The sequence below is a fragment of the Stenella coeruleoalba genome (genome assembly GCF_951394435.1).
Source record: "Stenella coeruleoalba genome assembly, chromosome: 16".
Classification (NCBI taxonomy): domain Eukaryota; kingdom Metazoa; phylum Chordata; class Mammalia; order Artiodactyla; family Delphinidae; genus Stenella; species Stenella coeruleoalba.
In genome coordinates, this window is record NC_137162.1 from 12,073,035 (window position 1) to 12,143,998 (window position 70,964).

At 43.2% G+C, this 70,964-nt stretch overlaps 2 protein-coding genes, 1 long non-coding RNA gene and 1 pseudogene across 5 annotated transcripts; 3 read left to right on the forward strand and 1 right to left on the reverse strand.

Annotated features, from left to right (window-relative positions):
• Positions 1-8,426: 8,426 nt before the first annotated feature.
• On the forward strand, positions 8,427-42,249 carry EIF3A (eukaryotic translation initiation factor 3 subunit A). The gene is made up of 22 exons (XM_079900867.1): positions 8,427-8,860; positions 15,551-15,741; positions 15,896-16,032; positions 16,430-16,593; positions 18,126-18,325; positions 19,524-19,732; positions 21,231-21,402; positions 24,989-25,093; positions 25,470-25,568; positions 27,069-27,185; positions 27,430-27,615; positions 28,235-28,582; positions 29,229-29,333; positions 29,421-29,534; positions 31,050-31,172; positions 31,714-31,867; positions 32,670-32,854; positions 35,257-35,345; positions 35,947-36,662; positions 39,041-39,242; positions 39,958-40,139; positions 41,017-42,249. The coding sequence occupies exons 1-22, from the start codon at positions 8,812-8,814 to the stop codon at positions 41,244-41,246; spliced, it is 4,077 nt and encodes a 1,358-aa protein (XP_079756993.1). The 5' UTR covers positions 8,427-8,811; the 3' UTR covers positions 41,247-42,249.
• Positions 42,250-42,813: 564 nt separating this feature from the next.
• Positions 42,814-44,011, forward strand: LOC307175608 (non-selective voltage-gated ion channel VDAC2-like; annotated as a pseudogene). Its single transcript has one exon. The product of its transcript is annotated as a non-selective voltage-gated ion channel VDAC2-like (transcript).
• A 1,656-nt stretch (positions 44,012-45,667) lies between these two features.
• NANOS1 (nanos C2HC-type zinc finger 1) lies at positions 45,668-48,525 on the reverse strand. The gene has a single exon (XM_079900878.1). The coding sequence runs from the start codon at positions 48,289-48,291 to the stop codon at positions 47,416-47,418; it is 876 nt and encodes a 291-aa protein (XP_079757004.1). The 5' UTR covers positions 48,292-48,525; the 3' UTR covers positions 45,668-47,415.
• Positions 48,526-48,841: 316 nt separating this feature from the next.
• LOC307175610 lies at positions 48,842-51,394 on the forward strand. Of its 2 annotated transcripts, XR_013824382.1 has the most exons (4): positions 48,844-48,892; positions 48,980-49,158; positions 49,914-50,047; positions 51,244-51,394. It is a non-coding gene; the product is annotated as an uncharacterized lncRNA (long non-coding RNA). The 2 variants fall into 2 exon arrangements; XR_013824381.1 differs by having other exon boundaries at positions 48,842-49,158.
• Positions 51,395-70,964: the final 19,570 nt, after the last annotated feature.

Genomic DNA, 70,964 nt, shown 5'->3' on the forward strand with positions numbered 1-70,964 from the left:
GGTCAGGGAACTAGATCCTACATGCTGCAACTAAAAAGATCCCACATGCCGCAACTAAGACCCGGTGCAAGCCAAATGAATAAATAAATAGTAAAAAAAAAAGGTAGAGTACATTTGTCACAACTATGGAGCCAATGTTGATACATTAGTAACTGAAGTTTATATATTATCCAGATTTCCTTAATTTTTACCTAATGAGTTTTTCTGTTTCAGGTTTCTATTTAGGATGTTTCCTTAGGATCCTCTTGGCTGTGACAGTTTCTCAGACTTTCCTTGTTTTTGATCACCTTGACAGTTTTGAGGAGTAGTGGCCAGGTTATTTTATAAACTGTCTTTCAGTTAGGAGTTGTCTGATGTTTTTCTCACGGTAAGACTGCGTTTTGGGCTTCTCTGGTGGCGCAGTGGTTGAGAGTCCACCTGCCGATGCAGGGGACATGGGTTCGTGCCCCGGTCCGGGAAGATCCCACGTGCCGCGGAGCAGCTGGGCCCGTGAGCCATGGCTGCTGAGCCTGCGCGTCCGGAGCCTGTGCTCCACAACGGGAGAGGCTACAACAGTGGGAGGCCCGTGTACCGCAAAAAAAGAAAAAAAGACTGGGTTTTGCATTTAGCAGGAGGAAGACCAGAGTGGTCAAGTGCAGTTCTCATCTCATCGTATGACACCTTGATCACCTGGCTGAGGTTGTGTTTGTTGGGTTTCTCTCCTGTAAAGTCACTCCCTCTCTCCTTTTTCTATACTGTTCTTCTTGGATAGAAGTCACTATGCACAGCTGACACTTAAGGAGTGGAGGCTTATGTGCTCCACTCTCTTGAGGGCAAAGTATCTATATAAATTATGTGGAATTCTTCTCCACAGGAAATTTCTCTATTTGCTCAATTTATTTATTCAATCATGTATTTATGTCGGCACAGACTCCCTTGTATTTTTGTAAACTCTCTCTCTCATTCATCTGGCACAGGTTCTCATATCTCTCTCCATTCTCCTTAGAAATAACTCTTTCTGTTATCTTCATCTTCTCTCCTCTTTCCTTTTTTCCCCCATTAGCCTTTTTTCCCACCCCTCTATTTATCCCTCTGTCTCTCATCTAAGCCCCTTCCTACTTGAATATCCTACCCAACTTCTCCAGCTATCCTCCTGACTGATTACTTCCTGTCCCGAATACAGGATGTGGAAAACAGGGGGAAGGAAACGGGGAAACGCTCATTAGTCATCATCAGAATAGTTTAGCAGTTGAGGGGGCAGAAAGAGGCTGTGAATATTTCAAGCATTGATTATTTTATCCGTCTTGCATATACGTGGAAATGATTTCTAGAGAGCTTGTGTCAGGGATGGTGCTAAGAACGATACACATAGTATCTCACTCAACCTCACAACAACCTCATCGTGCTTATTCCACAGTTGATAAAACTGAGGCTCAGAGAGATTACTTGCCGAATGTCAAGTAAAATGGCAAAGCTGTGGTTTGAAGCCACAACTAACTCCAAAACTGGCGTGCTCATAGCAATAACTGAGATGTATTCATAATCCTAGCTCCTTAGGAAATGTAACATGCCCCTAGTTCTAAAAACACCAATGTGGAGTATGGTAACTTGTTCATAGTCTCAGAGAGTCTCAAAGCTCTCATGAGGCTTTCGCTAGACCTGTCTGAATTTTTATAGTTACACCTTACACAGTCTTGCCCTTTTCCTCCATTGAGTTGTACCTTGGTTTTCACTTCCTGCAAAGCGAAGACTCCATAGTGTTTCATTCTTTTTTCTCTGTGAGTTAATATGGAGAACACTGTTAAGTTCTCTGTATTAGTTTTCTCTTGCTATGTAACAGGTTACCACCAGCAGTGGCTTAAAACAACACCCATTTATTAGCTCCCAGTTCTGTAGATTTGTGTGGCTGGGTCTGTGTTCAGGGTCTTTCCAGGCTGCATTCCTTTCTGGAGGCTCTGGGGAAGAATCTGTTTCCAAGCTCATCCAAGTTGTTGATAGAATTCAGTTCCTTGCAGTTATAGGACTGAGGCCTCCATTCACTGGTTGGCTTTTGGCTGGGGGACTGCTCTCAGCTCCTAGAGGCTGCCCGCAGTTTTTCGCTCTGTGGCTCCCTCCATATACTTTCTCATGCTTTGAATCTCTTACTTCCTCTGCCTCTGACCTCTACACCCAGATTTAAAGGGCTCATGTGATTGGTTAGGCCCACCCAGATGATGTCCCCCTCCCTTTTTTGGGGGGGATGTGGGATCTTAGTTCCTCAACCAGGTGGAGTCTTAACCACTGGACCACCAGGGAAGCCCCAATCTCCCCTTCTTAAAGTCAACTGTGACGTATAACGAACCTACTCACAGAAGTAATACACCATCACATTTACAGTCCCAGACATTAAACAGGATGTGTACACCACTGAGAAGGAGTCTTGGAAGTCTGTCTACCACAGTCTCCATTCCTTCATTTATCCACACATCTCATACTTATGGAATGCCTGCCCTGTGCTGGGCATAGTTCCAGGAGTTGGAGATACAGCAGTGAACAAGATGAACTTGGCCTCTTAAAGCTTACCATCTAGTATGTTAAGACAGACAGTAACCAAGGAAACAAAGAAAACTCCCAGTTAGTGCTGACTGCTCCTCTGAGAATTAAAACAGGCTGGTCTTTAGATTAGATTGGGTGGTCAGGAAAGGGTTCTCTGAGGAGGGACTATTTTAGCTGCTCCCTGAGAAGAGAGCACAATGAAAAGGTCCATGTGAAGATAGTCTAACATCCACAAACCCAGGATGAAAGCCCACACGTTCTAGGGTTCCTTCTAATCATGTTTAACACATTTCACAGAGAAGCCCCGTTTCAAACCACATCCAAGCCCACTATGCACAGTAACTTACTCATTCTGCTTCCTTGGCTATAGTTGGTTTGTGTAGCTTTGGGCATAATCTCCTCAATCCCCAAGCAGGAGCTGGGCTTCATGGCATGCCAACAATGGCACGTGTGAGCACGTGTGCCAATTCCCACAAACAAGCCCCTCTTTCTTCTTCCCTCAGCCTTCTTCTAGAGGCAAGCAGAATATTAATTGAAGGCTCCTGAGTGTAAGATGCCTTTTACCCAATAAATAACAGTATATTGCCAGGACATGTTTCTGCTAAAAAAGTATACTCAACTGAATTTGCATTCCAAGTTCCTGCTTTAAATGTGCAGAACCCAATGGCTCAGTGAGAACTGTCTGGCACAAGCACAGTGTACCCCACGTTTGCCTTTGGTACCCTACTGCCTAAAAGCTTTCCAACCCCGGTTAGACACTTTCATGGTTAGGAATTCAAGGCTGTGAGGTTTTGGACCTAGTCTGTTACGGTGCAGCTGGAACCACCAAGGTGCTTGGGTGTGACCATGAGCCAGGCACTGTCCAGACACAAAGATTAATGGTCCCAATCATTACCTTCAAAGGACTTCCAGGGTCATAGAGGAGACCAACATGCAGACGGGCAATTATAATATAGAAGGCTTGCTTTAACCAATTGTCATTTCTTCGACGAAGATTTATCGAGTGCTTACTCTGTGCAGGGCACTCTTACTGGTGCTGCAGATACAGCATTCGAACAAAACAGACAAATTCCTGCCCTCATCAAGCTTATATTCTAGAGGAGTAGACAATAAAGAAAGAAACTCATAAAATATATCAGGGATCAAATGATGATAAAGAAATAAATGCTATGGAGGAAAATAAAGAAGAGAAGCGTGCTAGGAAGTACTGTATGGGAAGAAGGGAGGTTATTATTACTTTAAAGAGGTGAGGGAAGACAGCACTGAAAAGGTGACACTGGCGTCACAAGGGAAAGGAAGGGATTGTGTAGGGCCTTGTAGGCCATTATAAGGACTGACTTTCACAGGGTGATCTGGGGGCCACAAGAGGGTCTTCATTAGGAGACTGACATGATCACTTCACTTTTGTGTTAAAAGGATCCCCTTCCTTGCTAAGTGGAGAAAAAAGAGAAGGGAGCCAGGTGAAAAGAGAAAGACAAGCTAGCAGGTTCTTATACACTCCAGATGAGAAATGATGGCGACTTGGATCAGCGTGATAGCTGTGGAGGTAGCACATGCGGGATTTGTTGATGGGTTGACTGGACGTGGGGATATGACAGAAAAAGTGGAGTCGAGGATGTCTCCAACACTTTTGTGGCTTAAGCAACCAGAAGAAAGGGGTTGTAATGGTTCACTGGGGGACGATGGCAGGAGGCACAGGTTGGAGCCAGAAGAGACCCAGAGTCTGGTTTGGGACAGGCTGGGTGTACGTTGGGTGTCTAACATTTGATGGATGTGAGACGGGCTTTCAGGGGAGAGATCAAGTGCTGATGATACAATTTTGTAACTTATAATCACAGATGTGATTTCTAAAGCTATGAGCTAGCGTGTTGGGTACCTTTGCCATAAACAAGCATTTCCACTGCATAACTAATTGGCCGTAAGACAATTTTGTTATGAAGGATATAATAACTGGTTGACAATTTGGTTTCAACTGGTTGAAATGTATTAGCATTTCTTCTGGTTAGTGATATTATGGATGTCTTTATCGAGCTGACAGATGAGGTCCCTCTTTTACTTTTCGTTATTTTATCTTTTAGGGCAAAATTGCCTAAGGCCAATTAGTTATGCGGCAAAAAACATTTGGAGCCAAAACGCTTGTGGCAAAGATGCCTATGGCAAAGATGCATACTGCGAACGTACCTAGAAGCACGAGCTAGAACCAAGAGATGAAGGTAGTTAGAGGAGGGAAGAGGTCCAGCAGCTGAGCCCTGGAACTTTTCAACCTTAGAGGTCAGAGAGATAAGGAGCAGACAGAGAGGTAGGAAGAAAATCAGGAAAGGGTGATCCTGGAAGCCAAATGAAGACAGTGTCTCAAGGAGGATGCAGTGATCATCTGTGTGTGTGAGAGGAGATGGAATCCAACGTATTGGTAGGTAGGGGCTGGCTCTAGATAGGATAGTGGATGGAGAGTAACAGGAGGGAAGGCAGAGGGTCGGAGCACAGATGAAGATGGGTGGTAGATGGCGGAGTGCCAAAGTTCTCTAATTTTTCCACTGTTTTGGTCATCGGCTGAGAGTAGAGAAAGGACGTACTGGAGAATTAGAGAGGGGAAAAAGTATGAACTAGTCATCTGGGAGAGTGGGAGTGTGGCCCAGAGAAGTGGAGTAGGGTGGCTGAACAGCAACACAGTGCTTGTTGAGGCTGGTGGTCGTGAACTTAAAGTGAGACTTGTCGACATGGCTGTGCATTCTTCTCCAGTCACATTAGGCTCGAGGCAAGGAGTGGGTGGAGGGTTGGGTTGGCCAGGGTTTGGGGTAGAATAAAGGGAGAACTGAGCAAGAAAATAACTAAATGATGGAGTCTAAGTTGCGTCTGTAGGAAACAGAGAACAAGAGGGATGAGAGCAGCGAAAAGGAAGTACGGTTGATGAATGGATTGCAGGTCCCAGTCAGGCAGTAGGGTTGTTCAAGTTGGGATCTGATAGAATTAACCATAGGTGGTGGTGGCCAGAAAATAAGATGTTTGAAAACAAGATTTGGGAACTGAGACAGTTAGTGTGACAAGGTCTGGGTTAGGGGTCAGCAAACTATGGCCTGTGGGTTAAATTTGGCCTGCTGCCTGTTTTTATACAGCCTTGAGCTAAGAATGCTTTCTCACATTTTAAAATATATTTTAAAAAAAAGACTATTATCCTTTTAGTAAGAACAGTTCCTCCAATAATTGAAGACATTGCTTCCTGGCCTGCAAAGCCTAAAATAATTACTACCTGGCCCTTTATAGAAAAAGTGTGCTGACTCTTGGTCTAGACTCTAGACCATGTGTGAGTGGCTGAGCTCAGGTAGAGGACACATAGTGAAGGCCAGGTGGCCAGGATCATTTACTGATACAAGGGTATAGAGCCCACGAATCATTACGATGGTGGTGTTGGAGAGAGTGACAGGGAGCCAGAACTAAGTGGCAAGGAATGAGGGAATGTGACCTGGGTTCTGAAGATGCCTGTAGAGGACTGCAGTGTGGAGGAATCACATGTGGCCTAGACTGATGGCATGAATGTCAAAACTCAGAATTTAAGGGAGGAGAGAGAAAGAGAGAGAGCACGCTCTGGAAGTAGCTAGTGGGAAGAGCTAGTCGGTCACTGGTTACCTCCAGGCACCAGTGGTTTGATGGAGGAACACAGCCACCCCTTGACAAGGTGGCAGGGGCAGCAGAGTGCTCAGGGCTGGCCCCAGTGATGGAGTTAACGGTGGCCTGAACAAAGAGCACAGGCAAAGGGGAAGTTGGGTAGGGCTCCCGCTGGCAGAAAAGGCTTTGCAGAGGAAGCCTTTGGGCTGAAGCTTGGAGTACTAGCAGGAGTTAGTCAGGTAACAGTGGGGGAGGGGTTGGGGAGGGGCGGTATATATATGTGCAGGAAAGCATGGTATCTTTGAGCACTGACCTCAGAAAATCATGAGTGAACTTTGGCACAACTGGAGGTTCAGAATCAGTGCCATTAGGAGCTTTGGGTGAAGAACATTCTTGTTTCTTCTTTACTATTTGCATGCTGAGGCTTAGGGATATCGAGCACTCCGTGTAGATGGGGAGATGCTCTATGAATGAAGCGTGACACACATTGGCCTTTAAACTTGTTACCTCCCCATGTGTAAGGTAGGAAAATGTATTAGATACATATTTATGTAAGGATTTATTCATTTCTCTCTCCATTATTTTTTGAGAGTATCTTGTCTACCTGATGCCTTGCCAGGCATTGGGGATACAGTGGTGAACAACAAAATATGGTCCTTCCCCTCTCTGAACTTACAGTCTGCAAGTAATTACACTGAAGTATGGTCAGTGTTAAGAGAGGATGTTACTGGCGCTCAATGCCTTGGCACCTAAACTTATCTGGGGGCCAGGGAAGAATCCTGGCAGAAGTGACATGTATAGGTGATTGTTGCCAGAGTAAGGAATGGGCAGTGGTGAATTTCCAAGTGAAGTGATGGCATGCGCTGGGTTGGAGGTAGGAGAGGGCTGTTTCGGGCACTGAAAAGACACTGAGTGTGCTGAGAGATGGGCCTAGAGAAACGATGGGGGCCTGGACTGGAGTGGTGTCTCCGTTTCCACGTGGCTTCTTTTTTTTTTTTCAGCCTTGTGGGATCTTAGTTCCCTGACCGGGGACTGAACCCAGGCCCTGGGTGGTGAAAGCACGGAGTCCTAACCACTGTACTGCCAAGGAATTCCCTCCACGGAGCTTCCGGTGAGTGTTCAAATCTTCCTCTCTCTAGACTGCAAAATCTGAGAAGGCAGGAACCAAATCTGTCCTGTTCAACTGCTGTGTACCTACCTATCGGGTATTTACCTCCTCAGCCTGGCACATAGTAATGGTTTGTTGATGACATAGTTTGTTGAACGAATATATAAATGTGAACCTTGGTTTACTCCTGAAATTTATTGTTCGTCATTATAAATACCTTCATTACAGCATTCTTGTAAACAAAACAATGAATGTGAAAGCATTTCAGTAAACTGTAAAACGTCATATTTGTTTTAAAACTGTAAGACATTATGTTGCAAATATGTATAATGTAGTACTTCAGTTGTGCCCTTAACAACTGTTTTTTTTTTTTTGCGGTACGCGGCCCTCTCACTGTTGTGGCCTCTCCCGTTGCGGAGCACAGGTTCCGGACGCGCAGCTCAGCGGCCATGGCTCACGGGGCCCAGCCGCTCCGCGGCACGTGGGATCTTCCCAGACCAGGGCACGAACTCGTGTCCCCTGCATCGGCAGGCGGACTCTCAACCACTGCGCCACCAGGGAAGCCCAACAACTGTTTTTTTGAGAATCATATTTATTCCACTCAAGTCAGAAAAGCCCTCCAAAACACTGTATTAGAGAAATTATCCAGTCATATATAGTACAAAAGTAGCTTGATTAGAGAAAAAACCTTTATCACCCTGATTACTTCCGTTTGCCACTTCCTGAGTGACTTTTAGTATACTTAGGTTGCTTGTTTTCTACTATGCATTAATCAACAGCAAGTATTTATGCTTTTCTCCAGGCCCAGAAAAGATCCTATCTTGACCCTCATTACCCTCATTGTGTACTCATCTATCTCTGAGGGCCCAGGCGATCTCTGTGTCCCCAATTTTAAAATTTTACCTAGATATGAAATAAGCTTGCTTATTTGTTTAAGTTACTTATTACAACCCTCCTCCCCATACTAGTCCGGGCGGTGACAGGTCACCACTATCTCCAGTGATGAGCATCGCTGGCCCTAATGATACCTGCTCAAAGCATCTGTGTTAAATGAATAAATTCGGCATTTTAACTCAGTCAAGCCAGGACATTCTCTAGGCGGATGGGACCTGAGAGTTAACTTTGTATGACTCCGCACAAGTCATGTTAAAAGAAGAATCTGTGCCTTCCCGCCAGACAGAAGCTCTGACCCAAATCTCACCTTTCCCACCCAGATTGTCGCTCGAAGAGTGAGGTGGCGGAGAACCGGCTCTCTAACATTTCTCCGCGGAGTCCCCAGGTGCAGCCAGAGAGCTAGGAAGACTTCGGCTGGCGCCACGTCAGCCGGCAGGCGTGCGGCCAACGCGCCTGCGCGCGAGGAGGGGCGGTGCGCAGGCGAAGGCCCGCCCCTACATCCGGGGCCTAGGCGGCGGCGGTGCCGCCGCGCGGGGGTCACGTGTCTCTTTCCTTTCCGTCTCTGGCCGGCTGGGCGCGGGCTACTGCTAGCGAGGCGCGTGGAGCCTTGCGCTGCTACCCCTTCGTCTCCTCTCCTAGCCCGGGCCCCTAAGGAGTTCGCTGACGCCGGGTGAGCTGAGCCTGCCGCCAAGATGCCGGCCTATTTCCAGAGGCCGGAAAATGCCCTCAAACGCGCCAACGGTGAGTAGGGGATCAGGGCGCGCCGGACTGGGGCGGCCCGAGGCCTCGGAAGTCGAGGCGCCCGGGCCAGCTTCTCGCTGCTTCGCCGCTCAGCTGCGGCTGCACAGGAGGCCGATGCGGCCTGCCCGCCGCCGACTCAGGCCGTGGTTGGGCATGGTGTCCCTTCTCACTCCAACCGACGGGGGGGGTGGGAGGCGCGGAGCAGGGAACCGTCGCTCGAGGGCTCGTCCCTCCCGCCGCCTCCGCCGCCGGGTGAGTCTCGGGGCCGCGGCTCCCGAGACAGCCGTACCCGGGCCTGAGCTTCTTACTCCCGCCCGCCTCCGCTTGGTCCTCCAGACCACGGGGCTTTCAGCTTCGGCCCCGCGCCCCCGGCCGCCATCTGGGAGTGCCGGGGAGGAGGAAACATGGCTCCCTCCCGGGGACAATGCACGCCAGAACCTCGGCTCCACCTCCCGCCGGGCCCGGAGCCGGGCAGTCCCACCTCCTGCCCTCCCGCAGACAGCTCGGCACCCCCCGAATCCAGCCCCGCGCTTTGCGGGGTCAGGGTCCACTTACCCTCTCCTCTGACCACTATCTCCGCTTCGGGGACTCTGACCCATTTAACCCGTTTCCTATTTTTTCTGGCATTGATTATTGGCAGCTCAGAAGCCAACTCCGAATCACAGGAAGTTGGAACAGAGTTAATACTGTAAGAGGGACTTCAAGTTCTCTCTCAAAGATAACGAAAGTGAGGCCTAGGGAGTCTGGTTTGCCCAAGGTCACTCTGGGAGTTAGTTGTTGAGCTAGGAGCCTAAAACCAAGGTCTCTTCCAGATCAGTCGATTTTTTCACTACGGCGCTGCTACTTGCGATTTTTATTTACATATGTGTACTTATGGGAAAACTTATGGCGCTTCTGGGAAACCTTGTGCTTGTCCCGGTCTATTCAAGAGGCATTTATTACGTTGGCATTATGGGGGTGCAAATGTATTACACGTGCCTCTGGTCTTTAAACACTTTTTTATTTAGGGTTTGTAAGTGTTAAGGGCGTTCATTGCTCTTAGTTTCACCCTTCTTCCATCCAAACAAGTTTTGGATCTTATCCATGTTGTTGGTGGATATGCCGTGTCTGTTAAGCTTTTATGCTTGTGAAGCTTATTTTGTTAGTTTGTTTGAAAATCCTCTTAGGAAAAGGTCAATTTCAGTCAGTACATACAATTGATACTACTGATAATCTGTCAGGACCAGAGGTCTGTCACATGCTTGTTATTTTAACTAGAAGTAAGAATTTCGGGGAGAAGTAACAGTCTGTGAAATAGGATAGTGCCATATTCTGTGGAATAGAGTAATTGTTTTAAAAACAATTGAAACTACAACTTTGACCTGATCACCCATTTTAATTCTCCATCTAATAGTCAGAACAGGCAAGAAGTTTACAGATGTTGATTAATTTATAAGAAAGAAAATAGATTGAGATGGAAATTTAACCCTACAAAATGAGCTAGCAAAGTTAGGGAAAAAATTTTTTTTTGATGTTTTGAAACTTAGAGAATTATATTGTGGCATACCAAATGACTTGGGTGAAATTACTGCTGTAATTGCTTCTGCAGATCTGTTTTACAGTCCTTTGAATGCTTGACCAACAGACATTTTTCCCCCATGTTAATTGGCTAAAGCACTGTAATCTCAATGGCCTAAATATTACACATTTGATGTGTTCAGGCCTTGTTTCCTTTGCTCCTCCCTTCTGAATCTTTTTATGAACTTAATATGTCAGTAATTTTTTTAAATTAGAAGGGATATATGATATGTAACAAATCTTAAATCTTTTCTCACAATTTCTAAGTTGAAATAGATTTGATTCATGGAGGGCAATATGGGGAAAATGTCAGAAATTAAAGTAGGCAAGATGAGAAAGGGACACTGAGATGGAGGTGGAAACTTGAATTTTGTTAATGTAGTTTTTCAAAAAGGCCCCTTTAAACTGTAGGATGAGCGTAGGATGGTAGAGATGCCTTATCTCTCAAGTAGTAATTTCTGTACCTTTCATCTTGTGAACAGAGAGATCCTGTCTTAGTGTCAAAGAGCAGAATGTGGATGGCAAATGACACTGCTTACAAAACTTTAAATAGGATGATCAAAGCACATTTTATTTTAATGGAAATAATCTCATTTATCTATAACATTGGTAATCTCAATCACATCTGGACCTCATCCATTATGTTATCCTAATAAAACATGAATAAATTTAAGTGTAGAATAGTTTATCAGAGCAATATTTTTGGAAACAATTGGAAAACAATCATCCAGGAAAATGAGAACTTGGCCCAGCAGTTACAGGCAAGAAATTCATTCCCCAGAATCATTTGGAAAAAGCCCTTTTCTGGTTTATATTGTTAAGTAGTGCCAAATCAGTTGCTTCTGACCCTGTAACAGCTTTTTAACTTACACTCTACAACCAATGACTTAAAAATGAAGTTGTTAATAAACCTACAAATTGTGTAACATTATATCTTATCTACTTGGTCCGGTGCACAAATAAACTAGTAAAATTGAAGGGTTGACCTAAAGTTTTTCTTTATAGGTAGACACATAGTTTCAGTCATGGTGTCTTAAAGGTAAATTCAGAATGCCCACCCTCCTAGTAATAGTTGGTAATTCCAGATTTTAATTTTTATTTCAAAAATATCAGTCTGGAAATGAACATTTCTGTAAATTTTGCAGTAGAGGTTTTAGTGTGTGATAGTTTTTTCCAGCCTCAAAAACTTTTTTTCCCCTTAATTAGATGATTCAGAGGATCATCTAAACTATATCCTCATATCAGTTGGGATAAAGACAGGAACTCACCATCATGGATTATCATGAGAAACTTCTTTCCATTTCAGTGTTTTCTTTTAAAAACATCCTTGCCTGGTATCCATGTTTTCCTTTTTTTCTTGGTGGTGGTGATGGTCCTATGAAAAATTATTTTTTAATGCATTTGCTTTGGCTTTTATGAAACTATTGTTTCAGAGTTTGAAAGTATTGAATTTGGAATCCTAAATTTTGATTGGCTGTTGAGGAAATGAAAAGTACTTTTAGTTGTATCACTGAACAAGACTTTGTTTTTTTTAAATGACATTAAGATACCACACGAATTTAAAAATAAGATATTGGGAAAGTGAATTATTTTTTGACAGTTTAATATTTTGTCACCACATCATGCTGGTGACTCTTTGTGCCTATTCTGTATTGCGTTGACGGTGTTTATATATGGTAGTATGGGATTTAAATCCTCAGCATAAGTTTGGGAATTGGATATAATAGGTTATAATAGGTCATTTTGGTGTGCTGCTGTGATATTCTTAATGTAAAGGATAAATTTAAAAACATTTACTCCCCAATTTTTGGCTGATAGAAACTGTGTATGTCAGTTTTGAAAAGCATTTAAAGTACTGTTGGATTTTAAAATAATCTGTGCATGCTCCAGGAAGAAGATGGGTAGGTTCTCCCCTTAAAATAGAAAAGGCTTATTTCAACAAAGTATCTAGTTGTATTACATCTTTGTTTAATTTTGTAGGATTTATTTGGGGGGAGGTAATAAAATTGACTCAACTGAAAATGGCCTTTCTGTCATATTGGCCGGTTTGATATTGAGACTGTTGAAGTATTGAAGAGGGGTTTATATTCATTTGCCTGTAAGGAATATGATTTGATATAATATGGGATGATGTAGGATATTGTGTTAAAGATACTAAGTTCAGTATGTTTTGTGATTTATCCTGTGCAAGCTTTTTAATATACTAGAGTTGGAATATTGTTTGTAGTTTTCCGGGAGGAAGGAATGTTTAGAAACAGCATTCCTGAAAGATGTGATAATTGGAAGAAGAAATAACAGAGTTACTCACTAAATCTGTAGATCTAGTAAATCCTCCAAATAAGAGACATTTTTACCTATGTTTGCCTAGCACAGTTACCGTTAGATAATGTTATACATTGTTAGGTTAACACTTAAAAGAATTTCTTGTCAAGGATTTTTTTTTTTCCTTAGGAGGAAAGTAAACAATGATTTTTAAAAACAGATGTTTTAAGTTTTTTATAGTGTAAACTAGTGTTTAGTTCTGCCAAATTATTTTTCAGATGTTCAGTGGAGAGATTTTTCTGTGTGTGAAATTTGCCAGTTACTGAGTTTTAAGTTGAACATAACCAGAAAAATACCACCCCCTAGTCTATTAAGTGTACAAAAGAAAATAAGATGAGAAAAAATATAAATTTTAACCTTGGTCAGAAATAATGTGTTAGAGGAGACTTTGCTTTTGATTGAGTTTCAAAACGAGCAACATACCTAAGATTGGAACTGATTTTGAAATATTGCCATGTACATGCCTTCACGTTTAGGTGGTGAATTTTAAAAGAGTATACATTTCTTTGCTCTACGTTCTATTTTTTTTCCCAATTAAAAAATAAACTTAATTTTAGAAATTTGAGATTTACAGAATTATCATATAGTACAGAGGGATCCCATATACACCACACACAGATTCTCCTATTAATGAATATCTTACATCTGTGTGGTATATTTTTCACAATTAATGAATCAATGCTGTTACATTGTTATTAAGGAAAGTCCATACTTTGTTCATATTTCCTCAGCTTTTCCTAATGTCCCTTTTGTATTCCAGGATCCCATCTAGGATACCACATTACATTTAGTTGTCTCCTTAGGCTCCTCTTGGTTGTGACAGTTTCTTAGGTTTGTTGATGGCCTTGACGGTTTTGAGCAGTATTGGTCAGGTATTTGCTCTCTCAGCTGGGATTTGTCTCAATATGTTTCTCATGTTTAGACTGGGATAAATAAGTGGAGTGATATTCTGTGCTCATGAATTGGAAGAGTAAATACTGTTGTCAGTTTTTCCAAACTTGTTATATAGATTCATTGAGATCCCAGTGAGCTTTCTATTTTTTTTTAAACTTATTTATTTTATTTATTTGGCTGGGTCTTAGTTGCGGCATGTGGGATCTTTCCTTGCAGCATGTGGACTTCTCTCTCATTGTGGTGCGTGGGCTCCAGAGCGTGCAGCCTCAGTAGTTGCAGCGCTTGGGTTTAGTTGCCCTGTGGCGTGTGGGATCTTAGTTCCTGAACCAGGGATCAAACCCACGTCTCCTGCATTGGAAGGCAGATTCTTAGCCACGGGGCCACGAGGGAAGTCCCCATGAGCTGTTCTGTAGGTATCTACAAGCTAATTCTGAAGTTTATGTGGAAAGGCAAAAGGTGTTGGATAGCCAACACAATACTGAAGAACAAAGTTGGAGTACCCACCCTACTTGATTTGAAGACTTTTCTATATGGCTACAGTAATCAAGACAGTGAGGTATTGGCAAAAGACTAGACAGATCAATAGAGAATGATAACTATAGAGCCCAGAAATAGACCCACACAGTCAATAGATTGTAAAGGAAAAAAGTCAATCTAATTTGTTTTTTCTGCCTCAAGTCTTAACATAAACTAACAAAAATTTTATCAGCCAGATCACTGTGACCGAAGTTATGCTTGATTTTTCTGCATGTACAAGGGGGAGATTGTTTTCCCTCATGACTTGAATTTCTGGAACTTTAAAATAACTTAGAAAGATATAATTGGTACAGAGGAATTGAGTGAAATCTAGTTTTACCTGTAGGTCATATTTGAGATAGTATTAAATTTTCATTGTTTTACCTTGGATAATTTTGGCATAGCTTTAGAAGTCAAAAATAAATTTGAGCCATCATCAAAAAATCTAGAAACAATAAATGCTGGAGAGGGTGTGGAGTAAAGGGAACCCTCTGTACTGCTGGTGGGAATGTGAATTGGTTCAGCCACTATGGAGAACAGTATGGAGGTTCCTTAAAAAACTACAAATAGAACTACCATATGACCCAGCAATCCCACTACTGGACATATACCCTGAGAAAAGCATAATTCAAAAAGAGTCATGTACCAAAATGTTCATTGCAGCTCTATTTACAATAGCCCGGAGATGGAAACAACCTAAGTGTCCATCATCGGCTGAATGGATAAAGAAGATGTGGCACATATATACAATGGAATATTACTCAGCCATAAAAAGAAACAAAATTGAGCTATTTGTAATGAGATGGATGGACCTAGAGTCTGTCATACAGAGTGAAGTAAGTCAGAAAGAGAAAGACAAATACCGTATGCTAACACATATATATGGAATTTAAGAAGGAAAAAAAATGTCATGAAGAACCTAGGGGTAAGACAGGAATAAAGACACAGACCTACTAGAGAATGGACTTGAGGATATGGGGAGGGGGAAGGGTAAGCTGTGACAAAGCGGGAGAGAGGCATGGACATATATACACTACCAAACGTAAAATAGATAGCTAGTGGGAAGCAGCTGCGTAGCACAGGGAGATCAACTCGGTGCTTTGTGACCACCTAGAGGGGTGGGATAGGGAGGGTGGGAGGGAGGGAGACGCAAGAGGGAAGAGATATGGGAACATATGTGTATGTATAACTGATTCACTTTGTTATAAAGCAGAAACTAACACACCATTATAAAGCAATTATACTCCAATAAAGATGTAAAAAATAAATAAATAAAATAAATTTGACCTCAGAAGAGATGGTAATAGGTTCAGAAATTAAAACAGCCAAATTAAAAAGCAAGATTTAGGCATTTATATAGTATACATAACTGATTTTAATTCTCCTGAATTACTTTTCCAGAATTTCTTGAAGTTGGCAAAAAGCAGCCTGCTTTGGACGTTCTTTACGATGTTATGAAAAGTAAGAAACATAGAACATGGCAAAAGATACACGAGCCAATTATGTTGAAATACTTGGAACTTTGTGTGGATCTTCGCAAGAGCCACTTGGCTAAAGAAGGCTTATATCAGTATAAGAACATTTGTCAACAGGTATGAACAGCTGGGTTTTTATGTTTTACTAAGTGCTTTTAGTAATTTTCAGAGGAGTTTGCCTCTGAAAGTTATTATGTTTTATATCATAAAGTTTGCTTTTAAAATATTTTATGGTTTGTTGGGGAAAGTTTTATTTATTTATTTTGTCTAGGTGAACATCAAATCTCTGGAGGATGTTGTTAGGGCATACTTGAAATTGGCAGAGGAGAAAACTGAAGCTGCTAAAGAAGAATCCCAGCAGATGGTCTTAGACATAGAAGATCTGGATAATATTCAGACTCCTGAGAGGTGTGTGGGTTAAATTGCTAAGTAAATTTTTCTCACTGTTTTTCTTTACATGTGTCTCCATCATACCCATTTGAAGTAGGTGTTTGCTAGAAAGAATGCTTATCTTTGAAGTTCTAAATGTGTGGTAACCTTAAGAAGTCATGTACTATTCAAAGTTCATAAAGGTGGAAAATTACAACCATCAGATGGGAGGGTGTATACTAATTTAAATGGCTGTAATACAGGTTGGGAATCCAAATACTTTGACACTAAGTGATAGCTTTACAGTGTGTCCAGAGTTGTAGTAAAAATATAAACTATTTTATAATGATCAATTTTGGTTTTGGTTTTATAATCATATGGCAAAGTAGGAAACCATGTCTAAAATTGTTTTCAATGTTTTTAAATATTTTTGTAGTGTTCTCCTAAGTGCTGTAAGTGGTGAAGACACTCAGGATCGTACTGACAGATTACTTTTAACTCCATGGGTTAAATTCCTGTGGGAATCATACAGACAGTGTTTGGACCTTCTTCGAAACAATTCTAGAGTAGAGCGTCTCTACCATGATATTGCCCAACAAGGTAAAACAAGAACTGATTTGAAAGTTGACTTAAGGATAGGTTTTGCAAAAGATTAACTGTTAAAGTTAACCTCCTTTTCTCTGTAGTACTTATTTTACATAGTTTTTATTGTTGTAGATGATTAGCATTCATTTGAATATTATATAAATGATTATAAGAAATTTGTTTCATTAATCAAGGTATTTCTCTATATTCCACTGATGTCTGAAACACCTTTTAAAGTCATTTTGGAATTTTCCAAGTGACTGAAAAGATAAACTTAACTTTTTTGATTGCTTTCTGGCAAACTTGAGTTCTACTTTTGACTCTACAACATATTCTTTGGCAAGCTACTTAACCATGTACTGGGTTTCTGGAGTCTTTTTAAGGTCCAGAAGACTTACATGATTCTATGAAAAACTATATATTTTTCCTTTCTTAAACAGTGTTAATATAGAACTAAACCTTGATGACTCAGGATCATCATAAAAAGTATCTAGTAGTTAATACTGCATGCACTTTTAATCTGAAGAACTGTGTTAAGTCTGTTTTCCTAATCTTGTCTTTTTGCCTTACTGTCAATGCAGCCTTTTAACTGTAAGTGACTTGAGAGTGGCTCTTGGCTTTTTCTTACTTTGGCCTTAGGCACAGGCAGGTGTTGCCATTCTTTTTAATATGGGGCTGATTGGCTGATCTGTTTTGTTATGGCTAGCATGTGAATTTTCATTTAACACAAGCTAGGGCTTTTTGATAACAGTTGAGATAAATATTAACTTGTAGTTAAACTGCATCCTTTGAAATAGAAATACTCTTTTTTAGGGGAAGGACAAAAGTTATTTTAGTATAGCTTTTTTTTTTTTTTTTTTTTGGCGGTATGCGGGCCTCTCACTGTTGTGGCCTCTCCCATTGCGGGGCTCCAGACGCACAGCCTCAGCGGCCATGGCTCACGGACCCAGCCGCTCCATGGCATGTGGGATCTTCCCGGACCGGGGCACGAACCCGTGTCCCCTGCATCGGCAGGCAGACTCTCAACCACTGCGCCACCAGGGAAGCCCAGTATTGCATTTTTGACAGTAGAAAATGACTATGTATTTTAATGGTGGAGCAAGTACTTCATTTGCACATCTGTGTACACAGTAGAAATTAGGTTACCACACACCCCCAATTTGTATTATTTAGTTTTAATTAGTGCAAAAGCTTGTTTTCTAGTAACTTAGATAGGAAAGTTCATTGTATTTCAGACCAGAATTTTTTTGCTCTTTTAGGGTTTGAAGTGTTTGAAAGGTGAGTCCCTCCTAGACCTAAATTTGAATCGCTTCCTTTTGTAAACTCTCCCAGAACCGTATTTTAGTCCTAGACCAGGACTGATGACTATGTCCAAAAGGTGGTCAGGGCACATGAAGTGAGTTATGACTCTGATCACTTCTAAAGACTGATGGTGAGTTTGGTAAATCTTGATAAAATAACTGACCTTAGCATATGAAATAAAACCTATTCAAATACTTAAGTTGATGGTGGAAAGTACCTAATATATTTTACACTTATGCTTATAGCTTTCAAATTCTGCCTCCAATATACCCGTAAGGCTGAATTCCGTAAGCTGTGTGACAATTTGAGAATGCACTTGTCTCAGATTCAACGCCACCATAACCAAAGTACAGCAATCAATCTTAATAATCCAGAGAGCCAGTCCATGCATTTGGAAACCAGGCTCGTTCAGTTGGACAGTGCTATCAGCATGGAATTGTGGCAGGTATGTTGTGAACTGTTAGCTTTTCTTTGTAGTAATAACAGCCCATATTACCTTTTTTTTCTTAATGAGTATCTGCATCTTGATAATCTGTTGGTTAATTTCAATAGATAGGTGACAAATTTAAGGTTGTCTAATGGAGTAGGAAGAGTTCTGGACAGGAAGTCTCAGATATTTTGGTTCTTGATGCCTGCTGTCAGTTCTGAGCCAAATCATGTAATCTTTTTCAGACCTCAGTGCTCAAAGTGTGGCTTAATGCTTGGAGGATATGCATTACAAAATTTTTTAAAGAAGTTTCATGGTAGTTTTGTGTCTGTTTACTCTGATTAAAAAAAAGTCTAAGTTCATCTTTCCGTCTTATTTTTGTAGTAATTTTATTGTATTTTATAAAAGTATTGGTGGCAACAGGTTAGAAATGACAAAGATGAACTTGTCCTTTACCGCAGAGAGCTACAGAAGCACTGCACTAGATTATCTCCTAGATGTTTCAGTGCTGCCCTGACTTAGTAAGCAATGCACAGTGAATATCATACATTGGAGATCCCAGTGGTGTTGGGAATCTTGTCCTCAGCATGGCCTTTTTACTCTAAGGATTCTGCAACGACATTTTCACATGAATTGTTTTTATATATTTGATTCCCCCACCAAATCTAATTGAAATTGCAGAGGAAGAAACTAAAAATCGGTAGTTTTTCAGCCAAGTGGAAATGTGATTTCCCGCTCTCTCCCCATATTTTCCTTTTCTGTAGGGTATACCCTTGGAATACTGTCTGATGAACTAAAGAGGAAAAAAAGTTCAATAGAAGACAAGTAAACACGCTTAGTATAGGAAAAATAGATAAGTAAAAGGGAGAAAATATCCATTATCTTTATCACTCAAATAACCTCTATATTGTGTTTTATATCCTTTGAGATTAAAATATATATTCCCTCAAGTGGTATGATAATATGCATATTTTTTTAAAAAGTTTGGGTAATCTACTTTAAGCAGTTTAAGGATTTAGTGTTTTTGTAATTGTGATGTTTTTCTGAAACATATTAGATATTGAATTATAGACGAATAAAGAGAACCACACATGAAGGCATTTTATTGGCCATTTTTATTCTTGTGTTCTGTATTTTAAGTTTCATAAAGAGATTTGAGTTAGATTTGTTTGTTTGTTTAGAATGCAATGACTGTAATTTGTACCACTAATTTTAGGAAGCATTCAAAGCTGTGGAAGATATTCATGGGCTATTCTCCTTGTCTAAAAAACCGCCCAAACCTCAGTTGATGGCAAATTATTATAACAAAGTGTCAACTGTGTTTTGGAAATCTGGAAATGCTCTTTTTCATGCATCTACACTCCATCGTCTTTATCATTTATCTAGAGAAATGAGAAAGAATCTTACACAAGAAGAGATGCAAAGGTAAGAGTCTTATTATCAGATAGTATTGAAATTATGAAAGAAATAACTTCTAAATGGCATCATAGTGTTTGATGAGGGTTTCTCAGCTTCTGCACTGTTGACATTTGGGACTGGTTCATTCTTTGTTGTGGAGGGGACTGCATTCAGGATCTTCAGCAGCATCCCTGGTTTACCCACTGGGTGCCGGTAGCAGTCCTTCCAGTTGTAGCTACCAAAAATATCTTGACGTGGTTCTTCTTGGGCAGTATTCTTGGTCTTCAGTAGCTATCTTTTATCTGATAACTCTCCAACTGAGAAAATGGAATATTAGAAAAGTCAGTGTTAAGGTATGAGCTTTCTATCCGCGTATGGGTATTTAGAATCTAGGAACTAATTAGACAAAAGAAATGAGTACTTCTATCAAGTAACTTTTTCCCAACTATAAAACATTAACTGTATAGAATATTTGGTGTGTGTATTTTTATGTAGATAGATAGTCTATAACCTAACAATCTAAAGACCATTTTATTTTTTTAACATTACATATATACTTTTCTTTCAGTCATGTTTGGTTTTTATTGTACATTTCAGTTGGGCTTAGGCAACTCACATACCGTATCTTATTGGTAGACCATGTTATTTTGGCCTCTAGTAGAAATATATACACCAGATTGTTTTTCTTTTAGCTTTTAAAGAAATACATGGAACCAAATAAATGAATTTTTCTAGTATGTATTTTTAAAAAATAACTCTTGAGGATAGTGTTCATTATGTCATTCACTGTCCTGTACGTAATCCATGTCTGTTTGGGATAAGAAAAAACCTGATTTTCCTTTGTTGTTTCTATACTCTCCCATTAGAAAATACTGTAAGAGTACTGTCATAATCATTAAGCTGTCTTGCTCTATGTACGTTATTTTCCTTAATCCTCACAACAGCCTTGTGACTCAGAAAATGAAGTATTTTGCCTAAGGTTCCAGTCTTGGGAATCGTGAAGCTGAGATTCCAACTCTAGACTCTTGTGCTCCAGAGCACACAATCCTTAGTGTCCTACGGTGCTCTGAATTCAACCCGACTTTCCTTTTGTGTTTTAAGGAAGCTTTAGCTTTTGACCCCCACCTTCCATAATTATGTTCACTTATGGTCCTTGTAATTTTTTCCTCTTTCTTATTGTCATTTTTCCCTTCGTTTTAAAAGCTGCCTTAAATGTTTTTATAAGGAAGTATGGGGTACACGCAAATGTGTCTGTTCTGCCGTTTTACCCACAGTCTTTATAGCTAGAAGACATTGACGGTAGTAAGCGGGTGAATGAAGTTCTGCTTCTCCAAGTGTTCATTTTAGCATAGTCCATTTCTCTTTTAATTAATCCCATGCTTTGACGAATACTTATGAGTACAGTTTACCATGGTGGTGTACATATTCTATCAGTGGCATATTTTACTAGAGGATTAAAGAGAAGTGTCTTTCTGCTTATCAAGTAACATTTACATATTTAACAGATTGTAACTTTGTTCTCCAGAATGTCTACTAGAGTCCTTTTGGCCACTCTTTCCATCCCCATTACCCCTGAGCGTACTGATATTGCTCGACTTCTGGATATGGACGGCATTATAGTTGAAAAACAGCGTCGCCTTGCAACACTGCTAGGCCTGCAAGCCCCACCAACGCGAATTGGCCTTATTAACGATATGGTTGGTATAAGTTTTAGCATTCTTATGGCTTTGAACAGAAAGCTATATGGTCAGGTTTTATAATTTATGATTATTAAACGCTGGGAATTCTGATGCATGGACAAGTTTGAGAACCACTGGTGTAAGTCAACACTGTGTTCATTTGAGGTGTTTTGTCTTGAGTGAGCTGGGGTTAAATTTGATGTAGCAGACAAGACTTGGACTAGCTTTAAGGAATAATATGGGCCACTTGGTAAGAGAAGTGATGATGGGCAAGAATGTTCAGGGGCAAGAGAAAAAAATCAAGCTGATAGGTGTTAGAAATACGATAATGAGGCTAGGAAAGAATGTGAGTTAGATTAGGCCCAATTCTGGACAATTAAAATGTTTCCAACTTTTTTCTTTTAAACTTTCATTGTACGTTACTAAGGCAGTGATTCTTAATCAGGGCTATGCACTGAAATTTTGTGAAGTACTTTTTAAAATGCAGATTTCTAGGTTTCACCCACTGCATTCACTAAATCAGTTTCGGAATATGGAGCCTAAGATTTTGTATCTTCACAATGTTTTACATTGGAATCTTTAATTCAGTGGAAACTTATCACGTGAGTGTCTGTTACATGCCAGGCAAGTGATGCTTAAATGGAATTTGCACTCTTAGAGGAGTTTAGATTTTAGAGATTCTGATTAACAGTAATAGTCTGACTTTGTGGTTATTGTGGTACACCTCCAGCAAATTACTTTGGAACAAGAGAAAAAGGAGGGACAGGTATTAGAGAATAGGCCTTACTTTATTGGCAGTCAATTAATTTAGATAAAAATTAACACAATTTTTATATGGCAACAGTTTTCTCTTGTAACATACTTCTCTGTATAGTGGCAAGGCAAATTCCCTTGGTGATCAACTTTTATAAAAAAACTTAATATCTACAACAGTATTTCTGTGTCTTCGTATGCCGCCATGTTTTATTCTGCTTCCACTTGCAAAAATCAGCTTTGTGTTTTGGAAAGTTTCTATGGGACTGAATTAAGTTATAAAACAACAGCATTGTGTTTAGGAAGAGGTCTTCCTAGCAAAAAATTTTTTAAATACTGAAAAATGTGCCAAACTGGAAGTATAATCCGTATCTCTTGAGCCCATGTCTGTACATAGCACACCTTGATGTTAAAGATACTTATTCAGGGGTGAGTATTGGTGGGATCAGGGTCAGTAGCCAGGACATCCAGATCTGGGTCCTCATTGTACCCATAGATAAATGTTTAAGTTTATAAGAAAGGTACTGGTTGGTTCCAGATGAATAGAATAGCTAACTGTCAAGAGGCATTTTACAAAACTTGAGTTCACCATATGTACAAGGTCGAGACCTGAGTTTTGGGCTCATATAACTAAATTCATAATCACCAAGAGAATGATTCTAATATCTCAGGAACAGACTCAAATTAATCAAGTTCATAAGGTATTGTTAGGTCAGAAAGCCAATTATTAATTTTGGAGAGAAATGTACTTTAATAGATTATGGTAGCCTGTCTAGCACATTCCCTATTTGGAGGGGGTGCTAAATGGAAAATCTAGAAGAATAATTTATTTATTTATTTTAAATCGAATTGTAGTTGGTTTACAGTGTTGTGTTAATTTTTGCTGTACAGCAAAGTGATTCAGTTATACATATATGTACATTTTTTAAATATTCTTTTCCATTATGGCCTATCTCAGGATACTGAATATAGTTCCCTGTGCTGTATAGTAGGACCTTGTTGTTTATTCTGTATGGAAGAGTTTGCATCTGCTAACCCCAAACTCCCAGTCCGTCTCTACCCCGCACCCCCAGCAGCCGCCAGTCTGTGCTTTATGGGTCTGTTTCTGTTTCATAGATAGGTTCATTCGTGTCATATTTTAGATTCCACATATAAGTGATATCATATGGTATTTGTCTTTCTCTTTTTGACTTCACTTAGTATGATAATCTGGTTGCATCCATGTTGCTGCAAATGGCATTATGTTTTTTGTATGGCTGAGTAGTATTCCAGTGTGTGTGTGTGTGTGTGTGTGTGTGTGTGTGTGTGTGTGTGTGTGTGTATTTATATTACGTCATCTTTATCCATTCATCTGTTGATGGAAATTTAGGTTGTTTCCGTGTCCTGGCTATTGTGGATAGTGCAGCTGTGAACATAGGGGTGATGTATCGTTTTTAATTATAGTTTTACCCAGATATATGCCCAGGAGTGGGATTGCTGGGTCATATGGTAATTCTAATTTCAGTTTTCTGAGGAACCTCCATACTGTTCTCCATAGTGGCTGCCCCAATTTACATTCCCACCAGCAGTGTAGGAGGGTTCCTTTTTCTCCACACCTTCTCCAGGGTTTATTTGTAGACTTTTTGATGATGGCTATAGAATAATTTCTTGATAGGAATGAAATCAGGACTGGGGGAATTTTATTTGAATGCTTGTATCACATCTTATTCCTATAAACATACAAGGGCATTTACAAGGGAAGTATTCAAATGCTGTGGGACATCAGTCATGCACGCATTTTGCACTGGAGATAAACCTAGAGTGCTCGAGAGTGTGGACATCCTCCTGTCTTGGAGATGGGATCTGCCAACAGTTGCCTCAGTTTGGAACCTAGTCTGTAGGGGTACGTGCTCCTGTGCTTTGGGGGTCTTGGTTTGTTGGCTGCAGTTGTTCTTTCTTTGGGTTAGCAGTTTCCAACAAGTAAAGGATAAAGGTCACATGCACTGCATGTAGTTAGAGCACAGGTAAGATAGGATTTGGTAATGGGCAGTTTTGGAGTTTATAAAATTATACCACTTTTTTGTCTCCTTTGTGAGGGCGGTTTATGCAAGCAGCATCTTTATTGTGAAAGGAAGTTGAGTTCTATTCAAATATAAACTTAAAATGTATTAAACTGTAACTTTTTTTAAAGTACAAATCATAAATGTAATTGCATAAATTCTCAAAAGATTTTTCCAGTCAACACTCTCCCATTTCCCCCAAGAAGAACCACTGTCCTGATATATAACACCACAGATTAATTTTGCCTGTTTGTATATTTTATATGAAATTTAAATTTCACATAAATGGAATAATATGTGAAATTCTTTTCCTCACCATCTGGGAGATTTATTCATGTATTGAATGTAGCTGTGCTTTCTTTGACCGTTTCTGTATATAATGTGAACCTATCCCTTTTTGTCCTGAGTTTGTTTTGAGTTTGTGGCTATCAGGAGTGACGCTGCTGTAATAACTTCTGTGTGATAAAGTTGTTTGTAAACTGGTATTTTACTTGTTACTGATAATAAATTAGTCGATGTTGGCCACACAAATTGTCTTCGTAAATATTTTGATTGTGTTGATGAGTTTTTATTTCCCTTGTAAATTCTTTTGGGGTTTCACTGTAGAGAGCTGCATAATTTGGGGCAGGAGACTCAGAGTAGTGGTCCTGGATTTCTTTTTCATAAATTTCAAGGAGGTGAGGTTGAGGCTAGATAATCTTAGAGTCATATCCCAGATTTCCAATCTTATATTTTTCTTTAATTTATAATCATTTCAGAATCCCAGTTGAAAACACCTTCAGCATTTAAACCTTTTGTTTTGCTTACTGTAGGTCAGATTCAATGTGCTACAGTATGTTGTCCCAGAAGTAAAAGACCTTTACAATTGGCTAGAAGTCGAATTTAACCCACTAAAACTCTGTGACAGAGTCACAAAGGTAAGCTTTGGTTACATTACCACGTAGCCAGCCCTGTTGCAGTTTTAGGTTGTATTTTTATTTGTTAAGAGAGAAGTGTTGTCCTGTGTGTTTGAATTTGGTGCACATTTCATTGTCTTTTTTTTTTTTATGTCAAGAGAAAAGATATTTCTGATGTGCTAAATAAACCTTTGGAGGTAAATTAGCAGCATGACTAATTTAGCCATTGCTGTCAGTCACCTTCAGACAACAGTCAATAGCTGCATATTACCTTTTGTATTTCTTTGCATTGTGTGGTGGTTTTGTATGTTAAGAAAATTGAAAAAAAAAATCTCAGGTGTTTTAGTATTTGTCGTGTAGAAAATATAACTCTTTTTCAATTTAATGGATTTTATAGGTTTTAAATTGGGTTAGGGAGCAACCTGAAAAGGAGCCAGAGTTACAACAGTATGTCCCACAGCTGCAAAACAACACCATACTCCGGCTTCTCCAGCAGGTAAAGATGAAAAAAATGAATGTTTTATGGACGAACTGTAATTTCTCTCTTGATTGTTTTGATCACAAAACTAAAAATGTAGGAATAGCCTAGAAAATGAAAGCCTCCCCAAATTCTACCCTCCACCAAAATTAGTTTTATTATTTATCTGTTTGATTTGAAAAAACAATTATGTGATTCATAACTGCTTTTGTCTCTTTTTTGTTGACCACTGTCTTCGTACATTTTTCCTTGTTAGCCGTTTATGTCTTATTCCTTTTAATACCTACGTAGTTTTTCATTGGCTAAAGGTACCATGATTTATTTATACAGTCTATTGATGGAATTTTTTTTTTTTCTTTTTTTTTGCGGTACGCGGGCCTCTCACTGTTGTGGCCTCTCCTGTTGCGGAGCACAGGCTCCGGACGCACAGGCTCAGCGGCCATGGCTCATGGGCCCAGCCGCTCCGCGGCACGTGGGATCCTCCCGGACCGGGGCACGAACCCGCGTCCCCTGCATCGGCAGGCGGACTCTCAACCACTGCGCCACCAGGGAAGCCCTGATGGAAATTTTTTAGTTTTTTTGCTGTCATAAAATGTTGCAGTAGTGAGCATCTTCTGTACTTGTATCTTTGCATTCTTCTGTGGTTTCCTGTAGCTAAGAAGTGGAATTAGTCATGGTCTACACATTTAAAGCTAATAGATCCTCAAAGATCGGATTCATGGGCCCTCCCACCAGTAGTGAACAAGAAATAGAAAGCCTTTTTTCCTGCTAACACTAAGTATTATCAGTATTTTTTTTTTTTTTGGCTGCACTGCGCGGCCTATGGGATCTTAGTTCCCTAACCAGGGATAGAACCCGTGCTCCTTGTGTTGGAAGCACAGAGTCTAAACCACTGGACCGCCAGGGAAGTCCCAGTATTGTCAGTCTTTTAACGTATTTTAGCCCACCTTTGTACTTAAGTTTGAATATTATGGTTTCTAATATGGCTTTAATGATCCTGTTTTGTCTTCCATTTGTTTCATTGCGGGGGGGCTTTTACTATATGTTCACTTTCATATTTGTGCACATTTCATTGACCTGCTTTCTCTCCTGTATGTGAGCAGTGTTATTTCTTATGTGCTATACAAATAATTGAAGGTTAATTAGCAGTATAACTAAGTAGTAATACTGCCAGTCTCCTTCAGACAAATAAACAATTTTATTAAGTGTTCAGATGAATTAGGTAAGTAGCAGGTCTCTCTCTACAAATATGTGACCATTTAGGTGTTTTTTTTTTTTTTAATGAAACTAGGATATGAAAGGATTATGTGATGGTTCAAAATATAACATAATCCTTTGAAATAGCCTTGGATTGTAATTCCAGCTCCAGCAATGTACTGTTAACATACTCTGAGCTTCAGTTTTCTTTTCTTTGAAAAATAGGCTAAATTTCTACTTTCCATGGTTGTCATGAGACTCCACATAAAAATTGCTGAATAAATGATAGCTATTATTACTAACCTTGTGTTTTTTATGCAGGTGGCACAAATTTATCAGAGCATTGAGTTTTCTCGTTTGACTTCTCTGGTTCCTTTTGTTGATGCTTTCCAACTGGAACGGGCCATAGTAGATGCAGCCAGGCACTGCGACCTTCAGGTAGGTGCTGCAAGGGGACTCTGAGGTTGGAGGCCTTTGAGGACGAAGAAACGCATACTCTTTGTTTCTCAGCTTTTGGTACAGTGGCACCCTTGTAAAGCTTTATTGAATCAATCTTCTAGCTTTTATATTTGACATTCTTCAGTTAATTTTTTATTTGAAATTTTAATCAAGTTATTCATTTGTAGAATGACTATATTTGCACGTAGATTTAACTGTTGATAATACCATTTAATTTTCAAAGGTTCGTATTGACCACACATCTCGGACCCTTAGTTTTGGATCTGATTTGAATTATGCTACTCGAGAAGATGCTCCAATTGGTCCTCATCTGCAGAGCATGCCTTCAGAACAGATCAGAAATCAGCTGACAGCCATGTCCTCAGTACTTGCAAAAGCCCTTGAAGTCATTAAGCCAGCTCATATACTGGTATGTATCTTTGGGAGAAATGGACTACAGAATTTTTGAGGGGCCCTTATGTCTTTCACAAAAAGGTTTGAGACGATGTCTGAGAGAAGGGATTTATTATATATTTCCTATTGACATTTAGTTGTATTTGATAGTTCTGGTATTTTTTATCAAATATCTTTATCAGATATACAGATCTTTGAGCTTCCTTCCATGGGATAAAATGATAACACTACTCGGGTAATGTGATGAAAGGAGTACTGTTAAACCGTACAATAACAGACCACATGTGATGACCCTCCAAATAGGGGAGTGCTATGATTGGGCTTTTCCTTTCTGCTTCAGTTGTTTCTTGTTTGTGAGCTCTGTTAGTATTCCACCTTGGCTTGAACACTTTAAAGTAGATTTGGTTCAGGAAAAAGTCAACCTAGCAGATAAACGTTCTTCAGCTACTGTTAAAGACTTCAAGTAGGAGTAGCGCCATAGTATTTGGTACTGGGAACCAGTAGCTTGAATAATGTTATCGTCTGTTATTAACTGCAGATGCATGTAAGGATAATATATTAGGATTATGTAATATTTTTGATGTCTGATACCATGGTATGTCACTTAAATTTTTTTAATGCATTTGTTTTTGAAGCAAGAGAAAGAAGAACAGCATCAGTTGGCTGTTACTGCATACCTTAAAAATTCACGGAAAGAGCATCAGCGTATCCTGGCTCGCCGGCAGACAATTGAGGAAAGGAAAGAGCGGCTTGAGAGTCTGAATATTCAGCGTGAGAAAGAAGAGCTGGAGCAGAGGGAAGCTGAACTCCAGAAAGTACGGAAGGCTGAAGAAGAGAGGCTGCGACAGGAGGCAAAGGAGAGAGAGAAGGAGCGTATCTTACAGGAACATGAACAAATCAAGAAGAAAACTGTTCGTGAGCGTTTGGAGCAGATCAAGAAGACAGAACTGGGAGCCAAAGCGTTCAAAGATATTGACATTGAAGTATGTAGCATATTATGCATTAAAAACTTCAGTTTTATTCGGGTCTCTTAGAAGCACAGTTCTTTTTTTGTTTTTTTGAGGTACACAGTCCTCTCACTGTTGTGGCCTCTCCCGTTGCGGAGCGCAGACTCAGCGGCCATGGCTCACGGGCCCAGCCGCTCCGCAGCATGTGGGATCTTCCCAGACAGGGGCACAAACCCGTGTCCCCTGCATTGGCAGGCGGACTCTCAACCACTGCGCCACCAGGGAAGCCCAGAAGCACAGTTCTTTACCATTTATTGGTTTATTTTGGGTTATTTGGTTATTTCACTCATTTTGATACAGCTAGTTCATTAATCTCTGAAGTAAGCATTTGTTTTTAGTGATGCTACAGTTTTTAGCCACTGTTGAAATGGAGTTTGGATACGGTAGAATGGAGGAATAAGAAATAGATGTTAAGATTACATTGTTTTTCCCTACAATCAAGTGGAAATAAGGCTATTTTAAAACATTTTTATATTGCCTGAATTTACCCATTGCAAACATTTGCCCATTATAAAGAAAGTAATTTAGCATATGTTTCTAGAAAGAAATGGTGCTCCATATTGACTGCTATGCACTTCTTTTATACTCTTATTAATTATGGTGCATTTGTATTACTTTCCAGGACCTTGAAGAATTGGATCCCGATTTCATCATGGCTAAACAGGTTGAACAACTGGAGAAAGAAAAGAAAGAACTTCAGGAACGCTTAAAGAATCAAGAAAAAAAGGTAAATGAAAGAACTGGTGAACTTTAACATGCCAAGTTTAAAAGAATTTTTTTTTTTTTAAACAACACTTGTTTTCATGATATTCAGATTGACTACTTTGAAAGAGCTAAACGTTTGGAAGAAATCCCTTTGATAAAGAGTGCTTATGAAGAACAGAGAATTAAAGACATGGATCTGTGGGAACAACAAGAAGAAGAAAGAGTAAGGTTTTCATTTAATTATATTTTCAGACTGTAAGCTATGATGAAGTCCTCTGCCAGTAATGGGAACAGGGTTTCAAATTGATTTTTGTATTCTTTTGCCAGATACGGTGCTTTAATGGCTGCATGCTAACAGATTGGTAGACAGACAGATTTTCAGAATAGAGATTAAAAAATGGAACTTGTAAAATACAAAGGATAGCTGAAAAATTTATTTAAAAAAAAAACAGCAATTCACATGCCATATAATTCACATGCCGCATAATACAATTCACATGCCATGTATTTCACCAATTTAAAGCGTGCAGTTGATGGTTTTAGTGGATTTACAGAATTGTGCAACCTAATTTTAGAACATACCCCAAAAGAAACTTCATACCTTAGCAGTCACTCCATTTTCTCTCCACTCCCTCAGCAGCCACTAATCTCCTTTCTGTCTCTAGACTTGCCTGTTCTGGATATTTCTTATAGATGGAGTCATACAGTCTGTTTTTTTGTGACTAAACAGCTCCTTCTATAGTTTTGTTAGTCTGTATTGTATGTATTTACCTAAAGATATAAAAGCAACATTTGCAAATGCTTGTAGCGGCCACATTTGTAGTAAAAACGAGTGACCTCATTCCGGTTAAAAAAATAACCACAGGCAGGAGACAACACACAGCTATGGAGGCTGCCCCTCCTTCTTGGTTCCATTGGATTGTTGTCGTTCTGGGCCTAGTGTTGCTAGTTTTTCCAGTTTTTTTAGAAGTTGTAATTTGTGTGGTAATTCTTAAAATGTGTGAAATTAGAAAAAGAAAAGTGTTACAGACCAGCTAAAATGCTTAAGAGGATTTGCTCCATGTGCCCTGAAACCTTTTATTGTTTCACTTGGAGCACAAAGGAAAAGCCTTTCCTATATGAGTAATTCATCGTGCCTTAACCTCCAGTTTCTTTTTTTTTTTTTTTTTTTTTTTTTGGCGGTACGCGGGCCTCTCACTGCTGTGGCCTCTCCTGTTGCGGAGCACAGGCTCCGGATGCGCAGGCTCAGCGGCATGGCCCACGGGCCTAGCTGCTCCACGGCATGTGGGATCCTCCCGGACATGTGGGATCTTCCCGGACCGGGGCACGAACCCGTGTCCCCTGCATCGGCAGGCGGACTCTTAACCACTGCGCCACCAGGGAAGCCCTCCAGTTGTTTTTAGGGAAGAAAATGCGTTAAATAATAAAGCCATAGTGCCTATTATACCATGAGGTATTTGTTATTTTGTTTTACTATATACATTTCAGTTTTTCCTCTATAAATGTTGTGGTACCATGGGGTTAAAACTGTTTCTTACAGATGCTCCAAGTTGTCTTTATCCATCTTCTGTCCCTGATTGTCTTCCTAGGGATGTGTTACCCTTCCATTTTTATGGCAGAATGGAAGGGGCAAAGGAACTTCCTGTAATTCTTCAAGAATATTTGTCAGGAATTGGGGATAAGTTAGTAAGCAGATAATGAATACTTTGAAATTTAACTTTGTATCATATATTTGCAGATTACTACAATGCAGTTAGAACGGGAAAAGGCTCTTGAACATAAGAACCGAATGTCACGGATGCTTGAAGACAGAGATTTATTTGTAATGCGGCTCAAGGCAGCACGACAGTCTGTTTATGAGGTGAACTTACTGGTTTCAGGGAAACATCTATTCATGAGCTTTTGGGTTTTACCTTAAGGATTCTTCTTTAACCTTGGTACATTCTGTCTTGAGCTAACATTTATAATCGTCATTCAAATAATATTTTAATAGAGGTATCTTGAAATTATTTTATAGGCCAAGTTACCATCACTGTGAACAAATTTTTCTGAAGGTGAAAGTAGACTGCATAAAATTTGCTTTTGATACAAGCTTTTGTTTATTCTTTGATTCAGAAAGGAAAAAACTAGATCGAAGTGTCTGCTCTTAGTTTCTGACTTAATCATTTGATTTATTGTATAAAAATAAACCCACTGGGTATAGGTAATATTGTCAGTTAAAAATTTAAAAAATTCGACATGCGAGAACTTCAGTCATTTGGAAATTTGGTTTTTATACTTAATGGTTGCTTTCTGTGGTTCCACGAAACTTGCAATGATTTTGTAAACTTAAAACTTACTGCCAGTCTGTAGCCCTTGAAAATTTGATTGTTTTTTATTTTTTGGTAACCATTCAATTACAGGAAAAACTTAAACAGTTTGAAGAGCGATTAGCAGAAGAAAGGCATAATCGTTTGGAAGAACGTAAAAGACAACGTAAAGAAGAACGAAGAATAACCTATTATAGAGAAAAGGAAGAGGAGGAGCAGAGGAGGGCAGAAGAAAAAATGCTGAAAGGTAAAACTATATAGACAGACTGGAGGTATATGGGAAGGGTGGTGATAGGTCCAGTTTGTACATTCTTACTTAGAAAATAGAGGAATGTGGAACCAAGATGATTGGCTTCTTTTCTTTTTTTTCCTTTTTTTGTTTTTTTTGCGGTACGCGGGCCTCTCACTGTTGTTGCCTCTCCCGTTGCGGAGCACAGGCTCCGGACGCGCAGGCTCGGCGGCCATGGCTCACGGGCCCAGCTGCTCTGCGGCATGTGGGATCCTCCTGGACCGGGGCACGAACCCGTGTCCCCTGGATCGGCAGGCAGACTCCCAACCACTGCGCCACCAGGGAAGCCCAATGATTGGCTTCTTAACTGCAGCTAACTAGTTTTCAGGTTCTGACAACCCAGCTTGTAGTTTTCTGCAGTTATCTGTGAGGGTGTTAGGTCCTCTGCCAGCTTATTTCCACATTTTTGGTGTTCTTTTGAAAATTCTGCCTTTTTATTTTTTATCACTGTAGTCTATATAGTGTTAACATTTATTGAGCAACACATGCCAGATGAAGTTTCTCAGATGATCCTTTATCTGGCATCCCAGATGCTCAGGAGTTGGGGGAGGGCTGCTCCTTTAGTTGTGTTGAGCGGCATAATACTTGTGTTCTTGAATATTTCTGATATTCAAGTTTAACTGATTGTAAACTCTTTTAAAATTCTTAAAAAGAATTTCCTTCTACATTATGCTGCCTCTTTAATACCAGAGAAGTAGACCTAGCACTGGGGGAAGCGTGCAGGTAGGAGGCACACTTTATAACCTGATACGTTGTACAGAGCGGGAAGAGAGAGAGCGTGCTGAACGGGCGAAACGTGAGGAGGAGCTTCGAGAATATCAGGAGCGGGTAAAGAAATTAGAAGAGGTTGAAAGGAAAAAACGCCAAAGGGAGTTGGAAATTGAAGAAAGGGAACGTCGTAGAGAGGAGGAGAGAAGACTTGGTGATGATTCACTTTCTAGAAAGGTAAGTATAGACATCACTCTGTTTTTATGTGATGTGTGTTTATCAGCCAGGTCTCTTGCATGATGCGTTTGGTCAATGCACATGTCAGTGTCTGGGCTTGGTGTTTTAAATCACATTATTCACGTTTCTTTTTAAGTCTGGTATTGCTTTGTCTTCCCAAAGACAGAAGGTTCCTAGGGGCAGTGGGGAGGGGATTAGAGTTGTCTTAGCAAAGATTGGATTTTATAATAGGCTTCAGTTTAGAATACTTAATTCAGTAAGAACTAATCCCATGAAACTAAGTATTTGACAAAAAGTAACACAGTCGTATGGAAGAGGGACTGTTTTGGTTCCTTGAAAGGAGTTACTGTGAATTAGGAGGATGATGTGAGGGTACTCAAAGATGAATCTGGGGGACCAGCAGTATTCAACATCCCTTTAGGAGCTTGGTAGAAATGCAGAATCTCGGGCCCAATGCCAAATCTTCTGATTCAGAGTCTGCATTTTAGCAAGAGTACCAGGTGATTCAAATGCTGGTCTAAATGTTTATTTTTAATATGCATTCATGTCCAAAACTGACCTGTGTTTCTCACTTTATCTTGTGTAAAGGGGGGTATCTCTTTAATCCCCTCTTTTGGTGGTGACATTGTACCTACTTAACCACAGTGTTTTGAACCCCTCCCTCTCCATTCTGTCCCTATGCTCCTGCCTTAATTCAGATTGTTTCTTTTGCCTGTATTACTTACTCGTCTTAACTATTTTCCCCGATCGTAATCTTCCCCAGCTTCACATCTTCCTCTATACAGTGGCCTGCTTGGTTTTTCATAACGCATATATGATTGTTACCCCTGCTCTTGGTTTCAAACCTTCCTTTGAGTGGTACTCATTGCTTAGAGCCAAAGGTAAAAAACATTCCTTAGCCGTCAGGGCCTTTTATGTTTATTGCTTTTTTCATTAGCTTCATCTATCACCATATTCTTCTTAGTCACCTATACTTCAGCTATTCTGAGCTAGTTTTATGCTTTATCGTGTCTGTGACATCTGCCTGCATGCTCTTTGTTTTTCCTGGGATGTGTCCATGCTGCCCTTTAAATAAAATACTGCTTATTTTTTAAGGTTAGAGGTGAGTAGCTGGAGGTATGTGTGCCACACTTGTATCAAATGCTTAACTTTACTGGAGGACCTGCTACTAGTTATCTTTGTAGCCTTCAATTTGTTTTATAATATATAGATAAATTTTTAGTTTTGTTACTCTTGTTGCTAATTCTTATGAGTATTCTTTTTCTTTTGGGCACTAAGTGCTGTATGTGTGAAATCAGAGTTACAGTGTTTGATTTGCTACATCCTGTTAATTTGCTTCATCTTCTGAAGTAGATGAGGTAAATCACCCGTGGTTATGGGTTTCTAATTCTTTTCTTTTCATTAGTTTTTGAAATTCTGTGTTCGTCCTTTTTGTTGTTTCTGTTTGTGGGCCCCCTTCTTCCCTTTCAGTTGGAGAGTCTTCAGTTATCTCTTAATGTTTAACATGGTAACTAGTATATGCGGCTTTATTCCTGACATTTGGTTTGGTGTTTTTTTATTTGCTTCCATGTCCCTGCCACTCACCCCTTCCTTTCTTTAAGCCAAACTTAAGAAGTTTTCTCAGCTCATTTGTTGTGCTTTTCTCTATTCTTTTAGTGATTACCATCTGTTCTTTTCAAAGTCTAAACTGCAGTGTGTAAATTTTGAGAACTCTTCCCTCTCTTCAGAACAGAACAAAATTTTGAGCACACCTTAAGTTTTATTGCCTCCAGTGCATTAAAACAATACTAATCTCTCTATTTAGAAATCATTTAACAGTTTTACAACCTTGTTGGCAACATGATTTAGTTTAAAATATGTTTACACTGTTTATCACCTTTTCGTCTTTGCAGATAAGTTGTTTTGTAGAGTGTATATTTTATCAAGTATTTTTGTGTATGTCTCAAAAGAGGTTTTGTTTTTCTCTCTCAGTTGAATAATGGTTCATTGGTTTGGCCAGTTCAAAGTCATCCTCCTCCAGAAGTTTATAGAGACCTGTGCTCAGGGTCCTAGTACATAATGGGAGGAGGGTTCTTGATAATAGTCTTGTTCGTGTTACTTTTGTAGATACTCTGCTTTATTCCTTGGAAGCTCTGAGCATATGGTCTGTTATTCACCCGTTTTGGCATGTGTGCCCTGTCAGTCAGGATTCAATTTACTTAGAGCAGATAGAATTTCCTTAACTTAGGGAAATTTTTTCTCCTTTTCTTCTGGCCTTTCACAGTCCATCTCTTTTAAAGTTTCACTTATTCTTTTCATCTCTTTGTCCTCTTGTTACTGGCTCTTTGAGATTCCTGTTCAGTTTATATGTTGATCAGTAGTGTTGCTAATGTAGTGCCTCTCATTACCTTTGCTCAATGTAGGACCCTCGTTGGGGTGATAGAGATGCAGAAGGCACATGGAGAAAAGTACCTGAAGTAGATTCTGAGTGGAGAAGAGGCCCACCAGAGAAGTAAGTAGAGTTAAGGAAAATAGTACCAACAAATCATAGATCCTGTTAATATCTTATCAGTGTTTTTCTCATTTGGTTTATTTTGTAGGGGTGGGGAAAAGGGAGTCATGAAGAATTGTACACATGTCTGTTACTGAAATGTTTGCTTCAGTGCTGCTGTAATTACTGACTTATAAATATCTTGGGAAATATGTGCTTCAGTTTTTTTTTTCTTTTTAATTCCCTAAACTAATAGTATTGAGGTTAGAGTAAGAATGAACAGTTCCATAACATTTTTCTCATCGTTTTGAAAGCTTGTAGTAATAGAGTAATAGATTTAGAAATTGCTAAGGTATTCCTCATAAAGTGCAGATAACCTTTTTTTTTTTTTTTTTTTTTTGCAGATAACCCTTTAAAGGCACTTGTCTGCTTATTGGTTTAATTAATTGTTGATGTAAGATTTTGGATTCATGTTGTTTTTTAGTGGAACATACTCTTTTAGGAGTAGGATTAATGAATTTAGACTGAAGTGATTTTTAGAAGTGAGTAACATCACTCCCAAAAAGATCACCTGCTTTTAAGAAAATTTACTCTTAAAGATGTTTGGGTTGTTACTCTGTAGGGAGTGGAGACGTGGAGAAGGGCGGGATGAAGAGAGGCCTCAAAGAAGAGATGAAGATCGACCAAAGCGTTTGGGGGATGAAGAAGAGAGAGAGTCCTCTCTTAGACCAGATGATGATCGGGTTCCCCGGCGTGGCATGGATGACGACAGAGGCCCAAGACGTGGTCCTGATGAAGATCGGTTCTCTCGCCGAGGGGCAGACGATGACCGGCCTTTTTGGCGTAATGCAGATGACGACAGGCCTCCCAGACGAATTGGCGATGAAGACAGGGCTAGCTGGCGTCAGGCGGATGATGACAGACCACCTAGACGAGGACTGGATGAGGACAGAGGCAGCTGGCGAACAGCTGATGAGGACAGAGGACCTAGGCGTGGGCTGGATGAGGACCGGGGGCTGCGCCGAGGAGGTGCGGATGAGGAGAGGTCATCCTGGCGGAACGCTGATGACGACCGTCCCAGGCGGGGCGTGGATGATGACCGGGGTCCCAGGCGTGGGCTGGATGACGATCGAGGACCTTGGCGGAATACCGACGATGACAGATTTTCCAGGCGCAGTGCAGATGATGACAGATTTTCCAGGCGCGGTGCAGATGATGACAGGGGGCCTTGGAGAAACACGGATGATGATCGGATCTCAAGACGGGCTGATGACGATCGGATTCCCAGAAGGGGTGATGACTCGAGACCTGGTCCCTGGAGACCATTTGTCAAACCAGGTAAAATTCTGGTATTCAAGAAACCAGATTGGATGCTTTATAGATGTAATCTGCTTGATTTGTTTGCAAATACAACGTGAAATTCTACACCAGCTAATCTCCACTGTTCTGTAGAGGATAGCAAGTTATTTCAAACAAGGAGATCAGATCTCAGGTGACAAATTACAGTTTGATTGTTAAGTAAGAAGCGTTCTTTTCAAATGCAAAAAGTGAAATTTTAACAGGCTTATGACAGAGGTTGGGCCATGTTACTACGATTTTTAGATAAACTGGTCTTTTATCTTTCCTTGAATATTTCTGCAGTGACTTTTATGTCAAAAGCTTGCCTCTGAGATCTTTCACACCAAAACAACTAGCTTCACCCGCTTTACTGCTTTAGTGATACATGCACTTTGTTTTCCTTCTTCCTTGTTGACTGCTTCTTTGAGGGCCCTTCCTTCTGTACCCGTCCCTAAGTATCGGTGTTCTTCAGGTTCTGTCCTGGACTAGCCTCCTCATGTAAATAATGAAAAACAAAATATACTTAACTAAACATTTATCTGTACTCTTGCCAACCATGGGATTATGTTCATGAGAGGAGCCCATTTCTTTACTTTGTCAGTCTTAGGCCTGCTCATCCTTTCATACTTTTTATTATTCTTGAGTAATGTATACAGGTCTGTGACTTCTGCTACTGTCTTCTCCAGATGACTTCTCCCCTTACCTTCAGACCTGTGTTTCCAACTTTATATTGCACCTGTAAGTGTTACTGACACTTCCAACTCAACCCATCAAAACTGAACCCCCGCCTTCTCCAATACACACACACATACACACTTCAGGGGCACCACTGTCCATCTAATTGTATAAGGTGGGAGTTCTTTGCTCTTTCATCCTTTTTCTTCCATCTTTTCAGTAACCATTGTAATTTGTTCTAAATGCAGATTTGAGCAGCTTCCTGCCCTTTATCCTTAGTGGTTTCTGTGGCATACTTGTGCTTCTTCTCACTTCATTCCACTGTGAAGCTTTGTGACTTTGAGAAAGCCACCTAACTTTTCTGTGCCTTGTGTAAAATGGGGATAACAGTATAGTAGATTCTCATTAATTCGTGATAGTTAATGTAATATAAAGTCAGTGAATACTGAACCATTGCTCTTAAGGGAAGTACCAGGTTAGGTTTCTGTGAGCCCTCTGGTCAGTTTTTCAAGCAGTCAACACATAACCTTGTTTTATTTTTCTGTTTAAAGACACTTTATTTAATGTATGTTATTGATTCATTAGCGTTGAACTTATGGCCAACAGCACTGTAACTCATTCCTGAAAGAAGCTTATCTAACACATTCACTCTTTCCCTAAGGCATATCCATTGCCTTTTTGTGCTTGGGACTGCTGGGGCGTAGAGCTGGTGGTGCACTTAAAAACTGAAATCACCAACAGAAAGCACAAAAATGTGGTACTAACTAGATCACCAAAAGGCTACTTGTTTAAAGTAGGAGAGCTGCAGCAAGAAAACAGCATTGTCTTGTTTGTCCTCAGCTGAGAACAGGCCCGTCAGGCGACTCAAATATTTTGCCACTCTGTATGTGTCTGCGAGTGACTTGTAAAAGTGCTAGAGTATTAATTTTGGGATTATAGATTTTAGCAAGTAGCAAATTAGCAAGTATGGAATAATCTGCTTAGCTCAGCACTATGGGTAGGATTGAATGAGCTAATACAGGCAGAGGCGTTAGACTAGTTCTGTGGCACACAGTAATATAAATGTTAGTGACAATAATAATTATTAGCCTTGCAGCTGTGATACATTTTCATTGAAATCTCTGCTTCCTTTGGTTTCTTTTTGTGCATGCGTGCGTATGTGTGTGTACATGTATATATTGTTTCTGGATTTGGACATCCCATGGCTAAGTGTGAGATATTGAGCAGGGCCAAAGGATTTATCCTTATTTCAGGACTTTTTATGGGTGGTAAATGGTGAGGGGCATGAATGTGAAAGGAAAGAGTCTTTAGTTAGAAAGGTTTTGAAAATGTTGCAAGGTATAAATGAACTAGTAGTTGGGGTTCTGCCTCTCAGAGGTCTAGATCCTACCCCTTACCCTTTGAGTTTTCTGCTTAAATGACTTGTCTTTACCGTCAGAACAGATTTTTATCCCTGAAATCTCTGCATATGGAACCCAGGCTATAAAAGTTCCTATATGTTATATGTTAGAAAAACAATAATAGGTAGTCATAAATAGGAGTTGGTGGTTCCATGAAATGAGGTAAATGAATTGAGTTGGTGTTTTAAAATGAGGCAGAGCGTCTTCATTAGCATCTGTAATGGTGATGGGTTAACGTCAAGATTTATGGCTGCCAGTCTGTTTCTTGAGTGGAAAATTTTTTTTCTTTTTTTAAAAACGTAGGTGGATGGAGAGAGAAAGAAAAAGCCAGAGAAGAGAGTTGGGGTCCACCTCGAGAATCGAGACCATCAGAAGACCGTGAATGGGATAGGGAAAAAGAGAGAGACCGAGATAATCAAGATCGTGATGAGAACGACAGGGATCCGGAGAGAGAAAGAGACAGAGAGAGAGATGGGGATCGAGAGGACCGCTTCAGACGGCCAAGGTTTGATATTCTAATTAAAAAAAAAAAGTGTCTGTGGCATTACAGTTAGGATTCTTTTAATGCTCTCTTATGCGTTCCCAACTATTTTTGAAAAATGGTGCTCATCCCCTTCACTTCCCCCAATTTATCTAGTAGAATCATAGTGTAGATTTTAAAAAAATTAGAGGTCATCTTAATTGAACCAGTTCCCTCTCTACAGAGTGAGGACATGGAGGCTGGAGCTGTGTGGCTGGCTGTGGGCTGTGTAGCTCTATGGCAGTGGAACCAGTCGAGGTTCTTCACTGCCAGTTGCTTTTCCCTTGTGGTTGAGGTCAGCTTATTGCCTTTAAATTATTAAAAGCCTCTTTACTTTTATTAGTAGTAAGAATTCTAGCTTACTTCCTCTGGTCAAAGTGGCTTTGTACTAATCTAGACCAGTACAGTTCAGTACAGTTTCCTGCAAGGATGAAAATGTCCTGTATATGTAATGTTTGTCTGGTAACCAGCAGTCACGTTTGACTGTTGAGCATTTGGAGTGAGTAATGACTACTGTGTTGGACAGTGCAGAGCCAGGTGTTCTCATTTGACCTCCATGCCTGAGGCATCAGTTGGAGGTCAAGTCACGAGTTGAAACTATTCCTGTTACTATTTGCTAACTTGGATGTGATATATTCACTTAAAATTAACCCGTAGAGTCTAATGACAGAACTTAACGTGTCATTTTGAATGGCTACAGGGATGAAGCTGGCTGGAGAAGAGGACCAGCTGAGGAATCTTCAAGCTGGAGAGATGCAAGTCGTCGTGACGACAGGGAGCGGGATGACCGCCGTCGGGAGAGGGATGAGCGCCGTGATCTGAGAGAGAGGCGAGATGACAGAGACCGAAGAGGACCTCCTCTCAGACCAGAGCGTGAGGAAGGTAGAGATGTTCTTTCTGTATGACCGCTGAACCCTGGAGAGCCATAATATATGAGGGAATTTGGGGTTTTGCTATGTCTTAAATTTGTATGAACACCAAAAACAAGATGGACACGTAGATCTTTTATTTCATTTAGAGTTCAAGGTTCTCACAAACTTACTCACTGGTTGCTTTGTGAAGTTTAGCTCATCTTTAAATTTAAAGTATAGTAGTAGACTAATTCAATGGTGTAGTAAGCAATACCTATATTGATTTTACAGAAAGAGTTTATTTTATGTAAAGAAGGAAAGAAGTAAGGTCCTGGTAGATAAGCACAAAGTGTAAAACATTCTTTCTCTGGAATTGCAACAATGGAAGCTTTAGTAAAAAAATGCTTTGTTTAAAATGACCGTAGCACTTACGTAGTTGCCTCACAAGCTTTTACTATTTGGTTTGTTACAAACCAGCTTGTAAGGGTATTTCTTCTTTGATAGCCATAATGAAATATATTGTTTCATTTATTTGCTGTTAAATCTTCTTCAACAGGAGCCAAAAATCCTTTAAAAAATTTTTATTCAGCCAGATTTTTGTCACCTTATCCTAAATTAAAAAAAAAATTAGGACACTTCCCAGGCCGGTGATTTCTTCTTGCTTGCAGCTTATATTTCTAAGTCTGTATATTGTTTTGAAGGTTTTTCAGAAATTGTATCAAAATGATTAAAGTGTATTTATTTAGCTTTTATTGTTTTGTTTTGTTTTTTTAAATGATTCTCTATCACTATCTTCAGTACAGGATTTCTAAGTAATTTGAGGCATTCCTTTTGCTTCAGTTCTGTTTAGTCTGAGCTAATAGCATACAGTACAAATTTATTCTCTCTCCTTTTTTTTAAATTAAAAGTAAGTTCTTGGAGACGTGCTGATGACAGGAAAGATGACCGGGCAGAAGAGCGGGATGCCCCTCGTCGTGTTCCTCCTGCAGCTCTTTCAAGAGATCGAGAAAGAGATCGAGACCGAGACAGAGAGGGTGAAAAAGAGAAGACCTCATGGAGAGCTGAGAAAGATAGGGAATCTCTTCGTCGCACTAAAAATGAGACTGATGAAGATGGATGGACCACAGTACGACGTTAAATCTCAAGATAATGGACTCAGACTCATGTCTTCACATAGGTTTGATCACATTCAAGGAATTATTATACTTGTGCTTCAACCAATCTAAATTGGACTCTTTAATGTCTCACCATAACACAAAAAGCATGAACTTGTATTAACCCTATGTAATAGGTTGATCATGCACCGTATCCACAGAAGGTTGGAAAACCATGCCATTTTTTGGAATTTGAGGTGTTGCATTGTTTCATCAATCATTTGTTTACAAAAAAGAAAAACTAAAAAATAAATTTAAAATGGGAATTCTTCAAGTATTCAGTAACACCCGTATCTTGGTATAGAACTGATCTTTTTTCTTTGATTTCAAAATACCTGATATTAATTTGGAATGAAGTAAGATTCTGTTATAGAAAATGTATTTGAAGACGCTAAAGCAGAGAGCTGAAACAATTCTCACACCACTAGCGGTTGAGACGTACCTCTAGGTATTTTGAGGTATTTACTATTTACTAAATTTAGAAAGTTTTTAGGTTTACTGTAAGTGCAGTAAGCATTACACACACCGGATACAAAGGAATTTTCGGTAGATTTTACTTGAGAGAAGGTGAGTATAAACCAATTTGCAGTCATTACTGTAATGACAAGAATACTGCTAAAGTGTGAATCCAGAACAGATACATACAGCTTTTACATTTTAAAGCATTTGGTAAACTGTTGCTGAGTTTTTTTCTGTTGCCAATAGCAAACCGCTTTTCCATTTATGGAGAATTCATGCCTTTCAAGCATTTTAAATATGACAATATTTATAAATGTGTGGTTTGGAGGAATTGTTTAAATTGTTTTTCCTAATTTCCTTTCTCTTCGGGATAGATTCTTTCACCAGGTAATTTGTAGTAATGACTGTGTTGACTTCAATTCTGGAGTGTAGTAGCTATGTTAAAGATTAACTATTTGGTCTTATTGAAGCCAACACAGAACTTGCTGCTGTGTTTTTTCTTCAATGATAAATAAAATACTTAGAGAATTTGTTTTAGTGTTGATTTGTGGTTACAGTCAAAGTGTTTTGTTTATAATGCTGAGCTTGCGTATTCAGTTGAGGTTTTTTCACTTGAGTTTTTACCAGTGCTGTTAAATTTTTCACTGTTGGGTATCAAAGAACATAACCTAAATATAACAGAAAGCAAACGTGGCTAGGATGTTTCCACTAAAACGTCCTCCTCTGTTCCTTGATGAACCCCTTAGTTTCCTTGTAAAGCTGTTCTCTCTGTGAGTACGGTGTGTGTGCAGTACATCTTGGGTTTTCCCTTGAAATTAGAAAAATCATAATTGGTTTCACAGAATGTTAGTTGCAAATTTATAGTGGCTGTAGGCACTTACATTCTTCCTGGTGTGAGTAGTGGTGAGAATTTCTGTTGGTATAGCCCTAAGGCCAGAAGAGGGAGTATTGATGCTTTTTTAAAACTTAATCAGATGCAGCCTCTCCTTTTCGACGTTAACAATGATAGAAACCACTTTAGAGCTGCAGCCGGACCCCGAGCGAGCCGAGCAGCCTCAGCTGCTAGCGGGGTGGCAGCGGCGCCTCCCCCTCCCCCCCAGGAGACCACCGGATCACCTCTCCCCTTGGCCTCGCCATAGCGACCTACGGACAGAACTGCCCGCGGCCAATGTGTATTCCTCCATCATATGCTGACCTTGGCAAAGCTGCCAGAGATATTTTCAACCAAGGATTTGGTTTTGGGTTGGTGAAACTGGATGTGAAAACAAAGTCATGCAGTGGCGTGGAATTCTCAACATCTGGTTCATCTAATGCAGACACTGGTAAAGTTACCGGGACCTTGGAGACCAAATATAAATGGTGTGAGTGTGGTCTGACTTTCACAGAAAAGTGCAACACTGATAATACTCTGAAATCGCTCTTGAAGACCAGATTTGTCAAGGTTTGAAACTGACATTTGATACCACCTTTTCACCAAACACAGGAAAGAAACGTGGTAAAATCAAGTCTTCTTACAAGAGGGAATGTATAAACCTTGGTTGTGGTGTTGACTTTGCTGGACCTGCAATCCACGGTTCAGCAGTCTTTGGTTACGAGGGCTGGCTTGCTGGGTACCAGATGACCTTTGATAGTGCCAAGTCAAAGCTGACAAGGAATAACCTTGCAGTGGGCTACAGGACTGGGGACTTCCAGCTACACACTAAGGTCAATGATGGGACGGAATTTGGAGGATCAGTTTATCAAAAAGTATGTGAAGATCTTGACACTTCATTAAACCTTGCTTGGACATCAGGAACCAACTGCACTCGCTTTGGCATTGCAGCCAAATATCGTTTGGATCTCACTGCCTCCATTTCTGCAAAAGTCAACAACTCCAGTTCAGTTGGAATGGGCTACACTCAGACTCTGAGGCCTGGTGTGAAACTTAACTGTCTGCTCTGGTAGATGGGAAGAGCATTAATGCTGGGGGCCACAACCTTGGGCTTGCCCTGGAGCTGGAGGCTTTAATCCAGCTGAAAGAAACCTCTGGGAATGGATACCAGAAGACATGGCCTTAATATATTTCCAGTGTCACCAGCAGGCTTCCCCCGCCTCCACCCAGGAAGGTGATCAAACCAAAGGATGATCTAAAGAGCTGTGTTTTAAATATTTAGGCAGTTACTTGTTAGCTGGTTTCTAGTTGAATTGGTTATCTAGTTACCAATGCTGCAGTCGTGCAGTCACCTGTACATTATTTAAATGTATTTAACTGTTAAATGCGCTACCCACCAATAATGAAATAGACCTTTATGAAAACTGAAAAAAAAACACTTTAAAAAACATTTTTCTTAATATCTGGATTTCAAACAAGTGAAAGTCTTAAAAGGTCCTCTTTTGTGAGGAGAGGGTCTTTCCTTTTGTAACAAGTGAAAAAACTTGGGGCAGTAACCTGCTCTGTCTTAAGTTACTAGAACAGGACTGTGCCTGGGCCATCACAGATAGGCCGCAGCAGACGATTCATTTACACTGGTTTGTTTAGATGAGTTACAGATGCGTGTCCCAAGTTCTTTGTCTTGGGTATTGGAATCAGAGCACAGGGTAAAGGCAGAATAGTCTGCAGCTGCTGTGATCCTGCTCTTAGGTTTCCACTCTCAAGGCCTCACCACCTTACCCCCTCCCCCACTGTTTATTCACAGGTGTCAAAGGAAAGCTGAACGACCAACCTACTCACTGTCTTCCATGTTGCCAGTAGTTTCTGCATTTTTATTTTTATTTTATTATTTATTTATTTTTTTTGCGGTATGTGGGCCTCTCACTGTTGTTGTGGCCTCTCCCGTTGCGGAGCACAGGCTCTGGACGCGCAGGCTCAGCGGCCCCGTGGCATGTGGGATCTTCCCGGACCGCGGCACGAACCCGTGTCCCCTGCATCAGCAGGCGGACTCTCAACCACTGCGCCACCAGGGAAGCCTGATTTCCGCATTTTTAGTTGGGGATATTATTTGTGTCAATATGGATGGGTCTGAGGGCAGAGACAATGGCCCAAAAAAGACTCGACATCCTAGTAGTTGTCCATAGTGGCTACCAGGAGGAGGTTGGCGCCTATATGGTGTGGCATGATTTGGCTGTAGACTGATTAATGATTTCGTAAGTCTAATTGAAATATACAGGAAATTAATGGAATGTTCATATTGTAGCTAAGAACAGATTAGAGAATTAGGACTAACACTGAAATTTTTCTTCGAAGTACATGTGTATTTGTGGTATAATTTTAAAATATAAAGCAGTCTGTGCCTGCACAGTTGGTGAAGCTCTTTTGAGGATTCCATACTTTTTTTTTTGGCCAAATATGCAGTCTGTTCTTATGAAAACAACTTCATGACACCATTGTGGATACTTTTTAACACTTCAAAAAATTGGGTTTCTTTTACCCTAAATTTAGCTTTTTCAAGTGTTTAAAACATGTTTCAGATTGAGAGTTGCTTTTAAATGTATTAGCGTGGTTAGTAAACTTTTCGTAAGAGATCTCTGCAAAACTACTGATATTCCCTGTTCATGTGTAAAATACTGGGAGTTAAAGTTAGCTGGAGAACAGGCAAATTTGGGGGCTGATATGGTTATAAGTCACCTTAACCATACCTTCTGGTCTGGAGAATGCACCTCTCAGTTAATGATGACTCTTGAAAAGGTACAGTTAGAGCAGTGGCAAGAGGTAACAGGAATTCATGTTGACCTGAAAACTCCTTAAAAAGCAAGTCATTTAAACTGGTATGTTTTCTAGCAAAACTGAAGAAAATAAGTTAATTTCATGGTTTTATTAAGCTACTTGAGTTTAGGCCTAGTCAAGTGGATTATTTTTTCCTGACCAAGAAATCGTCCTGTCCATCCCCCGCCCATGCACCTTCCTTTGACCAATAAACGCTCATAGCTATCCCCAGTGTTATTTTTTTTTTTTTTTTTTTGCGGTACGCGGGCCTCTCACTGTTGTGGCCTCTCCCGTTGCGGAGGCACAGGCTCCGGACGCGCAGGCCCAGCGGCCATGGCTCACGGGCCTAGCCGCTCTGCGGCATGTGGGATCTTCCCGGACCGGGGCACGAACCCGTATCCCCTGCATTGGCAGGCGGACTCTCAACCACTGCGCCACCAGGGAAGCCCCCCCAGTGTTACAGCAGCTTCAAAGGATGTTCAAATCAGGCAAATTGGCTGTGGAGGAAGTTAGTTGTTTACCATGAAAGCAGTCTAATTTTTAATAACCTAGCTAAGCTCTCCTGGAACCTCTATAAGACTAAATCTCTTGCTGGTATTTTCAGAGAGTGATTTTATACATTTCAGATGACTTCATCTTAATTCATTTCCATTTTTGCCTTCTGTGTCTGTCCTGATGGTAGATATGGCGTGGTGCTCACTACAGTGGATTTGAAAATGAGGGTGGGAGGTTAAAGTAGGAGTCAAGCACCTTTGCTAAGGATTAGATTTAATCTCATTTATGGATAACTGGTGGGATTCCAGAAAGAGAAGGATAATCTTCCAGTGAGAATGGGAACATCAGAGAGGCTGTGTTCCTTGTCTCCTGCCCCCCCCCCCCCACAATAGTTCCTTTAATTAGTGCTTATACCAGTTTGAGGACTGCCTCTGATGCTTAAAGCCAACACAGCCCAGAGTGGAACCTTCCTGAACCCAGGTTATTACATTGACCTTCCAGAGCTCAAAGGATTCCATCTTACATTTAGTTTGAGAGGCAACAGCTGGAATGAGCTTTCCACTATTCAGGAACCCTGAAATTGAGCAATTCAGACAGTGAATTAATACTACTCCCTTTTGATCTGAAGGATGACAAATGTTTTGCAAAACTGGAATGGGGTGGGGGGCATAGACAAAAGGCCAAGTACCAGAGTTAAAGGCAAGATTAATGAATTAACATACTGTATAAATGCACAAGTTTTTTTAAACAGCACCATTTTCAAGTGTGTACACAACATTATAACTTGGCACGACTTTTAAAGGTGGAAAACACTAGTTGCTCGTTCAGTAATAAAAGATCTGGTACATAAAAGGATAAGGAGCTGTATTCTACCTGCTACATCCAGCTAGGACAGAAACAAGCCACAAGGAGGGAACACCCACCCAAACTAATACTGGAAAGTTTACTAAGCCTTCACTTAATGATGCTACCAGGCAGGGGGGCTTGCTTCGCCTGGAATTATAATAACTGATTAAGGACAACAGAAATATTACTTGTTTCAAACAATAAAAGTCATTTTGCTGACATTCCATAAAATCGCCAGTTCAGTTAAGAGGCTTTTAAAAAAATATTCTAGACCTAATAAAGTGCCTCCATTCATAAAATTAAACATCCAAGATTAGACTGAGACAATTTCATACTGATGCGCATCTAAAATAGGTCGACGTATAAATAAACAGCGCCTCTAAGTTGCCACATTTCAGTTAGCGGAATACCCAGCCTTCACCGTCTGGATGTGCACAAACCAGAGATAAATCAAGACTTTAGCGTCTACTCTCAACCGCTCTTCGACAGGAAAGTACTCAGTACCGTCGGCTTCCTTTGAGAAAACCAAGACGACATCCCAAGTTGAGCCAACTGCTGAGCTCCATGCTCCCCAGCAGCAAGGGAGAGAGAGTGCGCAGACCAAATACGAGAGTGGGCAGGCGGCGACCCTGGTGGCGTCAGGTGGCAGCAGCAGACCGGAGCCCGGGTCCTCAACGCAGCTTCTTGCCGGGCAGGCCGTCCCTGGCGCTGCGCGGCGGCGGGCGGGTGGCGGGCGGCGGCGGCACTTTGGAGAGCGGACAGTACTTGATGGTGTGTGCGTTGTCACCACTGGCGCCGCACAGGGGGCACGTGTAGCGGCGCAGCACGGGGCACAGCACTCGCCCGTCGGGTCCCTTCAGGATGTGGGTGGTGTAGAGCGCCACCGCCTCCTTGTTGTTCCGGCAGAACACACACACCTGCAGCTCGGGCTTGAGCAGCCGGGCGGCGGCCGCCCCGGAGGCGGCGTGCAGCCTGGGCTCAGCCGCCCACGCCGCGGCCCGCTCCTCGCGCGGCGCCACTTCGGCGGTGGCAGCAGCGGCGGGGGCGCAGCCCAGCAGCACGGCGGCGGCGCGACCAGCGAACGGGCTCAGCTCGGCAAAACGCTCCTCCAGCAGCCCGGCCTCGGTAGGGTCCGCGCACAGCTCTAGCGTGCGCAGCTCCAGCGCGCCCCCCAGGTAGCGGCCCCGGGATCCCGGCTCGTCGCTGTCGTCGTCGTCGTCGTCGTCGTCGTAGTCGGGCGGCCCCAGCGCGGGCCCCAGTGTCCCGGGCCCGGCCCCAGCGTGGGGGGAGCAGCACGACGAGGAAGAAGAGGAGGGCGGGGAACCCTCGCCGCCGCCGTCCCCGCCGCGGGCGCAGCCGAAGCGCGGCTCGCCGTCCACCGCCTTGGTGATGAGCGTGGCGAGCCCCAGGTAGTCGTTCCACGAGCTGAAGGGTTGCGGGTGCACTGGGCGCTGGGAGCTCACGTAGCGGGCGCTAGGCACGAGCGCCATGGGCGGGGGTGCACGGCCGCGGCGGGGCGAGCGGGGCGCCCAGGGAAAAGCCTCCATGGGTGGGCTACGGGCCGCTCGCGCCGCCTCCCCGCCGCCGGCGCGGGCCGGACGGAAGGGACGCGCTAAACCTGCCCGCCGGCCTGCCTCGGGGTGGGGCCGCTTCGCCGCCTTTTATCGCGCCCCGCTCCTCCCCGCCCCCGGCTTCGTCGCCTCGGCCCTGCCCCCTGCCCTACCCCGCCCCGGCCACCTCGCCCGTGCCCCGGACCGAGGCGGAGCGGAGGCGGACGCGCGGGGGGGCGGGCGGGCGGGCGGGCAGTGAGCGCGCTCAGCTCCGGCCCGCGCGGCTCCCGCGCCCCACGCGCTGCGCCAGCCTCGCCAGCTGCGGGGCGGCTTTCATTCTGGGAGTGGGCGGGCGAGGCACCGCCTCGGGCCGCTGCGCTAATTGGCTGCCGACCTGAGCCCCCTGCGCCACGGGCGCCGCTCCGGACTCTGATTGGTGAATCGGGGGAGGGGGCGTGCCCTACCGCGCAGCTGGTAGGGGAGGGGAAAGTAGGGGAGAGGAGTACGGGAGGGGCGGCTGCTGGGGCCCGCCTGAGCCTGAGCCTTGTTCTCTGGGTTTGGAACCGATGACCAGGCCTGGATCTCCCTCGGCCTGGTGGTGAGACCCACCTCCCAGCCTTTAGTGCCCTGGGCTAGCCTTCTGCCTTCTGAGAAACCCCTATCTCTCCTCTCTCCTTCTCACCAGCATCGGCAAGAAAAGACGTGGGGAGGCAAGACTTGGCGCGACCTAAGGATGCAGTTTTTAAGTCAGAGCAGCCCAGCAATCAAGTAACTTCCGTTTGCACAGCGTTTTGGAGAGCTTTCAACTGGTGAAATCCTCGCACAAACCTCAGAGAGGTTCAGAGAGGTTTTGGTTCTTGCCTAGTAAGTAGTGGAAGGACGCAGGACTTTTCCACAGCACGACGCACCTCCCAACAGGTGTTCCGAGACTAGGTGGCCATTAGCTGGTGACAGGTGGGGATGAGGGCTGGGCCAGATAATCTTCCGGCCTTAGGACAGTGATTGGTGTGTGTGTGTGTAGCTCCCCACGCTCCCTGCCCCACCCCCAACCCCGGGGCGGGGGGCTGTATTAAAATCTTAGGTGTATGTGCAATTTGAATAACAGCGTATTCAGCGTCACAGTTGAATACTTTGAAATGAATAAAATTTTTTTCTAAAAACTTGGAAAATAAATCAGAAGACTTGATTAGGTGGCCCCAAGGTTGTTATGTCCTTCCCAGGAGAAGCGGCAATACATTTTTTAAAAAGATGGAAAGTAGGGAAGGTATTAGCTACTGGGAGGATTCTTGTAGGGTACTGTGGGACAGGGAAAACACCTCCTCTGGTGGCTGAGCTGGCAGGCAGAGTTGGCTTCATGGGGCAGGGCAGGGTTTTCCTTCCTCTCTCTGGAGGAGCTGTGGCTATTGAAACAAGGACTGGGAGGCTGGTGTTGCAGCCGTCATTAGCGGTCATTAGGCTATGCTGATGGGTCTGGCTGTGCCCAGCAGGTTTAGAATAGCCCAGGAGGGGATGTCCAGAACCTAGCGCTGGCACAGGTTAACATTAGAATGAATGAGTGAGTCAGAATGTTAGCAGTGGAAGGGATCTTTGGGATTATTCACTCCGATCTTACTTTACAGATGAAGAAAATGAGACCCAGAGAAGAGAAGGGCTCCTTTAAGGTCACGCGGTGAATTTGTCACAGCCAGAACTAGGACTCAGGCCTCTTCATGACTGGCATGGTGGCCTTCCCACTCTATCATGGAACCTGGAGGTATTTCAGACTTTGAGTCTGTGCATGCATCAGCAGAAATCTAATGTAGCACACAGGGAAAACTGGAAGAAGAGAAGTGAGATGGAGCCTTGTGCCTTTGGCATGGGCCCCTGCCCTCGGGAGCAATCCAGAGGCCATGTAGCAGGCATGGGGAAGGCCTTGAGGCGGTAACGTGTTGCCTGTTCTGGCCACCTGTCTGCATGTGGGGTGGAAGAAATGTTTTTCAGTCTCTTCCTCACCTACTACTCCCTAACAGTTAAGTCCCCAACCAGGCAGTGATATTCTGTACTTGCCAACCCAGTTCCTTTTCCAAGTTTGTGTTGGCACTCAAGTTAAAAAGCTATTCCTTTATTTCCTCCCGTCTCCCACCAAAAATAAATAAAAGGGCCCAGATGGCGTGGAGCTCCTGCAGAAGTGTGGCGGGTTTGCTGACACTGAACTCCGAGCTCTTACCACGAGAACGCTGGCCCCCAGAGTGGTATGAAGGATATTATTCTATAAATGGAAAATTCCTGCAGCCTGCATACTTTCAAGGTATGCAGGCTTTTCAAGTTCTGAAGACTGGAGCTACCATTCTGAGAAAAACTTCTGCAAGGAAAGTTTAAAACCGCCAGCTGCTGGGCCCAGTCCCCCTTGGTCAGGCCAAAGAGAGGATGGCAAATAAGCGAGGCCTTCTTTCCTCCCTCACATGACTTTTTAGCCCTTGTGGTTTTGCAAGGGGAATAAACACTTTTAAGTGAACATGAATGGAAACAAATGCCTTGATTCGGAGCTACAACCTGGGTGGGTGGGTTGTGGTGATGGTCAGATAGATGCCCTGGAGAGAAGTGAAAGGATGCTCGTGTGTCCTGGGGCCTGGCTCTGTGCTCTGTTCCCTAGGCTGCTCACCTTGTCTGCTGCCTTGCCCACAGTAGGTGTTTTGCCCTGAAAGAATGCCTGGAAGTGGAGGCCAAGTTCATAAAGGCTTTTTTTTTTTGGCGGGTGACACCCTGGGCTTCAGTACACTGTCAGTGACCGCAGAAAGCCTGGAATGGCTGCCTGGTCCAGCTCTAGGGTAAATCAGGAGTTACTTTTGTCACCAAGCACAGGCCTCAGATGAGCTCTCCAGCTCCCTTTGAGGCAGTGGAACTGACTTCTGAGATGTTCTTAGATGTTCCGATAGATGAAGTCTGACTGCCTTTTTGTTCCCTTTCCAGAAGTCTGGAATGAAACAGAAGGAGTCAGAGTGTGACAGTGTCTTCGAGGGATACCTTCAGATTGATGGAGGCAGGAAGACAGATCAGGACGGGCCTCATCTCAGAGGTTAGACAGCATCGCTCAGTTTCTTCTGGAAGGGGGCCTGTGTGGCACAAGTCGGGCAGGGCAGGGGTGGGTAGTGGGGAGGGACGCTTGGGCTCTGAGTTTCCACCTCTCCACGTGGCCCCCAGCCGCCATCCTGGGCCATTTCCTTTGCTGGCAGCAGAACTGAACCATGAGAGGCAACACACAGACCTCAGGCGTCTTGAGGCTCTTCAGAAACATGAGGTCAGCCCTAGGGAATGAGGCAGCTTGGCGGGTGTCCAGGCAGCTACAGAGACGCTGTTTGTCAGGCTCTGGGTTCCCGCTGACCCGCCTGCCAAGCTCTCGCGAGGGACAGGAAGTGCTTTGGCTCCCCCCGCCCTGGGGCCTGGGTATATCAGGGGCTCACTTCTGTAATGGTGTCGACTTTGTGCATGTCATGCCTCTGGCCGAGCTCAGAGGGTCCCAGGGACAGGGCTTCTGCCCTTTGGGGCTTAGAGGCAGCTGTAGTGGGTTGAGAAGCCACGTGGTGAAGTGGCGGGAGCTTGCTGGGCCAGGGGCTGGGTTTTTATCTTGGTCCTTCTGCAAAGTCGCCTGTGGCCTTGGACGTGGGACTTTACCACTCTGGGCTCCAGCTCCTTCCTCGATCAGCGAGGGGGCTAATCGTGTGAAGTGACAGCCACTTTCTCCTTCTTGCTTTCTTAATTTTGTACTGGAACAGTCTCTCCCTCGCCCTGTGTGGATGAGCTGTGATGGGTGTGAACCAGCAGAAACAGCCTATTTTCCCTGATTTTACTAGGAGAGGGCTGGTGACCCAGGTCCGGTCCCTGAAATATAAGGGGATGTCTGTTAGGTGGGCTCTGAGAGGGAGTTTGCTCCCTTCTTTAAAAAGAAAAGAAAAAAAAGAAAAGATCAGGAACCTCACCTTCTTCTGGTCACTGACAGGTTGTGGAGCTGAGGCAGCCCAGAGGTGACAAAAGTCTTAAGGGAGAAAAAGCTGGCACACTGGTGATGGCCGCCTGGAAAAGCTATATTAAAAAAAAAAAAATGAAGCCTTGGTGACATTTCTGTTGAAGTCTTGTGATTTGTTACACAAGATAATTAAACATCTTTGTTGTTTCAGCCACTACAAGTCAGGTATTCTTTTACTTGCAGCTGAATTCACTCTAATGGAGACGTAGTAACATGAAAAAAATGCATTTGGGAATTCTATCAAAAAGGTGGGATACAACATTCTGGCCAGATGGAGGTGACAACCATGTCAGAATTGTGTGTGTGTATAAACGGGGGCAGGAAGAAAATCCAGAGAACTGAGAACAGGGGCTTTGTGGTGGCTCTTCTCTTACCCACCCTGCCTTGCGCTGAAGTCTCCCAGCTGATATTCCTAATGGTAACACCACGACCATCAGACCAGGTGCTTTATAGCGTCGTCTTGGTACCACTTACACGACTGCTGCACGCGGCAGGTGCTGTGATTGTCCTCGTGTTGTCCATGAGGGGAGGCTGCAGAGCTCACATTTAAACCTGTGTCCCTCTCCAAAGCTGGGCTGTGCCTACTTGGATGCAGCCGGTCATCCTCTGGCCATGGGGCTTCTGGGGCTTGCCTGGGGGAGGACGGCTAGGAGCGCAGGCAGAGGGGGCAGGAGGAGACGGTATAAGGAGCCGCCTGGGGCCAAAGTGGGCCCATCCAGCGTGTCAGGGATTGTTCCCAGAGAAAACCAATTCCACTCAGAAGCGGTGTGGATTTTTCGATCTATTTATCTAATGGGTACTTTGGTATAACGAGTAATCGTTTCTCTTTGTAACACACCCTCCCTCCTTCTAGCCATGTGGTTTGCTTTTAGACATACGTATCATCCCAATTTTGTTTAAAGCAAGATATGCCTGGAAGCTGACAGCCCGAAGGGCAGATGTCCCTGGGCTGATGGTGCTGATAATAATAGAAATAACAGCTCGCACGTCCAGAGCCTTTACAGGCACCAGCCTGAGCTCATAGTTTCTTAAATCCTTCCGGCAGTGCTACAATCATACCCTTTTCACAGAAAGGAAAATGAGGTTTTCGGAGGCTAAAAAAGTGTACTCAGCATCTCCCTCGTAGGTAGTGGGTGGGCTTTCTCCAAGGCCTGTGCTGGGAGCTATCATATTTCCTCAGCCAGCTCCTGGCCCATAGACATTCAGTTAGAATTCACTACTTCCTGTCTCCCTACGTCCTCACCTTCCTTCTGACTGGGACTATCAGGCTCATCCTCAACCCCTGCTATCTGCAAGGGGAAGGGAGTAAAAGCTGGGGCCCCTAGTGGAGGAGTTAGACATGAAACGGTAAACTATGAGGTCAAGGTTGTTTTCCAGTGGGCCTGAGGGCTGAGGTGGAGGAAGATGAGGTCAGCGAAGGGGATGAGACCAGACTGCCGAGCAGGGCTGCTGTGTATGGTTCTGCAGGTTGTGCACTGTGCAAGGGCTTTGCATCTAAGGGGGTGCCTTGTACTTCATAGACGTGGTAATACATGTATGAGTGAATCTCTGATAGTTTTCTGGCAAATCGGGAGTAAAGTGTCTTTTTCTAATGGAATGGTATATTATGACAATATTCTGACAGATGGAAAAAGATGTCTTGTGGAAGAAGTACCTTTTCCTAATTTGCCCAAAGCTTTGACTCTGGCCAGAAGAGTGAAATGCTAAGATTTTTTTTTTTCTTAACATCTTTATTGGAGTATAATTGCCTTACAATGTTGTGTTAGTTTCTGCTGTATAATAAGATTCTTGAAAGCAGGCCTTCAGTTTGCCATTAACTACATGCCCATGGGTCTTTCTGAAGCTTCAAGTGAAAGTGTCTTTCTAATTGAGCTGATCAGGCGGGTGCTGGGCACAGTTCTGCCCTAGTAGTTACTGGTGGACCAGGGGCTCCACTGGGATTAACATTTTTAAGATCGCTCAAGTCATTTTAGACATCTTCTCTCGGTCTTACCTGACTTTCCCAGCTGTCCCGAGTTCCCTAGGGTTTCTTGTGCCCTGACAGTGCCTGTCCATGATGGTAAGTTGGCAGTTGTGCCTGTCCTGGGGCTTCTATGGCTTGGGCACCAGCAGGCAGGGTGGTGGCCCAGGCTGTTATAGATGGAGTAGGCTTAAGCAAGTCATTGCCCTTCTCTGGGCCTCAGTTTTCTCTCATGTAAAATAATTAGGTGGCCTAAGTGATTTCTTGGCCCTTTCCAGCTCTCAGGTTTATTTGTTCACCATCAGGGCTTTGGGCTGAGTGTGAATAAGATGTGCCTACTTCTGAGCTCATGGAGCTTATACTCTGATGGGGGTGGACAGACAAGCAAACAGATGATGATACTTTGGTGGGAGACATATTAGTTTCCTTTTGCTGCTGCAACAAATCATCACCAACATAGTGGCTCAAAACAGTACAAACTTATCTTACCGTTCTGGAGGTCAGAAGCCTGAACTGGGTCTCACTGGGCTAAAATCAAGGTGTCAGCAGGACTGTGTTCTTTTCCAGAGGCTCTAGGGGAGAATCTGTTTTCTTGCCTTTTCCAGTTTCTCGAGCCCGCCTGCATTCCTTTGGCTGTGGCCCCCTTCCTTCTTCAAAGGAGTTTTTCTTCTGCTTCCCTCTTCTACTTTTCAGAATGCTCGTGATCACATTGGGCCCACCTGGATAATCCAGGGTACTCTCCCTATTTTAATGCTCTCTAATTAGCAATCCTAATTCCACCTGGAACCTTAATTCCTTTCTGCCATGGAAAGTAACATAGTCTTCTGGGTCCGGGAATTAGGATGTGGGCATCTTTTGGGGCCATTATTCTGCTTCCCACAGGAAGAGTACAGAGGACTGTGGGACCCCTTGGCAAGGGGCATCCAACCAATACACAGGGGACCCATGTGTCATGGGTCCCTAGACCTTTGAATATCCAGAGGTCAGCTGGGCTGGTGAATTGAGGTTTCCTTTGCCCGTTGGGACCTGACCCTGTAGGGTGAGGAAGCCCTACGCAGTATATGTGTGTGTCCCTCAGGCAGATGGAAGGTAATTGCCTAGGGTCTGAGTTGCAAGAAGGGATGGTGAGCAAAGGAAGTAGTATATGTGTGGGGTACTCTAAAACATAATGATGGCGATGATGTTATTTAATTTGTGGTTAAAACAAACAAAAGCCAAGTACAACAAAAATACCAAGCAACAACAGCGTGTGCATCTTTTAAATTTAGTGTATCTGAGATCCTATGTATTTTCTGCAATTTGCTTTTTTAAATATAAATTTATTTATTTATTTATTTTTGGCTGTGTTGGGTCTTCATTGCTGCGCACGGGCTTTCTCTAGTTGCAGCTAGCGGGGGCTACTCTTCATTGCAGTGAACGAGATTCTTATTGTGGTAGCTTCCTTTGTTGCGGAGCATGGGCTCTAGGCGCGTGGGCTTCAGTAGTTGTGGCTCACGGGCTCTAGAGCGCAGGCTCAGTAGCTGTGGCGCATGGGCTTAGTTGCTCTGTGGCATGTGGAATCTTCCCGGACCAGGGCTCGAACCCATGTTCCCTGCACTGGCAGGCGGATTCTTAACCACTGCACCACCAGGGAAGCCCTGCAATTTGCTTTTTTCATTTAATACGTCTTAGGAGCTTTCCAGTTCAGTATATATAGCACCACCTCATTCTCTTTACCTCATTCTTTTTAGCTGCTCTAAAGATGAACCATGGTTTATTTAAGGGATGGTGTCAAACTCCCTGCCGTCCTCCCTGTGTCTGGCAGGTGAACACATATCTCTTGCTGAATCACTGATTGGGGAAAGTGCTCCCCAAGCTGGAGGAGCCTGTTGATGTTTTAGTTTTCATCACCTATGCAAATCTTTGAGTCTCTTTGGTTTGAGTGCGTCAGAGTCTGGTCTGGAAATCTACCCAAGATGATTGTTAGTGTGTTTGGCCAGGGGATCAGCTGCCCTCTGGAAACGCTCCCTCAGGGCCTGTCTGCACGTGCTGCCTCCAGAAGGCGGTCACAAGCTCTTGAAGATACATCTGGGCCTGGGTTGGAAGCTGATGGGAACTTGAGTCCCTGAATCTGAAAGCAGGACTGGGAGTCTCCTGAGACTGGCCACAGCCAACACGTAAGGGACCCCAGGGGATTGATTCCTGGCTCCTTTTCTGGTCCTGCTCAGACTGTCTCCATGATGGTGGTTGCATGCTGATGGGACACTTACACTCTGGCCTCAGCCTCTGCCCAGCCCTCCCTCGGCTCCAAACAAGCTGTGAATGTTCACACCTTTGCACAAGCTGTTTCTTCCGCCAGGGATACCCTTCCTTTTTCCTTTTTTTGCATTTAAGGCTCAGCTCAAATGGCCCCTCTTGGGTAAAGCTTCCCCTGCTTCCCATTGGGGACGAGTTGGTCACTCTCTTCTCTGAGTGCCCAGAAGCTCTGTACCTGCTACATCCTGGTCACAAGGTAGGACCAACCACTGCTACCTGTCTGCTCCCCTCACCTGGTGGGGGCTTCTGGAGGCAAGGACCCCCGGTGCCCATCCTAGTGTCTGGCACATCGTGGGACTTTGCAAATGTCCACTGGATGCGAGAAGCTCTGTGACAGCAGGATGAAGGCGCTGGGCACAGGCAGGTGAGCAGAGGTGAGTGCTCCATGGAAGAGCTGAGAAGCTGTGAGGTTAGGAGCCACGGGCTTTCCTCAGGGTGACTTCCTGTCATCAAAGTGGTCCTTTCAGGCTGGAACAAGACACTTAGAGCATCAGAGACTTGAGTTCAACTCAGATGAAATCTTGTCTAATTTCTAAAAAAAAAATACTAAAGGCAGATGGCAGTTGTGTCCGTGATATTGATTTTACCTGTATCTGAAAAACAAAGCACCTTGGAGCACCTTGCATGTTGGAAGTCACGTCATCTGAGCACAGTGATGGTCACTTTTCTAGGGGTCTGACCCCCACAAACCTCAGCCATCCAGGATGAGGCTGAGAAGTGGGAAGTGAGTGGAAGGGCTTGGGTGATTATCTCAGAGAGTTCTACGAAAGCATTTTTGCTGCGCAGAAAAGAGTCAGCTGCTCTCTGGGAACCTGTTAACTCTTGCTTTACATACATTTGTAACAGGCTCCTTTATCTGGTTTCTCAGCTCAGACTGTAAGGTGGTGTTGATGGGGTGGGCGATACCTGTTGAAAGCAATGAAAAGCAGTAGCTGAAAACCAGATGTGAGAGAGGGGACCAGTGAACTGTCAAACGGCTGATGTGTGGGACTTCCCTGGTGGCGCAGTGGTTAAGAATTCACCTGCCAATGCAGGGGACATGTGTTCGAGCCCTGGTGCGGGAAGATCCCACATGCCATGGAGCAACTAAGCCCGTGCGCCACAACTGCTGAGCCTGCGCTCTGGAGCCTGAGAGCCACAACTACTGAGCCCACATGCCACAACTGCTGAAGCCTGCACACCTAGAGCCCGTGCTCCGCAACAAGGGAAGCCACTGCAATGAGAAGCCCGCACACCACAACGAAGAGTAGCCCCCGCTCACCACAACTAGAGAAAGCCTGCGTGCAGCAACGAAGACCCAACGCAGCCAAAAATAAATAAATAAGTAAATAAATTTATTAAAAAAAAAACTTATTAAGAAAAAGCTGATGTGGGCACAATTAGAACAGAGCCACCTTGTGCTGGACCATCTAGCACCTGGACAAATAGCCCAACTTGCATCCAGTCACCTCTATAGATATTACCGTATGATGGCAGGATATAATTATTTGGTAATGTTAATTCTGAATTATTAGAAAAATATTAAATTCCAATTACTGTTTAAGAAGGCAGGAAACGTATAATACAGTTTAGAAAATGATTAGCACATAGTTTGATGTTTGTAGTATCTATCATGTAGACACATATATTATATGATTTGTCCCCTCTCTCAGAACCACCAGGTAAATAATAACTGTGGTTAATGTGTCCAGCTATGAACTCTACCCTGTTACCTCATTTACTCTCCAACAACCTGGGGTGGGGGGTTAGTATTATGGGTAATCCCATTTTATAGATGTGGACAGTGAGACTCAGAGAGGGAATGCAATGCATCCAGTGTCACACAGCCAGCAAAAGCTAGAAGGGACTTTGATCCCAGGTTAATAGACTCCAAAGCCTGCGCTCTTAACCCTTAGGCCCTGACTCTGCTGTGATTTTCCTCTCTTGCCCCAGCAGACTGCAGCCCTGCTGGGTGTGTCTCCTGCTGTCCTTTAATCGCTCCACTTGCCCTGGCTCCCAGGGAAAGGTTCAGGGTGATGGAGTTGCTTCCCAGGAGGCTGGATGCATCGTCAGGGCCCCTGGTGTCCACTGCTGTGACATTTGCTAATGAATAGCTCCCTTCCTGGAGCCAAAGGAAATTCACTGTCTGGCCACAGGAAAAGCACACCGTGTGTCCCCTGACAGCACAAAGATGAATGTTGACTGTCTGGACACACTCGGGGTGTACCCATGGCCTTTGGCTTCACCGACCACACCTGTTTCTGGGCCAGAGGTAAGGTCTAGGGCCATCCCTCTGCCAAGTGACGGGGCTTGGCTGGAGGGTGGGAGGGAGGCAGGGTCCAGGGTCCTGGCCAGGAAGCCACAGCAGCTGCCCTGCGGGCTGCTGCGAGGTTATGTGAGCCCCAGAATCTCCTGGGGGAGGCCAAGGTAGGATGGCATCACCTCCCCCTAGCTGCTGCCTGCAACCGGAGGCCAGAGCTCCCTGCCCACCCCCATGTTGAACATAAGTGTCACCTTTAGAAGGGAACTCACCACGCAGCAGCGTCACCTGCTGGGAAGGGTCCTACGTGAGCCGGATCGGGGCGGCTTTCTGACCCACCAGCAACTCGCAAGTGGTTTCCTTCCTCTGGACCTCAGATTCCTCCCCATTAAATAAGAAGACAGGCAGAGGCATGGAACATTGTTCATACCTGTCACTATTAAACAGGGTCTCAAAACTGTACAAACTCCCCCCTTTTATCTTGTTAAATGAGACATTTGGTAGGTATATTTTCCCTTATATATTTTGTGTGAAAAATATAGAAATATGTAAGAAAATACGTGTACAAGTATATATATATATGAGATTGCTAAGAGTGATCATCTGGGAATTCCCTGGCCACTCAGTGGTTAGGATTCCCTGCTCTCACTGCCAAGGGCACGGGTTCAAGCCCTGGTCAGGGAACTAAGATTCCACAAGATGCATGTTGCGGCCAAAAAAAAAAAAAAAGTGGTCATCTCCAGGCAGTGGAATTAAGGGTGTATAGTTCTATACTTATTTTTTTTTAATACAAAAAATTCAAACCCAGGATGTTAGATTCCAAATTCTGTGCTCCTGGTTCATTGATGCTGCTGCCTCTGCTATTAAAGCCCAACAGTGGCTGTCTTCCTTGTCCCTGGAGGCTACAGCCAGCTCATTGCAGGGACCGGGTCCACCTGCCAGAAAGGTCTTGGTAGCCACACCTGCCCATTCTACCTCCTTTTGCCCCTCTGGGTTCCCTGTGTTGCACACCTGAGCACGCTTTCATCTGGGATTTGGTGGTGCCAAAGTCTGTTTTCAAAACAGCGCAAGTGGAAGTCTGGGTCCTATATGTTTCTTCACCTCTTACTACTGCACCTGTGTACGGCCCCGGGCGTCCCCGGGAGTCCCGACCAGCAGGACAAATCCTTGTGAGTCCGAGGAGGAACCTGTGGGGGTTGAAAAAGGGGGGAAGGGCAGGAGACGCGAAAGAATGGAGGCAAGACAGAATCCTGATCAAGCCTCAAACTTTTATTGCTGCGGTAGCTGTATTTATACACTGCAGAGAAAGGGGGGCGGGATTCAGAATGAGGGAAGTACTTGGCTAATCATCATTGGTGCTGCGTGCGCGGGCTTTCATTTTAGGCGCGAACTTCTATCTCATAAATCAGGAAGAGAAGCAGGGTGTCGGCCATCTTCTAATGGCGAAAACTTCTTGGCTCCCAACATCTCCTCCCTTTTTATTTCTTTTAAGGAGGTGGGCATTAACCGAGTGAGGGAGTAGTGACCTGAATCCTCCCGTGGACAAGGTATGTGTGTCCACACTCATCGGCTCTTGGTATCTTTTGGGGAGGAGAGGCAGAGCCAAAGATAATCTTAGCTACTAAAAGCCAAAAACAATGTTTAGATACCAACCTCTATCATAATTCAGGTATACTCACAGGGAATAACAGAGATGACCTTGTATATACATATATACACGTTTTCCCTTGTGCATGCTTTGCTGCCACACTCAACTCGGTACCCATACCCTCCATCAAAGAGGGGGGTAGGCATGTCTCTGTTTCATGCCGCTCCAGTGGAGGGGCAGCCAGAATCATCCTTTGGTTCTGCTTCTGTAATGGCGAGGCGATGGTAATGTATCAGGTTAAATTTTGAGGCAAGTGGGGAGTGCTTTCAGCCTGTCCAACAACCAGCAAAGATGACAGGATCAGGGTCACAACGGATAGCTCATGTCGTCTCTGCCGCTCTTTCAATATTAGGAGGGTCTCCATCTTTTTCTGAAAAAGAAAAAGAAATACAATCTCAGGGAAAAGGGCCCTGGATAAAATTTATTACTTTATAGAACTTATAGGTTTAATAAGGCGCTCAGGCAACCAGCGTGCTCCATCTTCTTTGGTATTATATACACATGCGGATCCCCTCCCCCAGATGAGGAGTGGATCGGGTCCATGCCATTTAAAGGTCAAAGGGTCTTTCCACATAACTTGTGCATATTGATTTTTAGTTTCTTGATGCCAAAGGCGATCGGCGGCAGATCTACCATTATTATCTAATTGTAAAAAATTAATTACAAACAGGGCATGACTAAGAATATTTTTGGGGGAATTTTTTATAGCAGTTAAATCATTATTTTTAAGCTTGGAAATGGTATTTTTAAGGGTTTGATGGGCTCTTTCTACTATGCCTTGACCCTGGGGGTTATATGGAATTCCCGTAAGATGTTTTATTTGAAGCCGGGTGCAAAAATCTTGGAAAGCCTGGGAGGTATACCCAGGCCCATTATCTGTTTTAATTATTTGAGGCTTGCCTAAAACTGTAAAACATTGGAGCACATGTGAAATAATGTTTTTTGTGGCTTCTCCTCCCTGAAGGGAGGCATATATAAAGCCGCTAAAGGTATCAATGGACACATGAATAAATTTTAATTTTCCAAATTTAGCAAGATGGGTAACATCCATCTGCCAGATTTCATTAGGTAATAGACCTCTTGGGTTTACCCCAAGATGTGGAAGAGGTAAAAATGTAACGCACCCTGGACAATTTTTTACAATTTGTCTTGATTGTTCTCGAGTAAGCTTAAACATTAAGCGAAGAGTATGTGCATTAACATGATGTAGCTGATGAAATTGAGTAGCTTGAGAAACAGAATCAGAGGTTACCGTGCACATCAGGCGGGCATTTTTATCAGCTAAATCATTGCCCTGAGAGAGGGGTCAAGGAAGATCTGTATGAGCCCTAAGATGATCAATAAGAAAAGGCGCTTGTCTTCGAAGTATAAGACTTTGAAGTTGTTGAAAAAGGGGAACAGCATTGGAAGAGGGTTTAATATATGGAACAGTTTCTAAAAGGGGGACGGACAAAGCTATATATGAGCTGTCCGTATATAAATTAAAGGGGATATTCTGTAACATCTCAAAAACCTGAAGAATGGCAAAAAGCTCAACAAGTTGTGCTGATAAAAAGGGGGACTGTACCCTATAGGGCTGATTATTTATAACAAATACAGCAACACCGGATGATGATCCATCAGTGAATACTAGGGCAGCATCTCCCAGAGGAACAGCAGAAGTGATTTTGGGAAATATAAACAGATGTTTTCTAGCAAACTGAAGGAGCTTATCAGGTGGATAATGATTATCAATATTACCCTGAAAGGAGGATAAGGAAACAAGCCATTTATCATCAGTTTGTAATAACCAACCAAGCTCTTCTTTGGTATAGGGGAGAATCAAATGATCAGGATCTCTGCCAAAAAATTGACGGCTTTTTTCTCTGCCCAAAGTAAGAACCTGTGCTACTAAGGAAGGGTAGGTCTTAAGCACTTTATTAGGAGATACGGACAAATGTATCCACAAGAGGGGATGATCTTGCCATAGGACTCCAGTGGGTGTATGTGCAGTGGCACAAATAATCAAACTAAAGGGACGACCATAATCTAAAAAGGTAATCTGTTGACATCTAATGGCCTTTTCTACTAATTGAAGAGAATTTTTAGCCTTCTTAGTCAGCCTACGGGGTGACAAGGGATCTGATGGCCCTTGTAAAATTTCGAATAAGGGTTTTAACTCTCCCGTAGTAAGTTTAAGATACGGTCGTAGCCAATTAATATCTCCCAAAAATTTTTGAAAATCATTGAGGGTTTGCAAATGTGATACTTGTATGTGTATCTTTTGAGTGGTAATTATTTTTTTGTTTAATTCGAAACCAAGATAATGGTATGGATCTTTTAATTGTACCTTATTTGAAGCAATTTGAAGGCCAGAGGAAGCAAGATTATCTTTTAAATCTTGATAACACTTAAGGAGTTCATCAGTTGATTTTCCAGCCAAAAGAATATCATCCATATAATGAATGATATAGATACCAGGCCAACGAGCCCTAAGAGGGTCTACAGCTTGTGCAACAAATTTTTGACATAAGGTGGGGCTATTGGCCATACCCTGCGGGAGGACCTTCCATTGAAAACGTGGCATTGGGCCTTTAAAATTAATTACTGGGAGACTAAATGCAAAACGCTCTCTATCCTGAGGATGGAGAGGGATAGTAAAAAAACAATCTTTAAGATCAATAATGATTTTAAAATAGCCAGCTGGAATGGCAATAGGAGAAGGCAAGCCAGGCTGTAAAGCTCCCATAGTAAACATTGTTTTATTAATTTCCCTAAGATCTTGGAGAAGTCACCGTAAGCCAGATCTCTTTTTTATCACAAATATAGGGGTATTCCATGGCGAAGTAGTGGCTTCTAAATGTCCAGCGGCCAATTGTTCCTGCACTAACTTTGTGGCAGCTGTAAGTTTTTCTTCTGTTAGAGGCCATTGGTCCACCCAAACGGGATCATTAGTTTTCCATCGTATTTTGTCCGCATGGGGCACAGGAAGGTCAATGGCCGCTAAGAAAAAGGCGAACTGCCTAGGCCCTGGCGATTTATGTTAGATGCCAGGGAAATAGGTCGTGTAATACCCTGATTATTTTTTCCTAAGCCTAAGCCTGGTAGAAACCCTTGGTTTAGCATTTGTTGGGTCACCACCTCATTGGGGCTGGCCATGATTAACTTTAATTGTGACAGGATGTCACGTCCCCAAAGATTCAACGGGATATGTGGCAAAATGTAAGGTTGTACCTGTCCAGTATTACCTTCAGTATCTATCCATGTAAGAACTTTAGAACTCCGTTTAGGATTGGTAGAATGTCCTATGCCTTGTAAATGAGTTATAGACACTGTACAAGGCCAAGAGGAGGGCCAATATTTTTCCGAAATAACTGTTGCATCGGCTCCTGTATCGACTAAACCCTCAAATTTCTTTCCATCTAACCACAGGGTTAGGAGTGGCCTTTCAGGAGTAATTTGTTGGACCCAATAAACATCTGAGGAGCCAAAAGCAGCATCTGCTCTAGGACAATTAGTATGGCTCTTATTTAAAGAATTTAGGGGCAACAATACTAACTGTGCTATCCTTTGACCTTTAGGGATTGATATAGGGCCTTGTAAAGCAGATGCCAAAAGGGTAATTTGACCTGAATAATCATTATCAATAACACCAGGTATAATTTGGAGGCCAGCCAAAGCGGAACTACCTCTTCCTAAAATTAAACCAAAAGTATTTGGGGGCAGGGGGCCATAAACTTCTGTGGGAATTGGTTGTACTCCTTGTTCTGGGACTAATATTGAGTCGGTGGAGGCACAGAGGTCCAATCCTGCGCTTCCGGGTGTGGCTCGACAGAGGGAGCCAACATCTGGGTGCAGGGAACTTGTCCAGATTTTTGAGGAACAAACCGAATTGCCCCTTGGTTTGGTTCCAAGGAAGGGGCCAGGGGCTGGCCCCGTGAAAAGTTTCCCTGTTTTTTGGGGAGCAATTGGCCATTTATATCCGTTTTTGAAAAACATTCTGAAGACCAATGTTTGCCTCTTTTACAACGAGGGCAAACGGTGGTGGGAGGAGCCCGGGATTGATATTGGGGTTGTTGTGGGTTAGCCTTTAATGACTGTCCTTGTCTATGTAATGAACAATCCCGGGCAAAATGTCCAGGTTGTTTGCAATTATAGCAAGTTTTTTGTTGTTTATCTAGGACGGATGTATCTTTAATAAAATCTTTTAGAGCAGCTCCAATCGCAAGACCAACAGAATGGGAGGGACCAATTCCGGAGCACAACTTAATGTAATCAGCCAGGCTACCACCACGATGAGCCCGAAGGGCAGCTTGGCAGGCCGGATTGGCATTTTCATAAGCTAAATGTTTAACAAAGGCATTATCAGTTTCACTATCACCCACTACACGCTCGGCGGCGTCCGTGAGGCGGCTAATAAACTCACAATAAGGCTCTTCTGGTCCCTGGCGAATTTTTGCCAAGGAAGTTGTGGGCGAACCCTTAGGCGGAAGACGGCGCCAGGCCTTAAGGCCAGCATGTTGTATTTGAGCCAACAAACCAGGGGGAAAAGCAGCCTGAGACTCATTGGATTCATAGGGGGGACGGCCAAGTAATTTATCTCGGGTCCATGATCGGGAAGTTCTGTTTTCAGCATTTCTTTGGGCAGTTTCTCTACAATTTTCTGCAAATTCAGTGCACCGTAAAACAAAATCTCCCCCAGAAAGGGTGGCCCGAGCCAGGGTAAGCCAATCATTTGGGGTCAGCCAGCGATCGCTTAATCCCTCCAAGATTGCCAATGTATAAGGGGCTGTGGGCCCATAATTATTGACAGCAGATTTTAAATCTTTTATATGTTTTAAATTGAGGCGGCGATATTTATGTTCAAAAGGGCCGCCCCCAGAAGAATTATGAATATCTGGTCCCTCATCAGGTTCAGGAGATTCTTCTCCCTCTTCCTCTTCCCCTTCCTCACTATCTTCAGCTTGAATTTCACCTTGAGTGGGTAAATTTTGACTGCGAGTAACAGGGAAGGCTAACTTAATGGATCCTGGTTTTTGTCGAAGCGGGGGTTTATTGGGACCGTTCGAGACATTAAAAGAAGTAAGCTCCACCTCAAGGGCCTTAAGCTCCTTTAGGAGATCCAAGCGTTCCCGTTTTTGTTGTAAAACATCTCTCAAAGAGGAAATTTCCTGGGTTAAGGCCATCTTAGCCTGTCGAAGGGGATCAATCAGGGGGGCAATGGGAGCAGGGGCGCTAAAGGCAGGCATCTGATGAGGAGTATTATAAGATGGTGGAGGCTTCAAAAGGGGGAATCCCCAGGGATCATCATTGCGATGATAACGAGCAGCCTGCTCATCGAGAGTTTCCTGATCTTGGGGGGAAAGCTGGTCATCATTGGGATCACCCTTAATAGCAGTAAGGGAAGGATAAATCTTTGGGATAACTTTATCATCTGTGGGATAATGATGACCGGTTTCTGGAATTTTGGGGAACTCTTCATTTGAACCCATATCAATGGTAACGGATGGACAAGCTGAATGGATACGAGAGGCTGCTTTAAGAATTGTTTCCCCGGTCTCTACAACCTTTTGGACATCGGGGTCAAAAAAATGACCCATGAGAATCTCCCTAATTAAATTCCAATACGAAAATGCAGTCACAGGCACTTTAGAAGGCCCAAAGATTTGATAATAATCATTTAAACAATTTCCTACACGATTCCAGCATTTTTTATCTATTGTCCCTTCCTGTGGGAACCATGGGCAAACATCAGACAAGAACATAAAAAATTCACGCAAATCTTTTTTTTCTAGCCTTAATCTTCCGCATCTTGAGGGAATCCTCGATCCCCTGAAGAAAGAGTTCATGGGAACTCAATTCCTGTCCCATATTTATAGCTCCGCTTACCTTATCCTCAGGTCACGACTGCCGAAGGGCGGCCAGTCCTCCGGGGACCTAATCAAGCTGCACTTTCGAGTAAGTCTCGCGGCGGCTCAGTGGGTGCCTGGCCAGGCGTTCGTAAGCGTGCTACCTCCGTCAGGATCCGTTCCTCGAGCCCCACGTTGGGCGCCAATTGTGTACGGCCCCGGGCGTCCCCGGGAGTCCCGACCAGCAGGACAAATCCTTGTGAGTCCGAGGAGGAACCTGTGGGGGTTGAAAAAAGGGGGAAGGGCAGGAGACGCGAAAGAACGGAGGCAAGACAGAATCCTGATCAAGCCTCAAACTTTTATTGCTGCGGTAGCTGTATTTATACACTGCAGAGAAAGGGGGGCGGGATTCAGAATGAGGGAAGTACTTGGCTAATCATCATTGGTGCTGCGTGCGCGGGCTTTCATTTTAGGCGCGAACTTCTATCTCATAAATCAGGAAGAGAAGCAGGGTGTCGGCCATCTTCTAATGGCGAAAACTTCTTGGCTCCCAACAGCACCCATTGCTCCCACCCCTAGATTCAAACATCATGATGGTCCTGGAGAGGTGGGAATTAGCTTAGAGTGAGATAGGTGAGTGGAGTTCTGAGGGGTCTTCTCTGCTTTCCTGTCTTAGCCAGGGCAGCTGTAACAGGATACCATAGACTGTGTGGGTTATAAACAATAAAATTTATTTCTCATGGTTCTGGAGCCTGGAAGTCCAAGATCAAAGCGCCAGCAGATTTGCTGTCTGGTGGGGGACTTCTTCCTGGTTCTTAGATGGCTGTCTTCTCACTGTGTCCTCATATAGCCTCTTTTATAAGGGCACTAATCCTGTTCACAAGGGCTGCACCCTCATCACCTCCCAAAGGCCCTACCTCCATATACCTTCATGTTGGGGATTAGGTTTCAACATATGAATCTGGGGGAGGTGGGGAACAAACATTCAGTTTATAGCCCTCTCCCTCTCAGCCATTGTCTAGGGTCACTGCTGTCCCATACCTGTTCCCTCTGCCCTTCACTCTCCCCTAGTAAATCTCGCCTAGCCATCAGAGCCAGCTCATATGCTGCTCTTCAGTGAAGCCTTTGGCAGTAGATCAGGGAAGTGAGTGCCGTCTGCCCAACATGCTTTCCCACTCTCCACCTTTGGGTTCCTCTGAGGAACTCCCTTAGGCCATGTGGGCCTGGTAGGGCTGTCAATCACAGCTCTGCCCCTGCCACAGGGGTCAGCATATGACACAGGCTGGCCAATCAGAGGATCCAACCCCCTGGCCATAGAGATTGGTTCAGTGGTGGGCATGTGCCCAAAACAGGACCAAGCAGACTCTTCCCTGAGATTGATGTGAGCATGTTGCAGGAGAGAAGTGCTGTTTTCATTGACAGTGTTTACTTGGGATGCTGTGAGTCTGCAGTTGCTGGTGGCTATCTTGTCTGCATAGGAAGAGCACCTCTGTGCAGAAGAAAGCCATATACAGACAGAGCCCAGAGGACATAATTGCTTCAGCCTCTGGATCCAGCTGTACCTGAAGCTGATACTCCTAAACTTCCCAGTGAGCCGGTAAATCTCCTTTTTGTTCAAGCTGGTTTGATATGGGGCTCTGCTCCTTGACTCTGAAGGAGACCTGATCAGTACAGCTCCCTGACACCCCGTCCCGCCATGCACCTCCTTGAAGTTAGTCACTCTTATTTGTACTTCTGTGCTACATTGTCACTGCTTGCTACTGTCCTGCTCCTCAGCAGGGCCTCCCTGCTCCTCTTCCAGCCCACAGCTCTGAGGCCATAGGTTGTGGTCAGTGAAGGGGGATTGAGTGAACCAGGGAGGGATGAGTGCAGGTACCACCTTGAGACCCCTTCTGCTGCTACTAATGCTTCTACTCAGGGACAGGCTGGCTGGGTCTGAACTTACCTCACAAGGAGACTTTTAAAGAAAACAAAGAGATCTAGCCCTAGCTGCCAACATTCCTACTTCTGGAGTGAGGCTGGGCTTGGGCAGTTCCTTGAAGATTCGGTTCAGGCCAAGAGAACAGACAGAACTGTTGCTCAGGGGATGAGAGAGTCTGAAGCCGTAGCACCGGCACCTGCCAGGGACAGAGCTGACGTTAGGATTCATCTCAGCCCCTTGGAGGGCGGCCAGGAGCTGGCCAGAAGGTCAGAGGCAGGGTCCCTTGAGGGAGTGGGGGCCACGGTCCAGACAGGGGTCCACTTGAAATGGGTGGAAAGCTGACTTCCTGCCAGGAATCTTAACCATGCACAGCTTCAACTCCCAGGGAAAAGTTCCGATTTAGTTAGTGTCCCAGTGCCATGCCCCGGGACATGGGCATGGTTTTCATTGTGCCTGTGAGAATAAAACTGATGATGGGCTTTTTAGAAAATGGAATCTAATAATCAACATGTTTCCAGGTCTGCAGCTTGTAGAAAGCCTGGCGGACGGTTGAAGAAATGTTTTCTTATAATAAATTAGAAAGTGTTTTACTTTTCCTTCAGCTTATTTCTCATAATAAATTCAGTTGTGCTGTGGTGGGGCAGTATTCTTTTAAATAATTCTTCCCTGAAACATAACATCTGCTGGCCTCAGATTGCCAGAGAGGATCCTTGATAAGTTTGAAATTGATGAAGATAGAATATTCATTTTACAATTGGCCCATATTTTATTTTGATTTGTGGAAGTCGCCTTCTCCTCCTTACTTACGTTGGCTCTCAAGTAAATACCATGATTGTGGCTTAGGTATTCAGCAAGTCCACAGATGGTTGTTTTAGTAGAAGCATGGACAACAGGGAAGGCAAAGCCATATTTATTTAAATTAAAAGATTTTATATTCCAGTATAGTTGATTGACAGTGTTGTCTTAACTTTTGCTGTACAGCAAAGTGACTCAGTTATACATGTATGTTCATTCTTTTTCATATTCTTTTCCATTATGGTTTATCACAGCGTTGTTGAATACAGTTCCCTGTGGTATACAGTAGGATCTTGTTATTTATCCATCCCATATATACACTAGTTTGCATCTGCTAATCCCACACTCCCAGTCCATCCCTCCCCAACCCCTCCTCCCCCTTGGCACCACAGGTCTATTCTCTGTGTCTGTAGTCTGTTTCTGTTTCATAGATATGTTCATTTGTGTCACATTTTAGATTCCACCATAATCACGTGGTATTTGTTTTTCTCTTTCTGACTTACTTCACTTTGTATGATAATCTCTAGGTCCAGCCATGTTGCTGCAAATGGCATTATTTCATTCTTTTTTTATGGCTGAGTAATATTCCATTGTATGTATGTACCACATCTTCTTTACCCGTCACCTGTCGGTGGAGGCAAATCCATATTTAGAGATTCAATTCTAATGAGAAACAAGTGCTGCCCCTCCTCTGATGGAAGTGATTCAATGTAATCAACTTGCCGTCAGATCACTGGCTGGTCCTCTTGCGGGGTGGTGATGTGTCTGTAGCCTTGAGGAGGGGATGTCTATTGCTGAGCCATGGTGTCGTGGCCACTTTGGTGTAGGTTCAGAGCCAATGCCCAGTAACTCCTAAAAAGTATAGATATTTTCTCCTATCCAGTGCACAGGAACATGGTCACCTGCTATGTTGGAGGAGCAGAGTTCTTTCTCAAGAGACTGCAACAGATCGTGTTTTCCAAACATGGCTGTGTGTTGAATATGGTCCATCTCACATGCTCTTTTTATGGTATGATGTTGAGACTTCTCCACTGAGTGGTAGGGTCTGTGCTCTCTTCCCTTGAATATGGTCTGGTCTTAGTTCTAAAACACAGAACATGGCTGTGATCGTTCATATTACGTGTCAATTTGACTGGGCTAAGGGGTGCCTAGAGAGCTGGTGAAACATTATTTCTGGTTGTGTCTGTGAGGGTGTCTCTGGAAGAGATTAGCATTTGAATTGGTGACCTGAGCAAAGCAGATGGCCCTCCCCAGTGTAGGTGGGCATCATCCGGTCTGTTGAGGGCCTGAACAGAACAAAAAGGCTGAGGAAGGGTGAATTCATTCTGCTTGAGCTGAGATGTCCATCTTCTCTTGCCCTCAGACAACAGTGTTCCTGGTTCTTGGACTTTCAGACTCATATCTGGACTTACACCGTGAGCTCCCCCCTCCTAACCCCCCACCCCAGCCCCGATTCTCAGGCCTTTGGACTGAGGCTGAATTATACCACCAGCTTCCGTGGTTCTCCAGCTTGTGGATGGCAGATTATGGGACTTCTTGGCCTCCATAGCTGTGTGATACAATTCCTATAATAAATCTCCTTTTATATCTATCTATCTATATCCTATTGGTTCTGTTTCTCTGGAGAACCCTGACTAATACAATGGCAGTAATGGTGCTACTTGGCATCTGAGCCTAGGCTATAAAAAACGATCCAGTTTCTGTCTGGTGTCCTCTCTCTCTGTCCCTCCGCCCATGTGTCTTGGGAATCCTAAGCCAACATACAAGAAGTCTGGCTACTCTGAAGCTGCCATCCTGGAGAGACCACACATGGAGGCCAAACAAAGAGAGAGAGAGGTGGCTGGGGGGCTCCAGCTGTTCCAGTCTCAGGTCTGAGTCCTCTAAGCTTTAATGCCAGACGTCTGGATGAGTCTTCAGATGATTCCAGCCCCCAGCCTTTGAGTTGTCCCAGACGACACCAAGTAGCATAGAGATCAGTTGT

Bases quoted from the DNA above. Each gene is read 5' to 3' on its own strand.
- NANOS1 (XM_079900878.1), bottom strand. From the start codon at position 48,291: ATGGAGGCTTTTCCCTGGGCGCCCCGCTCGCCCCGCCGCGGCCGTGCA.
- EIF3A (XM_079900867.1), top strand. From the start codon at position 8,812: ATGCCGGCCTATTTCCAGAGGCCGGAAAATGCCCTCAAACGCGCCAAC. The intron at 21,403-24,988 runs GTTGGTATAAGT...TGCTTACTGTAG, and splicing joins TTGGCCTTATTAACGATATG to GTCAGATTCAATGTGCTACA. The intron at 40,140-41,016 runs GTAGAGATGTTC...TTAAATTAAAAG, and splicing joins CAGACCAGAGCGTGAGGAAG to TAAGTTCTTGGAGACGTGCT.